Source organism: Bos javanicus, chromosome 23 (assembly GCF_032452875.1).
Source record: "Bos javanicus breed banteng chromosome 23, ARS-OSU_banteng_1.0, whole genome shotgun sequence".
Lineage (NCBI taxonomy): Eukaryota > Metazoa > Chordata > Mammalia > Artiodactyla > Bovidae > Bos > Bos javanicus.
In genome coordinates this window covers 10,477,073-10,534,945 of record NC_083890.1, presented here as the reverse complement: position 1 = coordinate 10,534,945, position 57,873 = coordinate 10,477,073, and the positions used below count along the sequence as shown (strand labels likewise).

The 57,873-nt window shown below is 41.2% G+C and overlaps 1 protein-coding gene, 1 long non-coding RNA gene and 1 pseudogene across 5 annotated transcripts; 1 reads left to right on the top strand and 2 right to left on the bottom strand.

Moving 5' to 3' along the window:
* Positions 1-3,298: 3,298 nt before the first annotated feature.
* LOC133235869 (large ribosomal subunit protein eL27-like) lies at positions 3,299-4,091 on the bottom strand (annotated as a pseudogene).
* A 9,220-nt stretch (positions 4,092-13,311) lies between these two features.
* STK38 (serine/threonine kinase 38) lies at positions 13,312-54,906 on the top strand. 4 transcript variants are annotated; one of them, XM_061398016.1, is made up of 15 exons: positions 13,312-13,623; positions 16,127-16,561; positions 18,088-18,220; positions 30,871-30,922; positions 31,820-31,942; positions 33,486-33,569; positions 37,140-37,263; positions 39,573-39,727; positions 43,079-43,181; positions 44,253-44,314; positions 49,891-50,008; positions 51,011-51,134; positions 51,347-51,442; positions 52,372-52,466; positions 52,907-54,906. In XM_061398016.1, exons 2-15 carry the CDS (start codon positions 16,555-16,557, stop codon positions 53,035-53,037), a joined length of 1,407 nt encoding a protein of 468 aa, XP_061254000.1. In that variant the 5' UTR covers positions 13,312-13,623; positions 16,127-16,554; the 3' UTR covers positions 53,038-54,906. The 4 variants fall into 4 exon arrangements, with proteins under 4 accessions (XP_061254000.1, XP_061253999.1, XP_061254001.1 ...); XM_061398015.1 differs by having other exon boundaries at positions 18,085-18,220; XM_061398017.1 differs by lacking the exon at positions 16,127-16,561.
* Positions 30,890-33,087, bottom strand: LOC133236170 (uncharacterized). The gene is made up of 3 exons (XR_009732766.1): positions 32,908-33,087; positions 32,077-32,175; positions 30,890-31,703 (listed from the first exon to the last, which is right to left on the bottom strand). It is a non-coding gene; the product is annotated as an uncharacterized LOC133236170 (long non-coding RNA).
* Positions 54,907-57,873: the final 2,967 nt, after the last annotated feature.

The window sequence follows — 57,873 nt, the reverse complement described above, 5'->3', positions numbered from 1 at the left end:
AATGGAGGGTGTGGTGGTTAATTTTATGGGTCAGCTTGCTTAGTTTATGGTACCTTGTTTGGTCAAACATTCCAGATATTGCTGTGAAGGTATATTTTAGAATCATTAACACGTATCATCACTTGACTGTTAAATTGAGCAGACTGCCCTTCATAATGTGGGTGGGCCTCGTCCATTCAGTTGAAAGCCTTAGAGCAAAGGCTGAGGTCTGCCAAGGGAGAAGGAATTTTGCCTCAAGATGATAGAAATCCTGCCTGAGTTTCCAGCTTACTTGCCTACCCTATGGATTTCAGACTTAAGACTGCAAACCCTTGCCTGAGTTTCCAGCCTGTCCTACAGATTTAGAATTTGCTGGCTCTCCCCAACTCGGAGAAGGCAACGGCACCCAACTCCAGTACTCTTGCCTGGAGAATCTCATGGACGGAGGAGCCTGGTAGGCTGCAGTCCATGGGGTCGCTAAGAGTCGGACACGACTGAGCGACTTCACTTTCACTTTTCACTTTCATGCATTGGAGAAGGAACTGGCAACCCACTCCAGTGTTCTTGCCTGGAGAATCCCAGGGATCGGGGAACCTGGTGGGCTGCCGTCTATGGGGTCGCACAGAGTTGAACACGACTGAAGCAACTTAGCAGCAGCAGCCCCAACTCTGATGTTTAAAACAAATCTGTTTCTCTCTCTATTGCCTGTTTCTCTGGAGAACACTGGTTAACACAGAGAACTCTAGGAAGGATGATCCTACAGGAAAAAAAAAGAGCTGTTTGATCATAATCTGATAAAAGCTATCCAGTTTGACAGAGAACTTGCTGATAAATCAGTGACAGATATCTTAGACCTATGCAAGGGAAAAGCCTGAAGCAATTGTTAACTTCCAGGAAAACAAAAACATGGCTTAAAAAGATAGGGTAATAGGACTTCCCTGGTGGTCCAGTGGTTAAGACTCAGCACTCTCAATGCCAGGGGCCTGGGTTCGATCCCTGTCCAGGGAACTAGATCCCACATGCCGAAACTAAGAGTTTGCACGCTGTAATTAAAAGATACTGCATATCACAACTAAGACTCCTGCATGCTGCAACAAAGATCTAAGATCCTGAGTGCTTCAACTAAGACCCAGTGGAGCCAAATAAATAAATAAATATTAAAAAAAAGACAGGGTAATTATAATGCCTCATTTGGTTCAGTTATAAACACTGAATTAAAAATCTTTTATAATTGAAGTACAGTTGATTAACAATGTTGTATTAGTTTCAAGTGTACAGCAAAGTGATTCAGCTTTACATATATGTAAGAAATACACATAAATTCTTTTCCAGATTATTTTCCATTATAGATTATTACAAGATATTGAATATACTTGGCTGTGTTATACCTAGCTCCTTGTTTTATCTATTTTTTCTATAGTAGTATGCATCTGGTAATCTCAAGCTCCTAATTGATTCCTCTCCTTTCCTCTGTGGTAACCATAAATTGGTTTTCTATGTCTGTGAGTGTGCTTCTGTTTTGTAAATAAGTTCACTTATATCATTTTGTTAAACTCCACATATAAGCAATATCACATGATATTTATCTTGCTCTGATTTACTTCACTTAGTATGGTAATCTCTAGGTCTATCCACGATGTTGAAAATGGCATTATTTCTTTTCATGGCTGAGTAATATTCCGCTATATGTATGTACCACATCTTCTTTATCCATTCCTCTGTCAGTGGACACTCAGGTTGCTTCCATGTCTTGGCTATTGTAAACAGTGCTGCTATGAAATTGGGGTTTTCATAGCAAAAAGATATGCATATGTTTTTGAACTAGAGTTTCTGTTTTTTTCCAGATATGTACCAGGGAGTGTGACTGCTGGATCATGTGGTAACTCTAGTTTTAGTCTTTTAAGGGACCTCCATGCTGTTCTCCATGGTGGCTGCACCGATTTACATTCCCATCAACAGTGTAGGAGAGTCCCCTTTTCTCCATACCCTCTCCAGCATCTATTATTCGTAGACTTTTAGAAGATGGCCATCCTGACTGGTGTGAGGTGATACCGTATTGTAGTTTTGATTTACATTTCTTTAATAATTAGCAAAGTTGGGCATCTTTTCACATGCTGTTAGCTATCTGTATGTCTTCTTTGGAAAATAAAATATTGATTTAAGGAAAATCATGGTGGTGGAAGAAGTTACATGGAAGTTGTGGTGCAAATAAGTAAAATCATCTTCACTGAGGAAGTTAAAAATATCTAAAATTAAAAAAAAAATCTAAAATTGGAAATTTAAGAAAAAGCAATGTTATTTAGAAACAAGGGGATAAATAACAGAAGAAACAACTAAAAGCATTGAAAGCAGCTGCTTGTTTATTAACTCCAGTGGCAGTGGGTGGGGCAAGAAACTGCTATTTATCATTATAATATTGTAGATAATTTTGTGTTTTTCAAGCCCATACTACTTCGATAAAAATAAAAACGAAATTAAAAGTTACATGAGTCCAATGTGAAAAATTTGGAAAGTATAGGAAAATATAAGAAAGAAATAAAAAAAAAAGAAAGAAAGAAATAATAACCACTCATAATCCTTCCAACTCAGAGAAAGTAACTATGTACATATTTGAGGAATAGGATCATTAAATGAATTTGATATTAAGCTTTTAAATTTGAGGATTTAATCTGAGGGTTTTAAACTATCATAAATTAGATATAAATGGACAAATACTATAATGAAAGTACAATACTGGAGACTTCCCTGGTGGTCCGGTGGCTAAGGCTCCCAATGTAGGGGGCTTGAGTTCAACCTTTGTTCAGGGGATTTAGACCCCAAAATCCCACAGGCCACAACGAAGATGGAAGACCCTACATGCTGTAACTAAGATTCAGCGAGGCCAAATAAAGAAATAAATATTTTTTAAAAGAGTATAATACTGTATGTAAAATTACATATAGTATAATCATATACAGTATGATCCCATTTGTGTTTATGAGTGTATTAGAAAGTAATCTGTACACCTGAAACTGATATAAAGAAAAAGGAAAATTGCTAACCACTTGGCAGTTAATTTATTCTAATGAAATTTGTGATTCCCAATATACTACTACGGTTCCCTGGTGGCTCAGAGGTTAAAGCGTCTGCCTGCAATGCGGGAGACCTGGGTTCGATCCCTGGGTCAGGAAGATCCCCTGGAGAAGGAAATGGCAACCCACTCCAGTATTCTTTCCTGGAGAATCCCATGGACAGAGAAGCCTGGTGGGCTACAGTCCATGGGGTCACAAAGAGTCGGACATGACAGCGACTTCACTTCTCTTCACTTCAATACACTACTCAACATAACAATAAACATTATTATCTGCGATGATAACTTTCAGCCAGTTGAGGACATCTAGTTGCTTAAAAGTTCATTAAAATAAATAAAACATAATTGGGGGGGAGGCGGTTATTTTTAGGGACTGAAACAAGACAGACCTAAAACTGCAGCTTTTGGGAGAACCATCTGTTCTTGCCAGTCTTGTATCTCTCCTCAGACTTGAACTTGGCCTCTCATTTGGCCTTGCGTTTGACAACAGGTTCTCTGAAGATGTCCTCATTGACCACAGCTTTGTCCAAGGGGTTATCCACAGAGTAGTTTGTGGGCCTGAGTTGATTGGAATGATAAACTTTCACAGAAGACTTGATCTTTGACTTCTTGGCCGTTTTCTTCTTGCCTATAGCACTTGTCACTTTGCAGGAATAGCAATCAATTCCAGCCACCAGAACATGGTTGTAGATTCGGCCTGAGGTGCCATCATCAATGTTCTTCATGATGACTGCTTTGCGTTCGGAGTAGTGACCAGCCAAGACCAGCATCACATTCTGGGTATCATGAACTTGCCCATTTTAGCAGCAATCTCTCAGGGCTACAGCAGAAAGCACAAAATATTAGAAGGAAAGAAAAGAAAAGGGAAGGAGGGAAGGAAGGAAGTAGTCTGAAGGAATACCTACCAAAATGTTGCTTGGCAGTGACTGGGGCTGGGATTGAAAGTAGGGTGGGCAAGTGAGGTGTTAGGACTCACAGTGTAAGGAAACACACTCGCAGGATCAAGAGCATGCGAGTGCAGGGGCCTTCAGTGCTGCAGAGACATCCCTAGATACCTCCCTTGCCTCTGTCTTTGCCCTGATGAGGACCAAGAGCTGCTGGATTGTGGGAATTTTCTCCTTCTTTTTCATTCAGATATATGTTTAAATTCCTTATTACTCCAAGGTATGTGGGCCAGTGGCATTAGAACCACCTGGGAACTTGTTTGAAATTCAGAATCTTAGCTCTGCCCCAGGCTTTCTGAATCAGAAACTGCATTTTATTTTATTTTTTCCTTTCTGGCTGTACCACGAAGCATGCTGAACTTCCCTGACCAGGGAGAGAACCCGTGCCCCCTCCAGTGGAAGCCAGAAGTCTTAACCACTGGACCACCAGGGAAGTCCAGAATCTGCATTTTAACCGAATCGCAGGGGATTTGTTTGCACATTGAGGTCTGAGAAACACTGGGCTAGCAGGCACCACGCACGGTTCCTGCCCTCAACTGGAGGGAATACTCAGAGGCAGTTGATGTCACGGCCACCAAAGGGTCGGACACACACTGCCAGGGATAAGAAGCCTATTCCCTAAGGAACTGTGGTCTTTGCCAAGAGGTTGAGTTTCAGTTGGTGATACAATCACAGGTCCCCTTGACAGAGGAAGAGCAGGTATTACCTTTGGGACAAAGAACAATTCAGAGCAATGTTTAAAGAGAAGGAAAGGGTTAATGGGTGTGAAACTGGGAAAAGGAGCAAGACAGAAAAAAAGAAAGGTGCTAATATTCGAACCAAGTAATTCAAGTTCCACGGAGATGAAGAATGACAGTATACTATAAGCTTGTTTATCCAAGAGTTTTTTAGAGAAAACTGTTATAAAACAGAAACTTGGATTTGGTGAATTATATCAAAATTATAAAAAGGCAGAGATAATATAGAATAGAAAATACAAAGGAAATGACTCTGTTCAGTGTTCCCATTAACCAAGAGTCAATTAATAAGGGTCCTGCTATATGTCTGTTCTCCATTTGATGGTTTAGTCTCTAAGGCCTGTCCGACTCTTGCAGTCCCACGGACTGTAGCCTACCAGGTTCCTCTGTCCAGGGGATTCTCCAGGCAAGAATACTGGAGTGGGTTGCCATTTCCTTCTCCAGGGGATCTTCTTGAAGCAGAAATCAAACCCAGGTCTCCTGCATTGTAGGCAGTTTCTTTTCTGACTGAGATACGAGGGAAGTCTGTTTCTCCATTTAGATTAGTAAAATAGATTAAAAGAGAAGAGCAAAGAAATATATACTGCCAGGGCAAATATTATTGGCTGTATGAGCCAATATTCATTTCTCACTAACCTCTTTTTTCTTTGCCTGCCTCTCTAGAAGATCATAAAAAGCTGAGTTTGCTTTCCCAGGAAGAATGACCATGTGATACAATTCTGGCCAATGAGACCTCTGTGGATGTCCCTAGAAATTACATGGAGCCATCACCACTCTTACCAGAATGGATTCAGAATGATCGTTCCAGGGCCTGAAGTCGGGTTAAGGTGAGGTGAGCAAGACATTCACCTTGGCATAAGATTTATAAGGGTGGCAAAAAATCAGTAATCAAAGTAATATTTCAATGCAATATTTAAAAAAAATACCAGTTAATGCAAAAAAAAATTCATAATGAATGAAATAACATTTGAAATAAAGGCCAGATCTGACAACACCAGAGTTTCAGAGTGAGGCAAATGAAGCTCAGTATTATAAGAGTAGGATCAGATCACCCTAATTTCCAACTCACAGGTGAGGGCAGGGTGGGGGGTCGAGGGTGGGGATCAAGGTGAATAAGTGATTGGTGGCACTTAGGTTTTGTGCCTACTCTCTAGCTGTAGGAGCCTAAAAAAAAAGAGGTTATCTGCAATTTTCAGTTTTGAGAGGAAGAAGTGGGAAATACAGGAAAGGATTCAGGAGCATGATGGTCAAAAAGAATGACGTGTCCACTACACTTACTGGAGTCATGGTAAAGTGCCACCATTTGGCCACTCCAGTATTCTTGCCTGGAGAATCCCAGAGACAGAGGAGCCTAGTGGGCTGCTGTCTCTGGGGTCGCAGAGTCGGACACGACTAGCAGCAGCAGCAGCAGCAGGGCTAGATCAGCAATCAGGTTTCTCAGGAGGCAGGTAATGTGGTCTAGTATTCCCATCTTTTTAGTGTAGTCAATGAAGCAAAAGTAGATGTCTTTCTGGAATTCCCTCACTTTTTCTATGATCTGGTGGATGTTGGCAATTTGATCTCTGGTTCCTCTGTCTTTTCTAAATCCAGCTTGTACATCTAGAAGCTCTTATACTGTTGAAGCCTAGCTTGAAGTGTTGCAGGAAGGAGGACCCTTTCCAGGGCCCGAAACTGGGCTCTTGTCTAACACTCGGAAATGAATTGTCTGAGGAGACACATGTGCTGACAAAGTAAGAGATTTTATTGGGAAAGAGCACCCTGGTGGAGAGAGCAGCAGGGTAAGGGAACCCGGGAGAACAGCTCTGCAGAACTGGCTTGCAGTCTTGGGTTTTATGGAGATGGGATTAGTTTCTGGGTTGTCTTTAGCCAATCATTCTGACTCAGAGTTCTTCCTGCTGGTGCACGCCTTGTTCAGCCAAGATGGATGCCAGCGAAAAGGATTCTGGGAGGCGGTCGGACATGCGGTGTCTCCTTTTGACCTTTCCCGAACTCTTCCAGTTGGTGGTTGCTTATTAGTTCTGTGTTCCTTAACAGGACCTCCTGTCATTAAACAACTCATGCAAATAGTTACTATGGTGCCTGGCCAGGGTGGGAAGTTTCAATCAGTGTGCTTCCCCTAACAACTCTCCCCTGAAAGACTTCATACTCAAGATACTTCTTGAGAATTGGAGCAGAGGTCTTTCTTCTGTAACTTCTTCCTGCTGTGCATGGGTGTAGGCCTGCCTAGCAGAGCAGAAGTCTCTCTCTACCTGATTTGAGCCAAGTTATTTTTTGCTTGAAACCAGCATTCACCCTTGTAAATAACAGCAATTTAGTTCGAAACTGTTGGCTCCTCTCAGAGATGAAATAGACAGGGGCCAAACAGGAGACCCACCAGGGTGGTCATTACTGGTCCCCAGAAACAGGAGGCAACATTTGGGGTGAGGGCTGCAGGGTTTGTGACTTTGTTTTTTTTTTTTAATTGGTTGGTTGTGAGGCAACAGAGCTATGCTCCAGGAATCTTGTATTTAGTCCTCCACCTGGGTCAGGGCTCCAATTCTGTAGAAGAACTCAAAGACATTGTTATGCATATTTCTTTGAGAAGGAACCAGGACCATGTCTGGAGGCTGTACCAACCTTTGATTGTTTCTCCTCTCTTTCCGTATCCCCTCCCTTCCCTGATTAGCAATTGTTTGAATCCACCCTTTAGAACTCAGGGGAGGTCAAGGAGGCTGAATGAAGCCTATATCCTACCAACAAGAAATGGAGAACACAGAACAGATCTGTACTCCAGGGCCCCACAGAGTTCTGCTCAGTTTTAATTTAGGGAACTAGGCAACTATGACTGTCATAACTTCCTGTCAAAATGGAGCATAGGACTGCCTCAGCTTGGAGTATAGACACTGAATTGGAAGTATTTCTGAGTTCCAAGTTCTAGATCTGAGTCTTGTATGATTAAAATCTCAATTCCTTGGTCTGCCATTTTGGTGTAACATACCCAATTAGAAGTAATTGGAGGAATGATGACTGGAATTTTAATAGACAAAATAAATCTCATTTCTTTTTAGAAGAATAGGCCTGAAACCCAGTCTGGACCTGGCACTTCAGGGAGACTTGTAGCCAGGTAGCCAGTTGCCTAGCTTTATAAAAAGTAAGGTTGCAGTTACTAGCTTCAGCAGACATTGTTTTGAGAATGGTGGCATCCAAGCCTGACACGACTCAGAAAACTCAAGTGTTTAGCAATACAAGGTCTAATCTGAAAGTACACCCAGAGCATCGCCTAGTTATTTCCCAGGATATCTGAACCATAGCTACTCTATTTTGACTTTTAATTGTAAAATTTTCCTTAATAGCCAAAGCAGATGTTACCATTAATGATGTCAATGTTTCTCTAGGTATGAAAAGATGCAAGAATTGGGACTCATAAAATCTTCTCCTAAAAAGATCTAACTATCTGAAGACCTGTTCTGCCAGTTTTTCCCAGAGCACAGAGGGCCTCATTTCCGATTTTCACCCTGAACTCCTTTCAGGGGAGTTGAAGGTCAGCTGTTGCAGTGGCCATGATTTAATCTTTGTGGATATAGATGGCAAGTGTCAGTTTTCAGTTGGCAGAGCCCCTTTTCACTCCTAAATTTGACCATGATTCTGAGGGGGGCATTTCATGACCATTTTATCCCATGGTGCTGAGAATCTCCATTCTCAGGTTTGGCAAAGATTTTGCTGACAGGCCACTCAATGTTCTAGGCCATAAAACAGTATCCAAAATTCTCTGGAACACCTGTCTTACTAACCTCTTAGTCCAGGAAAACATTCCCTTTTGTTGCTTCTTCCCATATCTAGAGTTACACTGTTACCATCATCGATCTCACATGCAACTATATATTATTTTATCAGAGGCCTCAGTCACACATTTGGCAGTGTAAGAAACAGCAATTTTATAAAACAGATGAAATACAAATAACATAGCTAGCAGTATTAGTAAAGTCATAAGTAAAACTTAAGTTAAGAACTGCCATTAGATGTAGCCCAGTATATCCCAGGTCATCTGACTTAGTCTACTCTGTATGAATCTTTATCTTCCAGGGAAATTATATAGTGGCACTGTCTGTAAGGCACATAGCCCAGTTATCTGTTGTTAAAAAACAAAAATTCCAAGTAAACCCTTAAGTTGTAATTGACTTTGTTCAGTCTTTGTGAATCAGGCAGTATCCCAGCTAGCACAGAGAAAGGTGCTTGCAGACCTTGTGCAGAATGGATGGTTTTTACAGGCAGGAGCAAGGTGGGCAAGGAAGCAATTAGCAAATGAAAGGAAAGGATTGTTTTAGGCCAGATCACCTTATGTGGGGAAAGGATGAGTTTGAATCATGCAGATTCCATCTTCTTCCTTTGTAGGGGTTGTGGAGGGTGGGATGGAGAGGGTCCAAATGACAGATTACCTTGTTGGTGCTCGTCAGAAAATTCCAGGATGAATGACTGAGACTACATTCCCAGGGAAAGTAAAAACTGCAATTAGATGAGGTATTAAATCTAAGTTTGTTATATTGGGCTTCAGCATAAATGATGCCATTTTGGGCCTATGGTTTCCTTTTTAACACTACAAACACCCTTTGTAACCAAAAAGGCCCTACTGTACAGTACAAGGAACTCTGCTCAATATTCTATAATAATCTAAGCGGGAAAAGAATTTTAAAAAGAATAGATATATTGATATGTATAAATGAATCACTTTGCTGTATACCTGAAACTAACACAACATTGTAAATCAATTATAGTCCACTATAAAGAGAGAACGGAGAAGGAAATGGCAGCCCACTCTCCAGTGTTCTTGCCTGGAGAGTCCCAGGGACAGGGGAGCCTGGTGGGCTGCCGTCTCTGGGGTCACACAGAGTCGGACACGACTGAAGTGACTTAGCAGCAGCAGCATAAAGAGAGAAGGCAACGGCACCCCACTCCAGTACTCTTGCCTGGAGAATCCCATGGATGGAGGAGCCTGGAGGGCTGCAGTCCATGGGGTAGCTGAGAGTCGGACACGACTGAGCGACTTCACTTTCACTTTTCACTTTCGTGCATTGGAGAAGGAAATGGCAACCCACTCCAGTGTTCTTGCCTGGAACACTGTTCTTGTTCTCCCAGGGACGGGGGAGCCTGGTGGGCTGCCGTGTATGGGGTCGCACAGAGTTGGACACGACTGAAGTGACTTAGCAGCAGCATAAAATAAAAGTTAAAAAGTAAATGTTAAAAAATAAAAATAAAGGGCAAGACCTTGATCTTGAAAAGTAAAACAACAGCAGCTTAACCTTTGTGACTTGCCAAAGAGACGTGAAGGTCAGAATGGCTGTTTTCTAAAAGATAATAAGATGTGGAGAGAAGGGAATCCTCACGCACTATTGGTGGGAATGGAAATTGGTGCAACTACTATGATAAAAAATTAAAAATAGAACCACTGTTTGATTCAGCTTCTACTCTTGAGTATTTATCCAAAGAAAACAAGAACACTAACTAGAAAAGATATATGCATTCCTATGTTCATTGCAGCATTACTTGAAATAACCAGGTTATGAAAGCAACCTAAGCACCCAACAATAGATGAATGAATAAAGATGTAATATATAAATATATACATATAATATTCATATATGGATATTAATCAGCCATGAAAAAGAACAAAATCTTGCCATTTGCGACAACATGGATGGACCTAGAGGTCCATATTACGCTAAGTGAAGTTAGATGGAGGAAGACAAATGCCATATGATTTCACTTATATGTAGAATGAACAAACATAAAGCAGAAACAGTTATAGATACAAAGAACAAATTGGTGGTTGCTAGAGGGGAGGCAGGTAAGAATGGTGGGGAAAAAGGTAAGGGAGATTAAAAGTACAAGCTTCTAGTTACAAAATGAATGAGTCATAGGTCTGAAATGTACAGTGTGGAGAATTTAGTCAATAACTATGTAATATCTTTGTATGGTGACACTAGTAAATAGACTTACATCATTCTGAAATGTGGGCTTCCCTGGTGGCTCAGTGGTAAAGAACCCACCTGCAATGCAGGAGACACAGGTTTGATCCCTGGTTTGGGAAGATCTCCTAGAGGAGGGTATGGCAACTCATTCCAGGATTCTTGTCTGGAGAATCCCATGGACAGAGGAGCCTGGCAGGCTATAGTCCATAGGGTCGCAAAGAGTCAGACATGACTGAACACGCATGCACACACACAGGCATTTTGAGATATATAGAAATATTGAGACAGTATATTGTAGAACAGGAACTAAAGTTGTAGATAAATTATACATCAAAAACAAATAAATGAACTCAACTTATAGAAAAGGGTATCAAATTTGTGATTACCAGAGCAGGGAGGGGAAGTTGAATGAAGGTGGTCAAAAGGTACAAACTTCCAGATTTAAGTACTAGGAATGTAATGGACACTATGATAAATATAATTAACACTGCTGTATACTATATATGAAAGTTTTGTTTCTTTTTAAAAAAAATTTATCTTATTTTGCAAGACAAGGGAGACTAACTTGACTTGGTCACTTCTTGCTTACGCCTCTGGAAATCATGGGCAGAACTTAAACTCTTCGCCAATATTTTTATGAGGTAACCACTAACCAATTCCCTATCATTTAAGAAAAGTCTAATATTGTAACCAATCACTGTGAAGAATAAGCAGTCACTGGGGTCGCTAAGAGTCAGGCACAACTGAGCGACTTCACTTTCACTTTTCACTTTCATGCATTGGAGAAGGAAATGGCAACCCACTCCAGTGTTCTTGCCTGGAGAATCCCAGGGACGGGGGAGCCTGGTGGGCTGCCGTCTATGAGGTCGCACAGAGTCGGACATGACTGAAGTGACTTAGCAGCAGCAGCAGCCTCCTCACTAATGTTGTTATTGTTTAGTTGCTAAGTTGTGACTGACTCTTGTGATCCCATAGACTGTAGCGCTCCAGGCTCCTAAGACCATGGGATTTCCCAGGCAAGAATACTGAAGTGGGTTGCTGTTTCCTTCCCCAGGGGATCTTCCCGACCCAGGGATTGAACTTGTGTCTCCTGCATTACAGGTGGATTCTTTACCAGTTGAGCCACAAGGGAAGCCCTAAAGTTTTGTTTCTTTAGCTTTGTATTTATATGAGATGATGGATGTTTACTAAGCTTATTGTCATAGTCATTTCATGAGATAGGTCAAATTATTATTTTGGACACCTTAAATTTATACAGTGCTATATGTCAATTATACCTCAATAATTATGGAAGAAGAAAAAAAATAAAAGAGTTGTGAGGATCACATGAGATTAAGTTCTTGCATGTGGTTCATAAACTGAAAAGTGCTATGCAAAAGTCTGGAACTGTAACTAAGTCGTTAAGGATAGGGAAGACTTTAACAAAAGGCACTGGGGAAGAAGGGCCTCTGGGCAGGGAGAATGAAAAGCAAAGTGGTTTTTTTGTGCTGAGACTAAAGGAAACTGGGCTTTGAAGTCTAGCAAGATGAAAGCAGTCAAGGAAAGCCTATGTTTTTAAGACCATTAAGTAAACAAAGGACCCCAAGCTTAAAGGATTAAAACCAAGCCTTATGGTCTTACACAGATACACAAGAGCCTGGGGGCACATAATACCACAAAACAGTAATGAATGACTTGCACACATGCTTCTTTCGCTGCCTAGATGGCCTCTGTTGAAGGCAGGCAGGGGCATTGTCATCTTTGTTTCCAGGAGCCTGATAATTTCTGCTCAAGGGCACTGCGCTCCATTCTCAAGGAACCAGTGGGCGTCCAAAAGTCTTGGGTCCTCGCTAACCCAAGGGATGGGACAGACTCCGCAGCTGGGTAACCTTGAAAAGCAGGTTCTGTGCACACTGGGGTGCCCTCCCCGTATCCGGTATCAGATGTCCAAACCTATGAGAGCTCACCCCATCCAAGGCAGAGTATGCTAATCCTTACTTTAAGGGAGTGTAGATGGGCGTGGGGGTGGGGGTGGGGAGGGCTAGGGGGTGGGGTGGGTGGGGACCGATTTATGATGGAAATCAAGAGTTGGTTGGGGACCATGACTACAAGTGAAAAAACTTAATGGAACTACGCAGATGGGCGCGAGTACGCGCGCACACGCAAAAATGAGTGCAAGCCTGAGTGGTTAAATCTGAGGTTTGTCATCTAGTTAATTGCTTCGGTCTAGTCCATTGGACAGGACAGGACAGGGAGGCCTGGCGTGCTGCGATTCATGGGGTCGCAAAGAGTCGGACACGACTGAGCGACTGATTTGACCTGAGTCCACTGTACTCCGCCGATATTAATTTCCTGGTTTTGATAACGCAGTGTAGTTATGTAAGATGTTGAGAGAAGCTGGATGGGTGATGGGTAAAAGGGACCTTTTTGTACTAATTCTGTCACTTTGGGGGAGAGTTTATAATTATTTCAAAATGAAAAACAAAAAAAACAAAAGGACTCTCACGGCAAGCCCAGCCCGGTCCCGCCCACCCCGAAAAGGACCCACCCCTCAGGCTTCTTCGCTCAACTCGGCCTCTCCTGCCCGAATGAGGCGAGGAGGGGCGGGGCGGGGAGGGGGGCGCATGCGCAGACCCGGAATTCGCGCCGCGGCTCCGGGAAGTCACGCTTGCGCAGTCTGTCACCCTGGTAGGCGCGCCAGCCTGTCTCCGCGGTGGGAGACTGGGCAGCCTCGGCCCCTGCGCTTGCCGTCTTTTCCGGCAGTTGGGGCTCTTCCTGTCGTCTTCACACCCGCAACCGCCCCGCGGCCCCCTACTTCAGAGTCCCTAACGCGTCCCCACCCCTCCTCCGGTCGGCTGGCAGCTGCTGCGGGGGTTTCGCCTTGCCTCACTTCGAGACCGCTGGCCCGGCTGGCGTCTGCGGCTGTTCGCCGCCCCCAGCCCTGCCTCTCCCCTCAGCCCGGGGCTCCGGTGAGTGTCTTGCTGCCGTTGTCTTCCGTCCATCCCGGCCTTTTCCTTTCTCTCCTCTTTCCCTGACTCTTTTTTGGGGTTTTCCCTTTCCCGCCGGCGTCTTCTTTCCAGCCCTGCCCTTTCGGCCCCTGCTGTCAGTGCTTTTCCTCCCGGCTTCCAGAGGCTCCTGGCCGGTCCTCCACATGGTTTCCCAGGCTCCGCACCCCGTCCTTTCTCTGTCTTCGAGTGCTGTTGGGGCGGGGTGCCAGGCTCTCTTCTTTCCATGTCGCTTGCTTTGTCTCCTCGCTGCCACCGCTCAGTCCCCTCCAGGATGTCTGTCGGTCGTTACCAATTTTCACGTCCTTTTCTTTTTTTCTGGAGTCTTAAGAATCTGAGGGGTGTTGTCTGAGGCGGTTGTCGAAAACCACCCCCCTCCCCCACCTTGGGGGGCGGCGGTTACCTTTGCGTCTGCCCCCTTCCCTATGGTTAATCTTAGGGTACCGGGCTTCAGATAATCCAACTGAAAACCACAGGAAAATGTAGTGAAGCCGTCTTTAAAGAAGAGAGTGGAGAAGGAAAGTAAGGACTTGGGGCAGAGTCTGTGCAAAAAGACTTCAAGTGTGCAGAATGGCAGGTAGAGTGACCCAGAGCTCCCACTAGACGAACAGACCCAAAGATAATCTTGTTCTTTTTGAAGTGTACAGGGGAAGACTGGAGTGGAGACCACTGCCTTTCTTCTCCCTTTCAGCACACTTTGGCTCCGAGTTGGAATTAGCCAGGCAGTGGATGTGGTTTCCCTAAGCGTAAAACAACCGCCACCACAATAACAGGCTCCAGTCTCCCCCAGGCAAGAGATGGCAGCTTCCTCTTAAGGGGATGAGGTCAACTCTATTCCGCTTGGTATAGAAAACCATTCCATGTCCTAACCCCACCCCCGTCATACATACATATTTTCGGCTCCTAGTAATGGGCATAAGAAACCAATTTTTCCTAGCTAATCTTTTATAAGATACTCAACTAAGTGCATAGCATTGTACCCGATATGGGGAAAAATATTAAAAGCATTATAAGACAGGGTGCTTGCTTTCCAGTGAGTTAGAGTTCCAGGAGGAAAAATTAGATATGTGACTATTAAGGAATAGTCTCAGCTCCAGTGTTGAATTGTCCAAATGAAAGATACTAGGTTGTCAGTCACAAAGAAAGAAAGAATTGGTGAGGAAAGGGGATATTTATGGAGTTCACAGGGTACTTTTGTAAAGTCAGTCAGTTAACCATGCATAACTCTCTAGATACAATGATAGTTTTCATTTGATCTTCTTTTAATGTTTGCCCCGACTTGTGAAGATCACATCCTTCTGTTAGATTTCTTTTTTAACTTTTAAGAGTCCTTGCTTACCTATCATTTCTTAATTCTGAGCTGGAGAATGAAAGAAATAGGGCAAGGGCCTCCAGTGGCCTATAGGTCAGGACAAGAAGGCTTGAGTTGTCAAAGCTTGAGGGAGAGTCGTCTTGTGGAAAGTACTTGGTTGACCCAGAAAACCTATAAATTGCTATAGGGCAATAGTAACTTTTGATGAAAGGTTATTAGAATTATCAATTATGAATTTATGAGCAGAGGAAAAGGATGGGGGGGGAGGGTTTGAAGAAAGGCCGAAGGGAAGGACAGTGTAACCTTAGCCATTGCATTAGAGACTGAATGAAGGTTGAAAACCATTCTGTTAGAACATTATTGGCCTTTTATAGGAGTAACTTTGAGTGCACTTAATCTCCTGTTGATCTTCTACAAAGTTTAGGAAGACATGCTAGCAACTTAAATGGGTCAAAATTTTGTTCTCCAGTTTTTATATACCCATTAATATAAATGTAATTTTGTTCTTTAACTTTGTTTACAACTGAAAATCATTAATTTGCTCAATTTATGTTTACTAACTGCCTGTTATATGGAAGGCATTGTTTTCTTAGCTTAAACACTCTTTAGTTGTGTTTTTATGTGGAAATAATTTCATTTGTTAAAATGTGTATGTATATGTATAGAGACAGACAAGAACATTCTCCGGAAATTTTCAGACAGGGGAGAAGTACTAAGCACTCTCTTGCTTCAGACTTGTTTTTAAATCTGGTTTTAAAATTTCCTCACCAAACTTAGAGAGCATGTGGTTTTCATTGTGGGTGGAGGGGGTACAGGCTGACAAATAAGGAACCACACCCAAGCTTCATAAACCAGTCAGAGGTTTAAAAAGAATTCTGATATCCTAAAAACATTTGAGTTTGCTTTGATGTTAGCAGAAACTTCCCCATAAAAAATAACATTTTATAGTAAGATTGAGACGAGTTCAGTGTCTTGAATTTGTGATTACTGATCATTTTAGCACATCGTGAATGACTGAAGTAGAGCCTTGATTTTGAATCTCTTCTCTGAAAAAATTATTCTTTATGTGATTTCCCCCCCCAGTATCTTTTTGTAAAATTGCTTAATGTTAAGTCTTTTTTCTTAGTAATAATGTGTTTACACATTTCTTAAAAGGCTACATTTAATCTCCGAAACAATTTTAAAAGCTGCTAAGTATCAAGAGGAGAACCTTAAGAAAACTTTTGTAATTAAAAGATGCTTGCTCCTTGGAAGGAAAGCTATGACAAACCTAGACAGTGTATTAAAAAGCAGAGATACCACTTTGCCAAACAAAGGCCTATATAGCAAAGCTAGGGTTTTTCCAGTAGTCATGTACTAATGTGAGAGTTGAACCATAAGGAAGGCTGAATGCCAAAGAATTGATGCTTTTGAATTGTGGTGCTGGATGGAGGAGACTCTTGAGAATCCCTTGGACTGCAAGAAGATCAAACCAGTCAATCCTACAGGAAATCAACCCTGAATATTCATTGGAAGGACTGATGCTGAAGCTCCCATACTTTGGCTACCTGGTGTGAAGAGCTGAATCATTGGAAAAGACCTTGATGCTGGGTAAGATTGAGGGCAGGCGGAGGAAGGGTCAACAGAAGATAAGATGGTTGGATGGCATCCTCGATTCAATGGACATGAGTTTGAGCAAACTCTGGGAGATGGTGAAGGCAGGGAAGCCTGGCACGCTGCAGTCCATGGGGGTCACAAAGAGGCGGACACAACTGAGTGACTAAGTAACAACAAAGCTATTTAAACCTCATTGGTATCAGTTTTCAAATATGTAAAACTAGGAAGTTCGGGCCTCTTGTTTTTAAGGTATCTTTCATCACTAAAGTTATGACTCAGGTTTTTTTCTTTTGTAGTATTGTTTCCATCATGGGTCTTTGTTTTAACTTGTCAACTCAAATAGATAGCAGACATCTGTCGAATACCATAAGCCATGTCACAGTACATTTATACCTATAGGTGAAGATTTTAGTCATAGATCTTTTTTTAAATTATAGAAATTTTAAATTTAAAAGTTCTTGGTAACTTAGTACACACTCATTGAAGAAAATGTGCAAAAACACAAACAAGAAGATGATCTGTTGTATTCTCACTGCCTAGAGTTAGACCACTAATAATATTTTTCCCCACTGGTAACATTTTTATATATGTTTCTAATAATTCTGTGCATATACAGTAAACACATAAAAGTGAAATGGTATATGTTCTGTTTTATAACATTATTTTCAATTAGATTGGAAATATTTTTCCTGAAAAATGTTTTTTGTTTTATTCTTTAAAGGCTTGCCTGACAAACATTTAAAGATATTTTAATTGTCTGCATGTTATTTCATTGTAGGACTTTCCCATGATTTAATCGGTTCTGTTCTTGGTTATTCAAGTTACTTGTAGTTTTTCTTTGTCATTACAATGTTGCATTGAATCCCCTTGTGTGTGAATCCTTGTGGGTCTTTGATTCCTTCCAGGTAGATTCCTAGATGGCAAAGAGTGGTACTGTCTGTGTTACATGTTCTTAATATATGTGTCTGGTATTGTGGTCTTGTTCCCTTCTTTCTGAAAAATGCAACGCTCTTCCTTAAGGATATATTCATGTCGCTTTTGCTATATGGTAATTTCTTTGTATGTTTCCACAGCATTTTACTTGTTGATTTGCTTACTGAATTGCTTCTAGTTTCTCCTAACACAGTTGATGGCATAAGGACCATCTTCTATAGTGCACATCTTGTTCATGTTCCCTTAAGAGCCTGTGTGGAGTGGGGAAGTCCCTGGCAGTCTGGTGGTTTCGTCTCTGCGCTTCCACTGCAGGGAGCACGGGTTCCATTGGCACAAGAAAAATAAAAAAGGAACCTGTGTGATAGTTTCTCTAGGCCTTATACCTAGGCATGGTAGTTCTGTGTCAAAAAACTTTAATGTATACTTGTTTTCACCAAGTATTCTGTTTGTCTGGGTTTTGTTTTATACTGTTTGTATTCCAGAAAACTTAGGTCAATTTACATTCCTACTAGTAAGGTAGGAGAGTACAGAACTGGTGGATTCCATCTCCAAAACTAATACCTCTTTTTTTTCATTGTTTCTAGCAGCCATGGCAATGACAGGCTCAACACCTTGCTCGTCCATGAGTAGTCACACAAAGGAAAGGGTGACGATGACCAAAGTGACACTGGAGAATTTTTATAGCAACCTTATTGCTCAACATGAAGAACGAGAAATGAGGTAAAGAATTTTGAGAAAATCGAGTCATGGTTTTGGGATCCTTCTCTTGTATCATGAATCACATTTGTAATATGATTGAAAGAAGACAAGAGTAGCAGCAACCATGTTCTAACCAGTTCCATTACAGTGGAGTAACAGTGTCGTTGATTTCCAAGGTCCTTGCTAATAACCCACTTATTTCTATTTCTGTTTACTGGTCAAGAACATAAAATTCCATGGTACTATAAGAAGTTAATTGGACCAAAACCTTGCAGTTCATCGTTAAGGCACTGTGATATAATGGAAAGAGCAGCATTATGGAGCCAGATCTGGGTTTAGAATCCTGCCTTTACCATCTGGTCGATGTATGAGGTTAGAACAGATTTTTAGTCTTTCTGCACATCAGTTCTCCTATCTGGAAAATGAGGAGAGTACTACTTGCCTTTCAGCATTGCTGTAGGTATTGAATGTAACACATGAGTACCCACCAAAGTGCGTCACACCTAGTAATCACGTGAGTGGTGGTAGTAGTAGCGTTACTGAGTCGAAGCTCATGCTGCTCGCTGCACTGACAGACCAGTAAATTGAGAGATGAGTTGTTGGGGCAAGGAATAGTGACTTTATTCTGAAAGTGAGAAAACTGAGAAGATGGTGGACTCATAGCTCTAAAGAACCACCTTGCCTAAGGCTTTTCTTCCACTAACTGGAGAGGGAGTAAAGTCAGACATTTCCTGGTTCTAGTCAGCCTCCAGAGGAGTTGTTTTAATTTCTTCCTCCCTGCAATCATTCACAGGTAGGCCTGGTCATGATTGTTCTATGAGTTAAACAAAGGCCTTTTAGCTTAATGCTCATTACTTGAGAGGCAGGGTTACCAGAGATGGGTCATTACATATAATTTAAGCTTATAAGGCGAAATGGCAACCCACTCCAGTGTTCTTGCCTGGAGAATCCGAGGGACAGGGGAGCCTGGTGGGCTGCCGTCTATGGGGTCGCACAGAGTCGGACACAACTGCCTCGACTTAGCAGCAGCAGCAGCAAAGGGTCTTCCCTATTAGAGTGGCAGGTATTGTTACTGATCTAGTGTGTACTATCCATGAAGTAACTCATTTAAAGTTTTTTTCCATTATTTTATTAAGAAAATATTCAGAAGCACAGAAAAGTTGAAAGAATTGTTTTCAATAAATACCCATACAGACATCATATAGATTCTACATTTATCATTATCACATATTGATCTGTCCATCCCTTAATACATTCATTAATTCATCTTAATCTTTTTGCTTGTACTTCAAAGTATGTTGCGGATGTCTGTATGTTTTATCTCTGAATATTTCTGCTTGTATAATGAGTTTGATATATATATTTCTTAAGGGAGTTTAAAGTTTGCATACAATGAAATGTACCACCTTAAGGGTACATTTTGATGAATTTTGACAAAAATATATACCTGTGTAACTTAAATCTTCGGAGAAGGCAATGGCACCCCCACTCCAGTACTCTTGCCTGGAAAATCCCATGGACGGAGGAGCCTGGTGGGCTGCAGTCCATGGGGTCGCGGAGAGTCAGACACGACTGAGCGACTTCACTTTCACTTTCATGCATTGGAGAAGGAAATGGCAACCTACTCCAGTGTTCTTGCCTGGAGAATCCCAGGGACGGGGGAGCCTGGTGGGCTGCTGTCTATGGGGTCACACAGAGTTGGACACGACTAAAGCGACTTAGCAGCAACTTAAACCTTTCTCAAGACAGACTGTTACCATTACCCCCGAAGGGTCTTTCCTGGAGATTCTTCTTCAACCCCTGGCCACTGCTGTTGTGGTTTTGTTTCTACCATAGATTAATATTGTCTGTTCCATACAAATGGAACATGTAAATGGATTCATTTGAATAAAGCATCTTGCACTCAGCCTAATGTTTTAAAAGTTCATCCATTTTGCTATTGTGTCCATAGTTTGTTCCTTTATATTCCTGAATACCATTCTGTTTTCTGATTATACCATAGTTTGCTTGTATGTTCTTTTATTGATAAAAAATTAGGCTTTTTAAAGTTTTTGGCTGTTCTGAGTAAGTTGCTCTGAACATTTATGTATAGATCTTTTCGCGAACATTTGTTTTCAGTTCTTAGGTAAATATTTAGAAATGGAATAGCTGGCTCTTGGCTCATAAATATACATAAATATGTGTTTAGTTTTATGAGAAGTTGCTAGACATTTTTCTAAAATATTTCCAATGATGTATGAGAGTTGTAGTTGCTTTATATATATATTTTTTAAACATTGGTATTGTCAGTCTTTTAACTAGCTGCTTTTGTGGATGCTCAGTGTTATTTGATTGTTTTTTTAATTTGCATTTCCCTAATGATTAAATGATGTTCAACATTTTTATTTATATGCCTTTTGGCCATATTTTCCTTTGTGAAGTGTTTGTTCAATTTTTTTTTTTTTTTTTGTTCAAATTTTTTAACTATTGAGTTTTAGAATTTCTTTATACATCTTAGATAGTGATCCTTTGCTGTAGATGTGTTTTGCAAAGTTTCTACCAGTCCGTGGCTTTCCTGTTCATCTAATTTGGCTTTTTTTTTTTTTCTTTTGTGGTTATTGCATCCTGTGACCTGTAAGAAACCTTTGCCTACTCCTCAGTCATGAAGATAATTCTATTATGTTTTCTTCTGGAAGTTTTATAGGCTTAGTTTTTATATTTATGTGATCAATCTTGAATTGATAAGTGTGTGGGGTATGAGATGGGGTTTGAAATTTATTTTCCATATGGATATCCAGTTATTTTAGTACTCTTTATTGCAAACTTTCTTTTCCCCATTAAATTGCTTTGGCACTTTTGAAAATCAAATGCCATATAATTGTGAATCTGTCTGGGCTCTTTGTTCTATTTCATTTATCTATCTGTCTGTATGCCAGTATCAGATTGTCTTGATTATCAGAGCTTTGTAGTAAGTTTTGAAGTCAGTATAAGCCTTCAACTTGGTGGTGGTTCTTGTCTTTTTCAAGGTTACTTTGGATATTCTTGGTTTTTTGAATTTACATATACATTTTAAAATCAGCTTATCAGTTTCTGCAGAAAAGCCTGGTGGAATTATGGTTGTAGTTGTATTGAGTCTGTGGATCAGTTTGAGGGAGGGTTGACATCTTTACAATATTGACTTTTTGATGCGTATCAATCTATTTTTGTTCGGTTTTTAATATTTCTTAGCAGTAGTTTGTAGTTTTAGGGCGGAGGCATTTCATGTCTTTTGTTTGTCTATTACTAATATTTTTGGATTTTTTTTATGCTATTGTAAGTGGGTATTTGAATGTTCATTTTCCACTTTTTTGTTGCTAGCATATAGAACTATAACTGAATTTTGCATATTGACTTTAAACCTTACAACTTGCTAATTTACTTTCATAGTAGCCTTTTTGTAGATTCCTTAGAATTTTCTTTGTAAAGAATCATACCCAGATAGAGTTCTACATCTTCCTTTCCAGTCTGTACACATTTTCTTTCTTTTTACCTTTTCACATTGACTAGGATTTCGGGTGCAGTGTGGAATGTAAGTGATGGGAGTAGACACCTTTTGTTCCCCTTTACAGGGGAAAGCACTGTTTCTCTGTTAGTTATGGTGTTAAGGTAGGTTTTTCAAAGATGCTCTTCATTGATTGGGAAAGTTTCCTTATGTTCCTGTTGGAGAATTTTTATCATGAGTGGGTGTTGAATTTTGTCAAATGCTTTTTCTGCATCTTTGAGATGATCACCTTGTGTTTTCTTTATTCTTCCACTATAGTGAATTACATGGACTGGGTTTTGAATGTTAGACTCACCTTCCATTCTTAGGGTAAAACCCTCTTAGTCAAAATGCATTATTCTCTTTATATATTGCTGGATTCGGTGTGCTAAGGTATGGATAAGGATTTTTGCAATCATTTTCTTCAGGAGGGTAGAAATCATAATTTACATGGGATATATTATTTGATTTTAAATATGCAGCTCTGTATGCAGAATAGCAAGATACTTTATACGGGTGGTGGCTAGCTTTGTTCACTGGGACAAATAAGAGCCTGTACAGTGCTCTTTGTTAGGATCATGGGGCATTCAAAAATAAATTTGTATGCTCTAGGCATGTAAAACCTGTTGGGGGTGGTTATTTTCAAATACAACTGCTCTGTTGAAATCACAGCTTCTGGTGTTGCAGTTACAAAGAAATGTTTATGAGTTCTGATTAAGTTACTTATTTTATTTGGTAATAGTCAGTTGGTACTTGTTACCTGTTTTATTTACAGTAGTATGTATATGTTAATCCCAGTCTCCTAATTTATCACTTCTTTCCATGTTTCCCCTTTGGTAACTGTAAGTTTGATTTCAAGATCTGTGAGTCTATTTCTGTTTTTGTAAATAAGTTCATTTGTATCATTTTTTAATTAGATTCCACATGTGAAAGTCAGTCAGTTGTGTCTGACTCTTTGTGACCCCATGGACTATATACAGTCCATGGAATTCTCCAGGCTAGAATACTGGAGCGGGTAGCCTTTCCCTTCGCCAGGGGATCTTCCCAACCCAGGGATCGAACCCAGGTCTCCCACATTGCAGACAGATTCTTTACCAGCTGAGCCACAAGGGAAACAGATTCCACATATAAGTGATACCATATGATTTGCCTTTCTCTAACTGATTTACATCACTTAGAATGATAATCTCCAGGTCCATCCATGTTGCCACAAATGGCATTGTTTTCAGCTTTTTTATGGCTGAGTCATATTCCATTGCATGTATGTATCACATCTTTTTTATTTGTTTCTCTGTTGATGGAGATTTAGGTTGCTTCCATGTCTTGGCTATTGTAAATACCGCTTCAGTGAACATTGGGGTGCATGGATCTTTTTGAATTACGATTTTCTCCAGGTACAAGCCCAGGAGTGAGATTGCTGGGTAATATGGTAGTTCTGTGTTTAGTTTTTTAAGAAAGCTCCATACTTTTCTCCATAATGGTTGTACCAGTTTACATTCCTACCAACAGTGTAGGAGGGTTCCCTTTTCTCCGTAGCCTCTCCAGCATTTATTGTTTGTAGACTTTTTGATGAGGGCCATTTTGAACAGTGTGAGGTGATACCTTATTCTGGTTTTTGCATTTCCTTAGTGTGTTCGTTTTTGAACATGAGTTGATATTTGGTCTTAAGTTTGTTGATACAGTTTGGTAGGACTGTTTTATTTTGGGTTTTATCACTCCAAGAAAATTTTAAAAAAAGCAGTATATAAATAGCTCATATAACTCAACATCGGAAAATCAAACAATGCGATTGAAAACTGGGCAGAAGAGCTGAATAGACATTTTCCCATAGAGGAAACACAGATGGCCAGCAGCCACATGAAAAGACGCTCAGCCTCACTAATCATCAGGGGAATGCAATTCAAAGCCACAATATCACCTCACACCTATCAGAGTGGCTGTCACCAAAAAGAACATAACAATTGTTGGCAAGGATGTAGAGAAAAGAGAACCCTCCTGCATGGTCAGTGTGAATGTAAATTGATGCAGCTACTGAGGAAAACAGTATGGAGGTTTCTCAAGAAACTAAAAATAGAGTTACCATATGATTCAGCAATTCTATTCCTGGGTATATATTAGAAAAAACCAGAATCACTAGTTCAGGAAGCTGTGTACCCCAGTGTTCATAGTAGCATTATTTACAGTTGACAAGATATGGAAGCAGCCTAAATGTCCATCAATAGAGGATTGCGTAAAGAAGATTTGTAATGTGTGTGCACACACACACACAAAATGGAATATCACTAAGCCATAAAAAAGAACGAAATTTTTACCATTTCAGCAACGTGAATGGACATCCAGGGCATTATCGCTAAATGAAGTAAATCAGGCAGAGAAAGACAAATACTGTGTGATATCATTTGTGTGTAGAATTTAAAACATACCACAAACCAGTAAATATAACAAAGAAAGAAGCAGAGTCACAGATGTAGAGAACAAACTAGTGGTTACCAGTAAAGGGGAGGGGTCATAAAGGGGTAGTGGAGTGGGAGGTACAAGCTATTGGATGTAAGAAAGGCTACAAGGATGGATTGTACAACATAGGAAATATAGCCAGTATTTTGTGATATTTGTAAATGGATTGTAACCTTTAAGAACTATGAAAATTTGAAAAATTAAATACAGTGATTGGCAGGAGCTACTACAATAGTAAGTAAACTCAAATTGGAACTGTCAGAGATTTTCAAGAGTTTTGATGTTATGGGGGCAACATCACAGAACCTTGACAAATAAGCAGAGTTTTAATGATATGAGACAAATGATGGTTAAGAAACATTTAATTATGAATATGTGGCTAACGTGATGCTGCTACTGCTGCTGCTAAGTCGCTTCAGTCGTGTCCGACTCTGTGTGACCCCATAGATAGCCTCCCACCAGGCTCTGCCATCCTTGGGATTCTCCAGGCAAGAACACTGGAGTGGGTTGCCATTTCCTTCTCCAGTGCATGAAAGTGAAAAGTGAAATTGAAGTCACTCAGTCGTGCCCAACTCTTAGTGACCCCATGGACTGCAGCCCACCAGGCTCCTCCGTCCATGGGATTTTCCAGGCAAGAGTACTGGAGTAGGTTGCCATTGCCTTCTCCAACATATGATGAGCAGTTTGAAATAATAAGTATTGGGCTGGTAAATTTGGGGGCTAATGAAAGAGATCAGGTTGTAATACAAATATTTGTTTGTATATGTCTTGTTGTCTTTAAAATCTCTAGTTTTTCCTCCCATTTATATGCAACTTTTGTGCCATTCTGTAGTAGAGCACTGGGTTATATCTGCAACTTTTTATTTATTTATTTATGGCTGCGCTGGGTCTCCAGTGCTGCATATGGGCTTTCTCTAGTTGCGGCAAGTGTGGGGCTTCTCATTGTGGTGGCTTCTCTTGCAGAGCTAGGCATGTGGCCTCAGTAGTTGTGGTGCATGGGCTTAGTTGCTCCTCCGCATGTGGGATCTTCCCAGACCAGGGATGGAACCTATGTCCCCTGCATTGGCAGGTGGATTCTTAACCACTGGACCACCAGGGAAGTCCAACATTGGTTATATTTGAACAAAGGGTTTACTGCAGAAGATAAAAGCAGAAGGAAAAATGAAAATCATTTGGAAATTGTCTCCTGTGTAAAAGTAGAATATGAGAACATTGGGTTATTTCATAGAAACACTACAGTAATCCTACATATTGGTTTAAACAATTAAATTCCCTAAGTCTAGTGTGGCAGAATGCTTATTGAAGCTCCTTATAGGTGGCAAACTGAATACATCCAATAATGCAAATTTCATATTTTTTTAATCTGTCTTTTGCCTTTCCTGGCCTCTGTGTTAAGCTTCTCTAGCAATAGCAGTTCTCCTATTCTCTCATGTGATCCTAGGTGTCCATAAAGAGAGATAGGTATTAATAATCGCCTAGTTGTTCATAGAAAATTAATGGTTTGGATAATTTGTAGCAGTTTGAAATGAAAACTGGCATTTCTTTTTACAAAATGATCTGTGTTGTTTCTGTTCTTTATAAATATTATTTTGGAGGATTAATTAAAGCCACAAAAGCCTAATTTAATAGGCAATAATTTTGTGCTTTCCCCTTTCTTCCCCCTAAATCATTTAAGAATTCTTGTACATTTTACCCTCTGAGAACCAGCATCTGCTGCTACTTCTCTTCCATATTCTTACTCAGGTTTTTCTGTTTGCTTTTAGTCTGATCTGATAATGAGTTTTGCAATGTGTGGTTATTACAGTGAGCAAGTGCAATGTTTGATTATTACTAGTGAGCAAGTGTCAGTTTTATTTGGGCCCCAGGAATGGGTGAGTCTAGACTTATATATTAAGAAGAGGTGGCAAGAATACACAGAAGAACTGTACAGAAAAGATCTTCATGACTCAGATAACCACAATGGTGTGATCACTCACCTAGAGCCAGGCATCTTGGAGTGCCAAGTCAAGTGGACCTTACAAAGCATCACTACAAAGTTAGTGGAGGTGATGGAATTCCAGTTGAGCTATTTCAAGTCCTAAAAGATGATGTTGTGAAAGTGCTGCACACAATATGCCAACAAATCTGGAAAACTCAGCAGTGGCCACAGGACTGGAAAAGGTCAGTTTTCATCCCAATCCCAAAGAAGGGCAATGCCAAAGAATGTTCAGACTACCTCACAATTGCACTCATCTCACACGCTAGCAAAGTAATACTCAAAATTCTCCAAGCCAGGCTTCAACAGTACATGAACCATGAACTTCGAGATGTTCAAGCTGGATTTAGAAAAGGTAGAAGAGCCAGAGATCAACTTGCCAACATCCGTTGAATCATAGAAAAAGCAAGAGAATTTCAGAAAAACATCTACTTCTGCCTTATTGACTACGCCAGAGCTTTTGACTGTGTAGATCACAACAAACTGTGGAAAATTCTTCAAGAGATGGGAATACTAGACCACCTTACCTGCTTCCTGAGAAATCTGTATGCAGGTCAAGAAGCAACAGTTAGAACCAGACATGGAACAACAGACTGGTTCCAAATTGGGAAAGGAGTACGTCAAGGCTGTGTATTGTCACCCTGCTTATTTAACTTATATGCAGAGTACATCATGTGAAATGCCAGGCTAGATGAAGCACAAGCTGAAATCAAGATTGCTGGGAGAAATATCAACAACCTCAGATATGCAGATGACACCACCCTTATGGCAGAAAGTGAAGAACTAAATAGCATCTTGATGAAAGTGAAAGAGGAGAGTGAAAAAGCTGACTTAAAACCCAGCATTCAGAAAACTAAGATCATGGCATCCAGTCCCATCAATCCATGGCAAATAGATGGAGAAACAATAGAAACAGTGACAGACTTTATTTTCTTGGGCTCCAAAATCACTGCAGATGGTGACTGCAGCCATGAAATTAAAAGACACTCACTCCTTGGAAGAAAAGCTGTGACCAACCTAGGCAGCATATTGAAAAGCAGAGACATTACTTTGCCAACAAAGGTCCGTCTAGTTAAAGCTATGGTTTTTCCAGTAATCATGTATGGGTGTGAGAGTTGGACTGTAAAGAAAGCTGAGCATTGAAGAATTGATGCTTTTGAACTGTGGTGTTGGAGAAGACTCTTAAGAGTCCCTTGGACTGCAAGGAGATCCAACCAGTCCATCCTAAAGGAAATCAGTCCTGAATATTCATTGGAAGGAGTGATGCTGAAGCTGAAACTCCAATACTTTGGCCACTTGATGCGAAGAACTGACTCATTGAAAAGACCCTGATGCTGGGAAAGATTGAAGGTGGGAGGAGAAGGGGACGACAGAGGATGAGATGGTTGGATGGCATCACGGACTGGATGGACATGAGTTTGAGCAAGCTCCAGGAGTTGATGATGGACAGGGAAGCCTGGCATGCAGCACTGCCTGGGGTCGCAAAGAGTTGGACACAACTGAGTGACTGAACTGAACTGACTAGATAAGTCAAACTAATTTGTTGAGATTTTTAAAGATTTGTGTAATATTCATTTTTAGGGTAATTCTGGAGAATTCTCAGTTTTGATCATGGAGATACCCACTGTTTATTTCTATACCATTTTCCCTGGTTTTAAGTGACTCATCTGCAGAAATTAGCAATATTGTCCACTCAACTCGCTTGTAGAGTAGACTAGCCTTTCCTCCCATCCCTGTTGCCTCTGAATCGAGCTGTGTTGGAGGCGAGTCTAAATTAGGTGTAGTAAAGGGGGCTGATTACAAGTAATCATGAATGTGTGCGTACATTGTGACACTTTTTTTTTTTTTTTTAATTTAGTAAATACATCTTAGGCTTTCCTGGTGGCTCAGAGTGTAGAATCTGCCTGCAATGCAGGAGACCTGAGTTTAATTCCTGGGTTGGGAAGATCCCCTGGAGAAGGAAATGGCAACCCACTCCTATATTCTTTGCTGGAAAAGTTCATGGGCTGGTGGACTACAGTCCATGGGGTCGCAAAGAGTTGGACATGACTAAGCGATTAACAACAGACATCTTAAAAAAATTGCTGTGTACAAAGCACTGTTCTTAGTGGAAAAGGAGGATTCAGATGTGGTCCTTGTCTTCAAAAGAACTTACTGTCTCATGTGGGAAATGGTCTCACACCCTAATAAAGGGAGCTCATGGAAGCCTTGCTGGGTGGGGTTGGGTGTGGCCTCTATGTGTGGAAGTGCCTGTCCCCCTCAGGGTCCTGGTTTGGAACATTGGAGCTGAGCTGGAGTGACCTCATCAGAGGCTGGGGTGTTAAGCTACCTGGCCCTGCAGTCAGAGACGTGTAGTGGAGGAGCCTGCCTTTGTTCATACAGTCAGCCCCTATTCCATTTTATGTTTTCTTGCTATTGTGTTTTAAAGCAAATTTGAAACATCTGTCTTTTTAGTCCTGTCTGCTTCAATATGCATCTTCAAAAGCATGGGCATTTTCTTGTCATCACAATGCCAACATGAGTCTAACAAGTTAGTAACTCTGTGGTATTGTCTCACAGAGGATGTGATTCATAAGCCTTTTGTAAGATGTCACTGTGTTATGCCATTTTTGGTGTCTTCAAGATCTTTGACTTGGTCCCAGTGAATCATTACCATGGATCATTTTGGATGGTAGGTTTTTTCTGGATATTTTCTCTAATAAAAAAATCTGAGGGAAATTCCTTGGCCATCCAGTTTTAGGACTCCGAGCTCTCACTGCCTGAGGGCCCAAAAGTTTGATCCCTGGTTGGGGAACTAAGATTTCATATTTCACAAATTGAACGCAGTGGCCAGAAAAGAAAAGAAGCTGGTTGTGTTCAAGATGTTGATGCTGCTGAATACTTTACTCTCAGGCAGATTATCTACTGAGACCAGTTTAATTACACTTGCAGCGGCAGTGTAGAATACTTTACAGTTTCAATTTAGATTTAAAATTCAGAAGGTGCAGTCTCTGTAACACACATTGTGTGATAGCATGTTAAGACTGCTGTCACCGTCTGGTGTGATCATTCAGAGAACATGTAGTCAGAAAGTATGATGGTGTTTGATATTCAGGGCCCAGAAGTAGCTGACCAGGGTTGAGTTCTTATAGTTCTTACCATGAGTTTACTCTTTTTTTGTGTGTGTTTACTCTTCTTACTCTTCCCAACTTCAACTATTTAACCACAAAAATGGAATTAATTTTCACCCTGGAAGTTACCAGTGGTGCAGCCTTCTCTCTCTGATGTGTATGCACACATAGATGCATATCCCCAGACATTCTGGGAACTAGGAGAAGAGGAGTGGGCAGACTGGGAGTCATGCAAATGCTTTCTTCTTCCTTCAGAGTTGCAGTAGATCTTTTCACTTCCTGGGAGTTTGGACACAAATTCTTATTTATCATCTGAGCCTGTGGATTTGTACTGTAATATGATTTCTAATAGTAAATAAATATAATTAAATAAAAATATTCATTTTCACTAACTACTGGTATTGCAGTAAATATTCATTGACTAAAACTCATTATCGTCCCATGTTCCTCTCTGTGTGTTCCCTGTCATAGTTAGTGGCATCATTATCCTCTCACTCAAGAAATTCTAAGACTGTTCGCTTGACTCTTCCTGTCAACTGGTCATATTTGCAGTGACTCTGTTCACATCATTTTGAGTTTCCAGCCCTAGCTCCAGGTCTTTATTGTCCATCTGACTCATGATAGCTTTTTTTGTTCCCGAGTCCCTTCCCACTTCTGTCTCCTGTCTCCTTTCTCCTCTGCCTGTTGCTTTTCCTGATAGTCCATCAGCTCACTACAGGCTGCCATTCTCAAAGAGAAACACCATTCCGTTGTGTACAAGCCTCTAGTAGCTCCTAGTTGTGTACAGACTGAGAGTCAATCATCCTCGTGTGACGTCGAAGTACAGGGTGCCTCAGCTGGCCTAAACCACATGATGGTGCTTCGTGTAGCCTATATGTCTGTTCTTCCCTGCCCTGCTCAGCTGGCCTGTTATCTGGGATCCTGACAGGGACAGAGGAGATTCCAGCCCCTGTGCTTTCATTTATTATGCAGAATAAATAACAGGAAATTTTACTTGTTTCTCTTAGTTTTATCAAATCAGTATGAGAGTATAGGTCAAAAATATTCTTGGATGCAGTTTCTAAGGTATCCTACTCCAAGGATTTAAAATGTCAAGGTTTTTTTTTTTTTTGGTGCTTTTTTGGTATTGTTTTGTAATTGTTTGTTTTGGCTGTTCCATGTGGCTTTGTGTCTTTTATTAGTGCCGCTCATCACCTTTTTTGAACATCACCCCCCTTAAATCTCCAAATTCTGTGTTTACCTTGGTTACTTCTGTGCTTGTGGCAGGGAGGAGGAGGAAGATGTGAAAACAAAAGAAGTAGATCTCAGTCTGGGGCAGGGAGAGAAACACCCTGATAGAAGAGGTTATCAGACACCAGCTGTTGGTTTGTTAAGGAAGAACTACCACACCCAAAGAGAGAGAACTTTACATTTTGAAATTGGATTCTTTGTTGCATTAACATCTTAAACAATTTTTGTCAAAATGTAGAGCTAACAAAGGATGAGAATCTTTTCACTTGCCTTAGTAACTGTAATTTGTTGATTTAATGAAGCATTTTGAGTTTGACCTGTTTCTATCAGTAAAAAAAAAATTTTTCATAGATTAACAGAAAGTTATCATTCAAATGTTAATTTCATATGTCTTTATTTTTAGACAAAAGAAGTTAGAAAAAGTGATGGAAGAAGAAGGCCTCAAAGATGAAGAGGTAATTAATATTGGAAAATTTCCTTGAAACCAAGCCTGGCAGATCATGTCTTGTGTAGCAGGTTGTTAGCATTGGCGCATGGAGGAAGGGTTTTGACTTGTAACAGGAAATTATGAGGGCTGGTGTGCTTCTGGATTTAGGTACTTATGCAGAGGGAGAAGTTAATTATTAAATACCAAGAAGGATGACTTCTAGGCTCTGTAGTAGTAAATTAATTAGTTTTAGAATTCCAAGGAAAGGAAGACATGAAATAAAATGAAAAATTTAAAAAGCAAATTAGCATTTTTTTTAAATTAGCATTTTTAATTCACTGAAAATGCTCTATAGAAGTGGAGCAAATTTCTGAAATTTTTGTTAAGGTGAAATACCTCAGCCTTTCCCCCCAATGCCCACAGATGTGGCAGAATATATAATAAATAAGAAACTGTGAAAAGAACTGAAATGGCTATGGAAGTGTTCTCAAAAGGAGAAATGAATCATAGAACCCAGGAAAATGGTGAAAAATACCCAAGACTTGTAGGAACAATAGAAAGTTAATGCATAAAATGAACCATAATGTGTAAAAATTCCAGAGAGAAATTTAAAAACCATACTTGTATATAAGAAAAGTTAAAGAAAAAGGTTGAAAGTTTATCCTTCCAGTTTAGGAACATTAGAGTAACAGGCTGTGAAGCAGGTTCATCCACGTCCACAGAGGAGGCGTCCTCTGTTCAATGTGGTTATGGTGTCTGAGGGCTGGGAGGCAGGGCTGACCTCCTAAGGGTCCTTCTGTGGTGCTTTCCTGTGTGAACAGATGGTGCTTAGTCTGGCGGGGCCCTGCTTTCAGGGTGGGCTAAACCACAAATAAGACTTGTTGCAGAGTCCCTTCCCACCTCTCTCCCTCTGTTTAAACATTAGAAACGACTCCGGAGATCAGCGCATGCTCGGAAGGAAACAGAGTTTCTTCGTTTGAAGAGAACAAGACTTGGACTGGAAGATTTTGAGTCCTTAAAAGTAATAGGCAGAGGAGCCTTTGGTGAGGTAAAAACACCACAGATACTTATCAAATACAGGAATCCCACAGCACATCGAAGCTTCTAACGTAACGTGAGCTTGTGATGGCTGTTAGAACTGCAGCATGGAGTGGGTGGGCCCGGCTTTGAGCCGCGCCTTACCTGCTCTCTGTCCTCTTTTTCTTGCCCTCTCACTGTCCCAGGGATCTGCTTGTTCTTCTCTGTTTTGCTAGAGTTGATGTTGATGCTTTAAGTATTCATCTAGAGGGAGAGTTGATAGGTAGAAAGAAATCAATATTGATTGCTTAGTGAGTGCTTCTTTCCGAGAATCATGACTAATATGTTATACATGATGTGGTTAAACCTGAGGGGATATATAATGTTCCAGTGTCACACATCCATTGGGCAGTGGTACCAAAGCTGGGCCAAGGTCTTCCTGATCTCAAAGCTGTTGCTTTTCCCATTACACTGCCTTTCCAAGAGCAAACTTGCAGCATATTTCCACCCTTTATTTCTTCCTGCCAGATTGGTACAGCTCTGAAAAGATAGCCCTGGGAAACAATTTATAGAAATCAGTTAATGTGGGTGGTGGTAGAGAATGAAAGCATTTGCAGCTTTGTCCCAGCTGGTTGTCCAAGTGCATCCTGCTTGGTCACAAGGGCAGTCTGCTGGGGAGGGTTTGAATGAGCCCGTGCAAGATCCTCCCCATTTGTGGAAAGCACCCGAAGTGAACAACCTACTGATGCAATAGTTTCACTATCGTTGTGAATACAAAAGGAGTAGCACATTATTAAAAACCAGCACCTAGGGGAAATGTGAGTACATATTCAAAGGCACAGGTGAGAGATTAAACTGATCCCTCAGTGTTCAGAATCCCTGTTGGCCTCTTGAGAGAGGAAAAGGTACAGGACCACATCTAAAAGAGCTTTATGTTCAACGAGGAGGGGACCTGGGACTCGAGGAAAATAATGTTTCAGGGAGAAGAAAACATACTTGTCTTGGGGGAGGAGGAGGGAATGTGCAGGGACTTGCCGAGGAGTTGTATTTGGGTTTGCAGACCATTTCTTTTCATCATAAATTATCTGTTCTCTCTCTCTCAAAAAAAAAAAAAGGAAAATAAAAAAGAGAAAGGAGAGCTGCAGAAGACTCTATTTCCCTAATTATACATTTTAGTTCCTCCCCCATTGCCAGGCATTTTTTTTCCTGTGCCTTAGCTTTTGCTGTTGTTTTAGACATTGTTGTAAACATTTCCTTAGGTTTTTTTGAGCTGACTGGATGACATGTGTCATGGGTTTAATGAATCCAAAGTGAGGGTTTTGAATTAGCTTGATCTGTTCAGCTAGGGAGCCAGAGCTATTCAGAGGTGGAGATAGATATCTGAGGGTGTTTCGGCACTGACCTCACTGTGTATAATTATATCCATTTTGAAACATTGAAAAGCATTTTCTTCTGCTTTGTTATTGCTTATATAAAAATTGCAGTACTTTTTCAGTTTAAATATGATTTCTTGTTACACATGAAAGCATTAGTTTGGCATCGTGAACTCTTGGCGTTTCTCTTATAATATTTAGGTGCGGCTTGTTCAGAAGAAAGATACGGGCCATGTGTATGCAATGAAAATACTTCGTAAAGCAGATATGCTTGAAAAAGAGCAGGTAAAGCACAATTGTAGCAGTGATTTTAGTTACCTGACGAATTTTTGTCTTCTAAAACTGTTCTTTTTGCTTAATTGAAGTGTATATTCCTCTCTCAGTTTTCTTTAGCCCTGTCATATAATATTGCTTTTCTTTCTCGCCTCCCCGCCAGTAGAAGCAGTTACATATATTTTAGGTACAAATAATGCCTAAGACATTATGTGCAGTCTTTTTAAAGTTGAAAGTCTACTAGAGAAACATCTGCTATTTGTGTTTCACAGTTGATCACAAGCTGTCCTTGTCATTAGGAGCAGTTTTCTGAGGTTGTACTTACTGTGGTAGCATGTTCCTTACAGAATGTTGAGGAAAGTTGTGTATTGTACCTTGGAACTGAGACTTAGGAACTAGAATTTGGAGTTTGATCTAAAATAGGTCTTAACATGCTTCATTCTGTAAATTCACGCAAACCCAGTTTGGATCTTCTGAGTGGCTTATCACTACGTGAGAGAGGCCAGTCTTCTTTGGGAATGAATTTGAAAAAATATAATGAAGGTGGCACAGCAGTGCAGACTCATTTAATGATTAAGAATATTTTCTAAAACTTCAAATCTACTTTGCAAATAGATGTATAAGCTGCATCCAGTATTTTATGCAGAATAAGTATGATTTTAAGTGTTAGACAGTATATATTAAAAGTGAGAAGGCAGATTTTCTATAAATCTGATTTAATTTAGCAGAACAGATTGTAGTGGGCGATGCCTGCAAATATCCTGTAAAATACCAGTTGCTACAGGAGGGCAGAGAGACCCCCCCTGGAAAGGAGAGCTCCAGATACAGAACCACAGAGCCAGGATGGAGGTTGGCCCCACACCCAATCCTTCCAGCCGCTTGAGAGGAGCTATAATCACCAGGGCTTTTCTGCCCTTCATTTCAGTGCTAGCTCAAAATTTGGGATTTTAATTTTTTCTTTAATTTTCCTATGTTACCCAGAAGCTTTAGACTCCCAGGGATTTTGGTCAGAAGTAGCAAATACCCTGGCAGTAGATGTTCAGACATTATATGTTAACACCAACCTTATTCAAAATGCACACCAGCCCTCTTAATGTATCTAAAAATCAGTGCGATAAGGGTATTGACACTGTAGGAGCTTCAGTTAATCTTGAAAAGGAGAATGTGAAGCTGTATTGATTACTCCATATAGTTTGTATGTCACAAGTAAATTTTATTTTTACAAGATATATTTCCTGTAGTTTTAATCAAGACTCACAGTATTTCTTTATCAAATGAATAGTAGGGTAAAATTGTAAAGAGAAGTGCACGTCATAACTTCCACTTACTAATCCTTCATAGAGGTAACAGGTGGTAACAGAGGATGATCCAAACATGTTGTTTAAAGACATTCTGTCAAGTACTGTACCTTCTTCAAAATTAGTTTCTAAAGACTTTCTACATGAAGATAAAGGAAATGTCTGTTCAAATTAGGATTTTAAATGAATTAACTTAAATTGTTAGCGCCATTGTTGCTGATGGACTCAGCTCCCTAGGGTTGATCTCAGCATGGTCCAGTTAGTTTCCGGCCACAGACATGACCTGGGGCAGCTGTCTTGAGGAAGCAGGCAGCAGCTTTGTGGGGCAAATCCATCACTTCTGAGTGGGGCTGACAAAGTACAGATTCAGAGCCTGACTTCTTGTAGGTATAGGTGCCCTCTCCAGAGGAAAAATTCTTATTTACTTTTATGAAACTGAGCAGGAATTACAGCTACCCATTTAGAGTTCTGGTTGTTATTCTGTCTCACAAGATGGAAGTTTCTGCTACCTGGAAAATGAATTTTAGAGCATAAGAGACCAGTGTTGAGCTAGTCTCTTCCCATTTCTCTTCCTGTGCGAAAGGACAGCCTCTGGTCGTGATGCTCGTGTAGAGGTAGGATGGACCCAAAGATTGTTCCCTCTGCTCTCCTAGTGCCCTGGGTCACAGCTGGCACATAATCCCCACCCCACTCAGTGTTTATGGAGCAGGGGAAAGGGAATCCAGAGCCCACCCTCCCGTAAAGTCGCCTGACTCCACCCCTAGACCTTGAGTTCTTGACTTGCTGTCTCAGCCCCAGGAGAAAAGGGCAGGGTGTGGCCACCGTGCCTGCAGCTTTCCCTGTGACAAACCAGGAATGTTGCAGTCACGGTCCTGCCTTCTAAGGTGAGTGACAGGCAGCAGTGGTCACACCTGTCCTTTCCGTGTGTCCCTGCAGTAGGCAGAGGCCTTCACAGGAGCCACGGAACAGGTCGGGGAAGTCAGCTTCGTGCAGTCTTTGTGTGGTAACTGACTGGGGCAGAGCCAGCAAGTGCCGTGAGCATTTCCTCAGATCTTCACTGGGCTTCATCCTAGTTTTATGGCACCATTCCTTATCACCGTTACCTTCTTCCATTTTTCCCACCCTCATGCCATAAGTAGAGATGTAAAAATGTAAAATTTCTAAAACACTGAAGTTACTTAAAAATTTCCTTGAAAACAGTTTTGGTAGAAACTGAAAACTCAGTAGGAGTTTTAGGCCCATAGGAGTGAGCACGGAAAGATGAGGCAGGTTAGGTGTAAGACAGGAGAGAAGGCTCTGGGGTCTGTGTCCGAATGGAATAGAGCGCGCCTGGCTTTGCTGAAGACATTCCATTAAGGCAAGCATGCAGAACATCCTATCAAACAAAACAACCACCAGGGGCTGAGTTTGCCAGTAGAAGTGCCAGTTTGTGAACTTGGTATATCTTCACCTCCAAACATTGTAGGAGGTCCCACCCTGGAGCACATGTTGAGATAAAAACTTCTACTCAAGGATCAGCCTGAGTCGTAATAAATTTACATCTGATTCAACCCCGTCGTGCAACTTAACAGCACTTATACAAGAAGAAAAGGGGTGTGACTTGGTGATATGCAGCAGTGTTTTGGTTATTATTATATATTTAAAGTAGATAAAGTCAACTTGATAATAATAAATTAATAAAGTAATCCTCCCAAATCTTTGGCCTAGCTTGGTCTCCTTAGCTAAATGTTTCAGTACAAATAGAAAACTGGCAGTGTCATAAATGAATCTACAACTCTTCTTAGCTGTTGTCATGTTTCAGTTCAGTCAGAACTGAGTGCCTCCTGTGTGCACAGCTGTGACCACGTACTGTGGCATCACAGCATCTGGGACTGTCAAGGTGCCGTCTTCACAGATGTCTCTGAAGACCTGAGACAGGATTTGCTTAGAGTCTCATCTTGGGGACTTACTTTGATCAAAAAAGAATTATTAGAACAAAAAGATATGAAAAGAATGGTAATTTTAACTAATCAAGAGGTTCACTTTATAGCACTGTTAAAGTTTCCATTTGCATTAAAGCCGTTGATTTTTGCCATTTTCAAGCCTTTCATCACTCAGGTTTTCATCACCGAATACCTTCAAGTCAAGTGTTGTCAATTTTGAGTTCGTAGGTTTGCCTAAGCATAAGCTGTATCTTTTGCATCATCACAATTTAATACTCAACAGTATTTAAATTGTTTAAGCAAATATGCAGTCTGATAAAGCAGAGCAAGGCTTGTCATTAATCCAATGCGTGTACCTCCAGGTTGGCCACATTCGTGCGGAGCGTGACATTCTAGTGGAGGCAGACAGTTTGTGGGTTGTGAAAATGTTCTATAGTTTTCAGGATAAGCTAAACCTCTACCTAATCATGGAGTTCCTGCCTGGAGGTAATTACTTGACGATGAAAGGTCATTTTTCCTTTTTGTTTTGTGGTTTCTCTCTTACATGGATTAACCCTCCTTTCTACTTTTAACCGTGCTCACAAAGTTGCTTTCTGTATCTTTTTAGGTTTGTAAAGGAGGTCAGTAATCTGTCTGTGCTGAGTACCTTTCTACCCCTTTAGGGCCATAAAAGTAACCTTCTCATTCTCAGGATTTCAGACGGATATTTATTTTCTTTTTAAATATATAGAAATAAACTAGGAGCTTTGCCTGTCCTGTCAGTCTGTTTACCCAAGTGACAAGATTGAAGCTATTACATTCTTTGCTTCAACTTTTTTCCCCCCTGTAACTTATAAAGAGTGAATTTCTCATTACATATATTAGTAGTCACAATCTGTTTCTTATTTCTGAAATTTAAAGTTTTTGGTAACTTGGCATGTGCATCTTGTAAGACAGCTTCAAAGTAAACCCAGAATAGAACATACGTCTGTTCTGGGGAACACAGTCTGTTTCCCAGTGAGCAGATAAACTGTGAGCACACTGGTAGAAAAAAAAAAGAAAACTTTCTCTTTTTTTGCTTTTATACCAAAGCTAATCTAATTGTGGCATAATATTTGATCTGGTGACAACCTTTAGTTAGATCTAGGATCATCAGTACTTTTTATTAACAGCTGATGAAGGTTAGAAAAGAATCTATATGACAGAATGAGGAGAAACTTTTTAACATTTAGATGTCAGTTGTTATAAATAGGAGTAAGAACCAGCTCAGGAACCAGCCAGCCCCTTGACGTGCGTCTCCACAAGCCTTACGTGCGTCGTCTTCCGTAGCTTTCCGTGTCCCCTGGACCCTGCCCTTTGCACTCGGTGGGGCTGGCCTGCACAGCCCAGATCCTCTGGCCTGAGCGCTCTGATCATGTGGGCACGCTCACACAGGTGAGGCCCCTGGCTGCTCTCCTGGGCCACTGCGCTGCAGCCACTCGGGTACCTCAGAGCTGGCCCCACTGATGTGCCTCCAGATTAAATGTGTGGCTGCCAGGAGTGATTAGGAAATCATGTTTTTCAAGTTTTGGGAGCATCTTAATAAGTGCCTTAATTTTTGCCCAAGGGTAAAAGTTAGAAATAAGCAGCATGACACACTATTAAAATCCAAGGTTTCTGTCTCTTTTCCATTTTCTAACATAAATGGCTTTCTGTGCAATGTGAACTGAATCTTTCCTGTTTCTTTTACCTTTAAACTGCTTATTCATATTTGCTTTGCTTTCGTCTGACTGTTGAATTGGATCACAATCTTTTTTTCACCATTGTATGTTGATGGTATTAAGCAGAAATACTTAAATTTTGACTTTGCAGAAAACTAACAAAGTTACTTTACTGCTAAAATACTGACATTGTGTTGTAAAAGTTGCATAAAGCATTTTGTACCCACAAATAAGCACTGGAGAAAAAACCCCACTGGTCTTGGGAGGTGTTCATCATGCACGTTTGGGAGGCAGTTATTACACATCCTAGTCTGTAGCATTTACTGTTCATATTTACAACAGCTTTTGTTGACTAACACTTTGCTACCTAAATCCTACTTTTTTATATATGTTCTAGTGTTCTGTGAATAGACAGTGGAAAGCTTGTTTACAGCCTCCCCAGATTTTTACATTTTTGTTTAGGCTTCCTTGATAGCTCAGTTGGTAAAGAATCCACCTGCAATGCAGGAGACCCTGGTTCGATTCCTGGGTTGGGAAGATCCCCTGGAGAAGGGAAAGGCTACCCACTTCAGTATTCTGGCCTAGAGAATTCCATGGACTATAAGAGTCGGACACGACTGAGTGACTTTGACTTCACTCAGCCTGTTTAATAACTGTAGTACAGCCATTGTTAGAATGTGGAAATGCCTTAGAGAAGTTTGTAGGTATTTGTGCCAAGTGAAAAGTAAAGTAGCTCTTTGCCCAGTCCAAAAAATTGTCTTAAGCAAATTTATTGATTGATTGGTTTATTATTTTAGTGTGGGAGAAATTTCCTTTCTCTCTCCAAAGTAAAGTGGAAATCATTGCTCAGGGGTCAGCATCAGTTAGCTTAGTAAAAGTGTTTTGCCATCTGTGGCTGTAAATTTTATCTTTTAAGTGTTAGAAACTGCTTACCATTTCTGCTCATGTTGGGCATTTCCGCCCATAGTAGGTCATCTCTGGGACACAGCAGAGGCCTATTTAGCACCGCCTTATGGTGGCAGGTAGGGAGGACATATCTGAAAACTGGCTGTTACTCATATTGTTTTGTGTGTTTGTGTGTGTACGTGTGTGTACTTTGTACCTTCTTGTTTCCAGGGGACATGATGACCCTGTTGATGAAAAAAGACACGCTGACAGAAGAGGAAACTCAGTTTTATATAGCAGAAACAGTATTAGCCATAGACTCTATTCACCAACTTGGCTTCATCCACAGAGACATCAAACCAGACAACCTTCTCCTGGACAGCAAGGTACTGTGAGGTGTGCAGGCTGACCAGCGTGTCTCTACCTGTCTGAGCAGCCTCTGCCTTAACCCCTGCGCGACTTGTCGTAATCACAGTAGGGGAGCTGTGAGCTCCCTGGTGTATTTTCTTCTTTTTTTTTTAAGGTAAGAAAGGCTTATGAATTCCATAATTTGAATTTTTCTTTTAAAGAACATTTTGAAAAATTATTAAGCATAAAATTGATTTAAGTTATTTTGTAGTGAAGCCAAAGATGATCATCTTCTCATATGATTAACTACACTAACGCATCCCCTGTCAAGAACCCCTCTGCTGAGGATCCCAGCCTAGAACTAGGAATTACAGCGACAGCAACAGAAAGCTGTCACAAAGCTCAGCTTCCAGACCCTGTGCCCTGCGCTTAAAGCGGAGTCCTGCTCAGCCTCCCTGATGGCCTCTTTGTAGTTAGCTTTGGACATGCACATGAACTGAGTTGCCTGATTCTTAAACTCTCAGCAAATCAGAAGAGAATCCCTGTGCTGCTGTGTTGTTGATGCTGCTTGACAAGTTACTCCACCGTCTGGACCTGACTCATCTATGAAGTGAATATATGGATTGGGAAACGCTCCAAAGTTCCTTCCAGCTTTAAAATTCTAGATTGTTGTGTTCTGGTACATAGAATTGTTTTCTAGATTGAATTCTTTTAAGTAGGAAAGTAAATTTAATTCATAGGGTATTTTCCTTTCTTACTGTCTTTTGATAACAGTCTTTGGAAAAAATCTGAAGTTTTAGTCTACTTTCTTTGAAAACCTTAATCTTTCTGTTTCGAGAGTAGATTTGTCTAGTAATTTCTTCTGGTTAATAGTTTTTTCCTTCATTATAAGAATAATATACAAACATAGTAGAAAATTTGAATAATACAGAGAGCTATAAAGAAGAAGAATGTAATGTCATTGTTCAAAATATTTTTTTATAATTATTTTTTATTTAAATAAATAGAGTACTTTTGGCCGTGCCGGGTGCTCGGGCTTTCTCTAATTGCAGCAAGTGGAGTCTGTTCGCCACTTGGGCTGTGTGGGCGTCTCCCTGTGGTGGCTCCTCTTACGGAGCCTGTGGGATGTGTGGCGTCTCCCCTTGCTGAGCGCAGGCTCCATGCGGGCGGGCTTCAGCAGCTGCAGCATGCAGGCCTAGCAGCTGTGGCACACGGGCTTAGCTGCGCCGTGACGTGTGGAATCCTCCCTGACCAGGGATCGAGCTCGTGTCCCCTGCGTTAGTAGGCAGACTCTTAACCACTGGACCACCAGGGGAGTCCCAGTAACAACTGTTTTAGTGTAATAGCTTCAGTAGCTTTCTCTCTGTGCCAGTTTATGTACCGTTAGCGTCCTCAAAGTGAATAGTAAAATGGTAACATGTATGAGATTATTTTTCTGTCCTTAAGCTCAGATATATTTTAATAAAGTAGCAGCTCTGCTCTGTGTTGTCTTGGGTTCAGATGCCTTGGTCCTGTACCCAGTGCCTTTTTTTTTTTTTTGGTACCCAGTGCCTTAGTGTTGGCTTCACTGGAGGCTAAGTCTGTGTTCAAGGCCAGCAAACATACTGAAGGCCAAGAGCTGGGGACTCAGTCTAGCTGAAGAGGACTGGGGACACCTGTTTGGTGCAGACATGCCCTCTACAATATGTCAGCCCAGACTTGTAGAAGAGGGCTCATTTATGTGTTTAGCCATATTGGTTGTAAAAGTGAAAATGTAGACATTTTGAGTTCCTGCTGCATACTGAGAAGTGCTACAGAGTTCTCTGAAAATCTAGGTTTGAAGAGCATTTGCTCCAGGCACTGTTTTTTAAGACTGTTCTGGAGTTGTCTAGGTAAAACATGTAATTAAAACTGTGAAACACTTCCTTGGCTTGTAGAACAGGTTATTTGCAAATCTAAAAGGGAACTAGCAGGTTAGTAGGCTCAAAGCCATCTTTGGTAGTTTACCTTTTATGCTTGTGCTTGCGTGTGTATACACACACACACACACACACACAGCCAAACGTAATGAGATTGAAAAAACCAAAACAACACAGAAAGCTACTCTTAAGCAAGGCTTCTGTAGCCTTGTACCCTGGGATGTTTATATGTTAGGGACCAAAGACCACAGATGGGGAGGTCACCAGGGCTGAGTCCTAGGCCACATCACTTCTGATTGTGTGACCTTGAGCAGTATAGAGTTGCTCCCAGCAGCAAGAGTTGCTCCCCTAGTTTTGGTTTTACCTCCTTATCTACCTAAAATTTTGGTAGGTGGACATTTGGTCCTGACTATGGCCATTTGGTTCATGACAAAAGTTCCTTGAAATTTGGTCCAATCCAAAACATCCATTTTAGACAGAACTAAATACCAAGGACTTTTTGGTGTGGACCAAATGTCCCGCAATGGAAAATCTCACCACCCCTAGAACACCCTCTTCTACCTTAGAGAACCAGGAAAGGAGCCTTACAAGCTTAATTCTCACCATTCATGCCAGGAAGATACCATGATACGCATTTTCTAGATGAGATCAGGGGTTGGAGAGGGGTTAAATAATCCTGGTCTGGAGAGAAAGAGCTTTGACTTCTGGCTTTGGTGCTGCCATTTCACCAGCAAGTCGTTTAATGACTCTGAGTCTATGAAAGGTGGCTTAAGAATTATAAATGAGACAACACATTTAAAGGCATGGTGCCTGGCTCATAGGAGGTGTGAGTTTTCTTTGAAGAGAATGATGAAGTCAAAGACTTAACGATTGGAATACAGTATGGCAACACTTATCAAGAACTGTACAGTGAAGTTGATTCCCTTTGTCTTTGGAATAGTTTACTCCTTGGAATTTATCCCAGTGAAATAATTCAAGTGGAGAAAAAGCTATGTGAATAAAGACTTGCTCAGACAGCCTTTTATAAAGACCATCCTCTGTATCATGCCTGACTAGGGTTGGGAACACGGGCCCTCTCTGGCACTGCGATGCTTATTGTAATCACATGACTTGAGATTGGATTAGGTAGCATTGTGGGGATAGGTAGACAATGATGTACTGAGTCATTTGATTATTATATAGATGTTAAAAACAATTTTGAAGAAACATAGAATATTGATTGAGGTAGTTCAAGAGGTAAAATTAGATGCTGTGGTTCAAGAGGTAAAATTAGATGCTGTGGATACACCCAAAACATATAATATTTGTATAATAGGATTTGGAGTGATCTTTAATTCATTTGCTAGTATATATTTCTCCCCATAATAAAAGCAGCAGCAGCATCCTTTGGTTGTGGAGCCGTAATGGGTAATGCACGGAGCTGGAGAGGATAATGTTCTCTTCCACATCCGTGAACGTTCATCTGTTCTTTCCCTTGTTTCCTCTCCATAGGGCCATGTGAAGCTTTCTGACTTTGGCCTTTGCACAGGACTGAAAAAAGCACACAGGACGGAATTTTATAGAAATCTGAACCACAGCCTCCCCAGTGATTTCAGTAAGTGTTAACAGTGATGGTAGCCTTTTTATCCCTGGAAGAGCTATTCCCCCTGGTAACCAGAATATGCAGGATGGAGTAGGAGATTCTCATAGTTAAAGTCTTTCGAGAATAAAAATACCTCCCCAGGTTTGCCTGTGATTTGTACTGTGTGGTGAGAGAAGATGAAGGCCACCAAATGTGTTAAGGCAGATGTCCCAACAAGCATTCTTTGGAGCTCTCCTGAGAAGGTTACAAGGGATGAACAAGGAGCAGGCAAACAAAAGTAGTAGAGGAAAAAATCCTGGGAACAACTCCAGGTTAGATTTACCATTGGTGCTTCTTTCTGCAGTGACAGAGCGAGTTACTTTCGCTCTGTCAGACTGTTGAAAAGTCAAAGTGAAAGGGTTAGTCGCTCAGTCGTGTCCAACTCTCTGTGACCCCATGGACTGTAACCTACCAGGCTCCCGTGTTCATGGACTTCTCCAGACAAGAATACTGGAGTGGGTTGCCATTCCCTTCTTCAGGGGATCTTCCTGACCCGGGGATCGAACCCAGGTCTCCTGCATTGCGGGCAGATTCTTTACCATCTGAGCCACCCGGGAAACCCCCAAACCATTGAAACTATGTAGTAAAATTACAGTTCATCCTTGGGAAGCTATGTCTGTAGTGTATAATATATACAGAAGTCTCTGATTATGTAAGAGTTACTACTCTTGGAAATTTGATAGTAATTTGAAAAGTTGTGCATGTTTTAGGTCTACTTGAGGACCGTCACCTCTCTCTGTTGAGACTGAATTCCCCGTAATTCTGATTCAGTTCCTTGTAATTCTGTTTAAGGCCTGTCCTCCTCTCTGGTCATATTATCTCCAGAGAAGTGTGGCTTAAAACTCTCTGCATGATGCTTTGAATCAATGCTTTAGCGCCTCTGACTGGGGCTTACGGATTTGGTGGGAAATGTATCATGCAGAGTTCTTGGTGTGTGGGGAGAAAAGCGAGACTTGAGGGTCTCCTGTGGCTTGAACCAGAGCCTAAAAAAGTAGTAAACATTGCTGAACTTTTCTTATTAGAACTTGTTTTCTCTACTTTTAGCTTTTCAGAACATGAATTCCAAAAGGAAAGCAGAAACCTGGAAAAGAAATAGACGTCAGCTAGTAAGTAATATCTGTGGCTTCTTAAATGCTACAAACCAAGTATGAATCAGTTTAGAAATATGCACATAAATTTGCATTTGATAAATGTTTGCAGCTTACCTATTCCTTGTTTTAAATTACCTTAAGGGAGGCCTGTCACATTGGGAGCACCAAAAGTTGTATTTTGAAGGAGGGCAGATATAAAATGAGGTTGTTTTGGTCATGACATTTTCAGTGGATGACCTCATTCTGACCTTTTACATTAGTGACAGCTGCTTTCCTTCCTCTTCTACCTTTTCCCTCTGTTTATGGTGGTAAAAGGTTATATTTGAGGTGGAGTTCTCTCAAACTGAAACTAAGTACAAATATCTACCGGGAACTTCAAGGCTGTGGTTCTCAAACTTGTGATTCACTTAGTTCGCCTGCCCCACCCTTTCCTATGTTATTGCAGAAAGAAGAACTTGGTCATTAAAAACTGGAGAGAAATTTAAGAGAAATGCTTACTTTAATAATTCGTGTATATACACATAAAATTATGCCCCATAAGCTTAAAAATAAATAACATTATTGCATTATCTCAGTAACATGGTGGAACTTATTTAAATAGTGCAAATTTACCACTGAAATGTTCTGTCTAGGCAAACTTTTATTCTGATCCATTGGTTCATAAATTACAATGCACATATCCCATTGTCTAGTTACTGGAAAATTATTGACCAGATGTAATAGGACTGTATATCCCTACATATTAGGCTTTGCAAGAAACCCAATAGCAAGTTGAAAATAGTAAAGCTAAACTGGCAGTGGGTCATTAGAAAGCAAGAATGGCAAGGATGGAAAACTGTGACTAACTTGGAATGAGGATCATGCATGTGTGTTTCTAGAAATTGTGGCATTTCTGCTTGTTGGTGTACACAGTTGTAACTTGGCAGGTTTGCCAAATACTATGTTTTGGCCAGAGTCCTTAGTAAAACACTGAATTAGGGTTCTCTGTGGTATTTCTAATAATTCATTTAATAGGTTGCTAGTAAGTACCTGTTAGTCATATGTGAAAGTTGGAAGCCTTAGGATTAAGAAAGAATCAAAGGAAAGGCTTGCATTTTTTGGATTCATTTGAGGTCCATTCAAGACCATGTTTTGAATATTATGATTTTTATGTTAAACCCAGGCCCTGGGAGAGGCATTAACCTAAACCAAACATTTTTGGAAATATAGTAAATGAGACTAATGTTTGATATCTTTTCTAACATTAATTTGGGGATACTAAAGTTTGGTATACCTAATCACATCATAGCCTTCTTAGGAACTCTGATACTCTTTAAATGTTTAAATTTTATAGGTGGTTGAAGCACCGTTTACATAGGTTGTTAAGGATTAGGGAACATTGGGAACAAATCTTTTCAGATGCCTCTATTGTCTGTCACAGAGCGGTAGGTCTTAGCCTTGGCTGCTCACCAGAATCACCTGGGAAACTTCAGAGCATACTGATGTCTGGCCTGGGTCCCACCCCAGGAGATTATGATGCAGTTGGTTTGGGGTATGTAGTCTGGGTACCTGGTTTTTTAAAAGGGCTCTAGGTGATTCTGCTGTGCAAAGTTGAGACCCTCTACCTAAGAAACTGTTTCTTAGACAGTGGCTCCTCCATTACTGGGAGACTGATATTTATCTGTGTTTTGGAAGGTAACAAAAGGGTAAGGAATCTTCTGTGATTAAAAAGCAATTTTTAAGGCAAACTAAGATTAAATCTTTGGCCACTTTTATTTTGGGGGTAATTAATCTTAAATACCTTAAATTATCCTCATACTCTGAGAAGCTTTATGCCCTTTGACATAAACCAGAGAGTCATGTCAAACTTATTAGGAATGCCTTATAGGTCTATAAGGAAGGAGGTTCCACAAGTTCTACATTTGGAGTTAAATGACCTTTAATATTTACTGTTCTTTAATTTGAATAAACTTAGGTTCTCATGCTCTGGTTAAGGTTCTTGCCTTTTTATCTACAGCAGAAGTGGTCATCCTCATATTACCTCCTTGATAACTTGGAAATAAAGCTACCGTTATTCAGTCTTCAAAAGGTCATTTAACCCTGTGCTTTTTTGACCTTTCGTAAGTGATCCCATTCTGCTAGTGGAAGGTTAATATAAGTTAATGCTTAGTATAAATTTATTGCTCTAGGGTAAGCCTAACATATGTAGTTGTTCACCCAGCCTGTTACTTTTCAGCCTGTTACTTTTCAGTCTGTTGAAAATCACAGAAAACAAGTGGAGGCTTTACCTTCATCTTTGGCTGCTTAAATTCCATTCTAATATTTGTAGTGCCAGCATGGTCCTGGGTGATTGTTAGGCCAGTAACCGATTAGGACGTAGGTATGAGTGAAAGTCTCTCAGTTGTGTCCGTACAGTCCATGGAATTCTCCAGGCCAGAACACTGGAGTGGGTAGCCTTTCCCTTCTCCAGGGGCTCTTCCCAACCCAGGGATCAATCAAACCCAGGGCTCCCGTATTGCAGGTGGAGTCTTTACCAACTGAGCCACAAGGTATGAGTCAACCTTAATTTATTTATTAAACAGAGGTAAAAGTTGAAGTACATCTATGCGTCTAATCTTTGTCAGTTAATTTTTTAAAGTGTAAAATTTACAGAAGTGATTAAGAAAGAAATTAAATTGCTATTTCCCCTAAAATCCTAAATGAAATAGTAAGTTGCAACACATCTGAAATTACTCTTAACAGTGAACAAAACTTTTTAGCACAGCTGCAATTGACACTGTAAACAACACTTAGACAACAAAAGGAAAAAAAATAGTACAGATTTTAGGTATTAAGAGCTTGAAATTGGAGGACACGTCCGCGTGGAAAGCAGAGGTTTGGGCAGGGGCCGGTCCCTGCTTACCTGCACTTACAGGTGGGGCAGTGAGCATGGGCTCCCAGGGAGGGGCTCTGGCTCCCAGGTGAGCACGTTACAGCAGTTTGGAACCTGCTGTTGCCCTCATCCTGTAACTCCAGGATTTTTTTTTTATACCTTAGTATCTTGAAGTTCTTTTTTTTGTAGCAAGAGATCTCAGTTTTATAATGGAAATCTTCGGACAAATAGGATTTACTTAATATCCAGCTTTGCTGGAATATATTTAGTCTAATTTGAAGAGGTTTCTATAGTTTCTTAACTTTTATAATTAGAATTAAAATGCTAACGTTTCTTGGGGAAAGCCCAATCCATATTTCAAACTTGAAAGATTAAAAAAGTGGCATTTATGTTATTTAACATGCATATTTGAAAGAAAACAATGTACAATTATTCATATGGAAAAAATGAATTCATACCTTACAATATACACAAAAAAATTATAGATGGAAAATAAAATTTTACAAATTTTAGAAGAAAATACAAGGCAATATGTGTATGACTTCAGTAAGGAAGAGTTTCTTAAATAACATACTGAGAAATAATGCAGGTAATTAAGTATAAATTGTGAAGGAATAAGTGTATTTTACTACTTTAAAGAAGAATAATTTGTATATTGAAAAATATAAGCAAAATAAGAGGCAAGCCACATGGTCCAAACTCCTTTGGAATCATCTTCCAGTTCATGTGCGTACTTACCCTTAGTCAGATGCCCTGGAGAAACTCTTGCACCTCTGAACCAGGAGATATGCATAAGAATTTTTATTGCATTTTCATAATAGCAGAAAACTAGAAATAACCATGTCCATCAACAGGAAAATGGTTACATTCTGGAATAGAATATTGTTTAGCAGTGAAAATAATTGAACAACGGCCACATGTGACAACATGGTTCAAATTTAAAAACAAAATAGAGGAAAAATCAAGTAGCAAGAGAAGACTGCATGTAGAATGATATCATTTTTACAAAGCTCAAAAACAAAACTAAGATCTCAGTTTGAGAGACTTGTGGCAAAATTACTTTTTAAAATCAGAGGAATGGAATTCCATGTCGGTTCAGTGGTTAGGATTCTGAGCTTTCACTGCCAGGCTGAGTTCAATCCCTGGTCGGGGAACTAAGATTCCACAAACTGTGAGGCCTAAAAAGGTTTTGTTTTTTTTTAAGTTAAAAAAGAATTCCAATGAATCAATGATAAAAAGTGATGCAACTGGGAAAAAAGCTAATAGTCAAAGGATCTGAACAATAATTCACCGAAAAAAAAAGAAAACTGAATGTCTGATTAACAGATGAATATGCACTCAGCCTTACTAGAGATCTTGCAAATGAAAACAGCAAGATCCTATTTCATATTCATCAGATAGGTAAAAAAATGGAAGTCTGGCAAAGCCAAGTGTTGGTGAAAGTGGATCGCTAAGAGCTATCCCCACTAGGCATGTTTAAAGAGGAGGACAACTTGTCCACCTTGGAGGACAACTGAAAGATGTCTCATTGAGTTGAAGATGCTCATAATGGAAGACCCAGCAATACTCCCAGTGCCCAGGAGGTGTTACAGGAATGTTTATTCAGGTGTTACTTGTTAGAATGAAACACTGGAAGCAGCATAAGTGTCCATTTACAGAAGAATGGATAAAACCATTGTGACGCTTGTATAATGTCACAGCAGTGAAGTGGGTGAACTAAGAGCCGCATGAGTAAATCTCAAAGTCATAATGTGGAAGAGAGAAAGCAAGTTGTAGTCTTGTAGAATAATACAGCACAGTATGAAGCCCCTTATTAAGAGTTGAAATATGCAAGGAGTAATTTGTCATTTATGCAAATTTCTATACAGTCATAACACAGCAACTTCAGGTTGTTATGACTTCAGTGAAGAGGGAAGGAGTCTCACTTTTCTTGTTTACATAGTTTCTTTTAAAAAGACAGACGACCCGAGAGAAAAATACCACAGGTTATTAACTTTTCTTTAATATAGGTAATGGGTACATGGATGTTGTATTCTCTGTGCTTTTTTTTTTTCTATACATTTGCACTGTTTGATAATATTTTTTAAAACACCACACAGCTGTGGCTTTTAACTTTACAAGTTGTATAACATGGAAAGCACTTAGATCTGAGCTTTCCCCACTGGGAAGCCCTCAAATGCTGAGCACAGGAAGGCTGTGACTGCACTTTGCCTGGTATTGCAGTCCTGGTGTGAGAGAGTAGATTATTTGAATTTAGAAAATAACCGCCTAAGAACTATTACATACATGTTTCAGTTTGGTAAGTAGATATTTATAAACTTTTGACCAATAGTTTATGATTTTATCTTTAATTTCCATACGGGGGTCTACCACCTGACTAGTTCTGAGGCCTTAGGCAAAGCCGTTTTGGGCGTCAGAGTTTTATCTACAAAGTCCTCTTTGCTGAGTTTTGTCATAGGCTCGTAAGCATAAAAGTATCAGAGCCTGGCACACACTGGGTACTCAGTCTGTTATGGTACTATTATACTTGACAGATCCCCTTGACCTCTGCCTTTGAGTGAATGGCCTCTCACTTCACTGACAAGGCTTTATTTTCATTTTGGAAGTGCTGTGGAGAGGCCTTCCTGCTTATTTAGTCTGTGGGTAGCTCCAGGAGGTCTCATAGCCTCTGGTCTCTAGGACAGAACTCTGGGCGTCCGCCTTCCTGCCAGGCCTCCCTGACATGTGGTGCGTGTTTCAGGCCTTCTCCACAGTAGGCACTCCTGACTACATTGCTCCTGAGGTGTTCATGCAGACCGGGTACAACAAGCTCTGTGATTGGTGGTCGCTGGGGGTGATCATGTATGAAATGCTCATTGGTAAGTCGCGTGCTTTCAGGGAACTTTTTCTTTGGGGTCAGGAAGGAGCCGTGCGTTGATAAGGCTGTTTCAGTTGGGGTACCTAAGTGAGCACTTCTCCCCCCATGTCTTTTACTATGAAGTTTCCTGGGTAGAAAATTCTGGGTCATCGAATGAATCCCACTGTATTTGGGCTCACGGGCACCCTGTCGTGGCTTTGCTGATCATTTATCATGGTTTTCTCTGACTTTTCCATCCTCTCCATCTGGCAGCTCTTTCATTCACTGGCATTTATTAAACACCCACTGTATTCAGAGAGCCTTCACTGGGCAGTATTAGAAGCACTCTTACTTGCTGTCCCCCTTCTCTCTCAAAGCCTTCAAAGCATGGACTGCTCTGACCCCTCTCCCTCTTGCTTGGTGTATCTGTGTATTTGGGGGACGCGTCTGGGGGGGGGTGCCATATGCCTGAGCACTAGGAGAGCCCCGTCTGTGGTGGCCCAGAGCGAGTCCGTGTAAATGATGGTGTGGGTGTGGCAGCGTCTGGCTGCTGTCTCCGGAGCGTGGGATGGGTGCGTGTGGAGGCGGATGTGATGCGTGCGGGGGGCAGGTGGAGCGACACGCTGTGACTGCCCTCTCCCCTGCAGTTCTCAGGCGTGGAGTCACTTTTCCCAGATAAGGATGTTCCTGGAAGGGGTTATTTCTTAGTGCCGCATCCTTTTTTTTCCCCTCTTGGGGCCCAGGGAGCCCCGTGTCCACAGCTCGGCTTCTGTCCTTCCTCTTGAGCCCCAGCTAGTAGCTGGCTCCCTAGTGGTGTCAGAAGCACAACTTCACTTTGGATTTGGGGGAAATGAAGAATTGGTTTAGTTGTTTCCTGGGATGAGTGGGAATCCTGTCCATGTCACATAGGAAAGGACACCGTAGGATCATTAAAATTCTTTTAGAATCAAATTAAGTGGAATAATCTCACTCAGATTCAAGAGTTCTGGGATGTGAAAGCTCCGAAGTTCCCTTTTCATTACAGGCTACCCACCTTTCTGTTCTGAGACCCCTCAAGAGACATATAAGAAGGTGATGAACTGGAAAGAAACTTTGACTTTTCCTCCAGAAGTTCCTATTTCTGAGAAAGCCAAGGATCTAATTTTGAGGTATCAGAGAACATTTCCCCTGTCCCCCACCTAGGCCTTTTGAGATGAATGAATCCTTTTTTTTTTTTTTTTTTTAAAGAAATTTCATCATTTCTTAGGTCTGCCCTCTGCTTCCTCCCATTGCTCTCTTTTTTTTAAAAAAGGGGAAGGTTATTCCTTTTCTTTTTCTGAGGAGACTGCTTGAGGTGTGCTGAAAAGCCTCTCTTTTCCAGATTCTGCTGTGAATGGGAACATAGAATTGGAGCCCCTGGAGTTGAGGAAATCAAAAATAATTCTTTTTTTGAAGGTGTTGACTGGGAACATATCAGGTATATCCATATAAAAGCTTTTAGGATAATTTGAGTCTATAGCTTGCTTAATACTAATTTAGAAGCCATTACTGGCATGCCAAGTATGGGAAGAGAGCTTCTTAGAAATTCAGGGTCTTGTCCTGATTTTCATTCCTGTTAAGGATTGGGAGTTGGGACTTCCTGTCGGCCATGTGCCACAGGATTTGTTGAAGCCAGCAGTTGTTTGCAAAGTGAAACACCTTTGGATTCCATGGTGAAAGGACCGCCTGAGCATCGTGTTTCACTTGCTTCTTACCTCGGACACACCAGTCTCTCTAGTGTTGGGGGCCACCAGCCGGACAGTCTGTGCCCACAGGTGGAGGCTGTTATTGGGGGGTAGAGAAGGAAGAAAGGAGTTGAGGGGGAGGCAGGGGAGCATGAAATTGTCGTGGGAGTGGGTCGTAGAGTGCTGTCAGTGTTCTGCCCACACCGCTGTAGCCAGCATTCCCTGATTGCTAAACAGAAGATGAAGTTGTATCTGTTTCATAATTGTCCCTAATTTGCATGTTTGTGATTTGTAACCTTTACCTTTTAGCCTCTCTACTCGGTGGCACTTCTGGTAGAAGAGGGCAGAGCCCTGCACGAAGGGACATGTAGAGGTTGAGTTTCCCTTTTCAGCAGACAGGGCACGCTGTCAGGAATATGCTAACTTTGAATTTTAATTTCACCTTATTTTTCTTGTCTTTCTTCCTAGCTATGGATAATTGTTACATTTTTTCATCACAGTTTCGTTTGGATTTAGTCAGCTAGTGTGATTGTCAGTGGTCATAGCTTTTCAAAGGAAATAAAGGCTGCCTGTCAGTGGACAGAGTTTCCCTGTCAGTCAGATCAGGGGTCTTTCCCAGACTTTAGTTGTGACCCATATGATTACTAACCATAGTAATTTTTGGAATGTCTGTTCTTGGCAGAGAGAGACCTGCTGCAATATCTATTGAAATCAAAAGCATTGATGATACCTCAAACTTCGATGAGTTTCCAGAATCTGATATTCTTAAGCCAACAGGTAATACCACCACCACCTCAGGCTGCCTTATCAGTGCATTATGTCCCCCAAATTTGGGTGTGATGTTTACAAATCAGGGTAGATAGAACACGGAGAGGAACTTCAGTTCTTCAGGCTCTTTGTAAGTATATGTCCAGTGTTAATGCTGGGCAGCAAGTGAGACCTTGCCAAATGGAAAGTGAATACAAACGCCCACATTCAGACGGCTCAACCACAAAGATTTGCTCTCTTGTTTATTAAATTAAAGGTTAGGTAACCTGAAATGACAGAAGTTGGAAAATAAAACTTTAAAAATATTGTGAAAAATATGAGGTTCAAGGAACATAGGCAAGCAAATGTAAAAAATCTGCAGAATGTTCTCCAGAATGTTACGTCTTCAGTACTGAGTAGTCCATCAGGGTAAGGCTGTGAATCAACTCTGACATCTGTTTCTTTCCCAGTGGCAACAAGTAATCACCCTGACACAGACTACAAGAACAAAGACTGGGTCTTCATCAATTACACCTACAAGCGCTTTGAGGGCCTGACTGCACGGGGGGCGATACCTTCCTACATGAAAGCAGCAAAATAGTTTTCCTTGAAAAGGGATCCTAAATCGAGCAGAGTTCTTTGTACAACATCATGGTTTTCTTCTCACATACTCTTTTGAAAGAGTTTCCAGAAAGTTTATGGAACCCACCAACATGGTGACCATGGTGATAGTGAGTGGATTCTCTTCCATAACATCTGATGACCAGTGGAACAAAGACAACTGTTTCTACTGTGTTGGCCATGAATGGCTGTCCTGTTCTTTAGAAGTATCATGAGCCAATCTGATGTTTTTAAAAAACCTCAAATTTTCCTAAGTTCATCAGAACGAAGGGGGAAAAACAGCCATCATCCAACTTTGAGACTGTAACATAAACTTACTATCAGCCAGTTCTGGGTTTTTGTGACATGCTTCCTGTCAAGCCCACCAAGTATTTTTTTTCTTTACGGCTAAAAGTTTATAGTACTAAAGGAAATAAAGCAATAAAGAGCGTCAGCAGCCAGCATGCTGGCTGAAGGAAATGATCCGCCATTCTGAATGGGTGGTTATGGTGGTTTCTCCCCAGACCTCAGCCTCTGGCAAGTGGCTTTTTATAGCCTCCAATCATGGTGCACTTTATTTATGGTACTAGAATAAAGACTCTCAGTCCATTTTGATTTATTTGCTCCTGCCCATCTAAAATACTCCTGCTGCTTTTCTGAGTGTTGATGGAGGAGGCCAGCTTGATCCATCTTTGTTCTTAGAAGGCCCAAAGGCTGCTGGGCATCACCAAGGAGGCTCAGATCACGTGGAAAATCCTCACCTTCTCTTCACGACTGTATCAGAAAATCCCCTTGGATATTGCCATGGACCAGCAGTACCCACAAGTGCTGCCAACAGGACCTAAGCGCCTTCCTGAGAACACAGCAGGGGGAGCCTGGGCAGAGCAGGAGGCTGGGAACCCTCTTGGCTAAGGTGCTGCTCCTGTTGTGTCTCTAGGACCTCCTGGAGCGGGGAGGGAGCCAGCCCAGTACACAGTGCAGAGCCCGCCTGCAGACGCTTGTACAGCTCACGCCTCAGTCCCTGGTGCGGCCGTATTTGTATTCTCAGTGTTTCTCCTCTCCCAACTTCAAGTAACCATCTTGCCTTGGAATCATGATTACAAATTTTTCCTTTGCAGATGCCTTCCTGGGGGATGGTCCTCTCCACCCTAAAGGGTCACCTGCGGGCCTGGGCTGACCAGGCCTCTCTGCTGGGGTGGTCTCTGAAGAGAGACCCTCTGAATTTTAGCACGAAGTGCCTTTTCTTTCACAGCTGCCACCACCTTTAGAGAACTTCTGCTGCATCAGAAAAATGTGGAGGCTCCATATTAATGCATTACTGCTTTAAAAATTTTTGATGACTCTTAAAGCGTCATTTGCACCCATGTGATAACTTTGCATATTGCAGAGTGTCGTAGCCAAGTCACAACTGGGAGACTGCTTCCTGCCAGTCTTGAGGTTGTAAACATCAGCTATGAAAGGAAAGTATGTCCTAGCTTAGCCATTCAGGAAAAAAAAAAAATTATCAAAGTGACAGTAGTAAGTGAAACCTCTGGGTTTTAATGACTTAGACGAAGGAAAAAGAATTTTAGGGAAATATTAACTCTGGATGAAGATCATGTGTTTGCCCCTTACTCTTTCATTCATGGTTTGCTGGTGAAAAGGAAGTGAGAGTCTTTTGTGTAACTATGTAGTTTCTTTGGATTACCAAATAGTTGGGGTCTTGACCCCCATGTGTTTTGCAAGAGTGTGTAAGCATGGGTAATGAGAACAGGAGGGTGATAGTCTGTATGTTGGAAAGTGGCATGGGATGATTTTTCTTGGCAGGGCGGGGGTTGGGGGGATGCCCACATTTTAACTTCTAAACTTCTGAATAAAGTGTGTGAAAACAGTTGCATAAATTTGTGTGTTTTAAAGCAAATGTGGCTTGTAATACCAAGAGGCAGAGTGCTGGTGGCTTCTTCTAAACCCCTTTGTCTGCAAAGCATTGCAACAGCGAACGCCATCTTTAGGCAGAATGCTTTACTGTCTCAGGGAAGATGGGAGCCCGCCCTTCTGAACCAGAGATCGTGTGAAGAGACGTCTTCTGTCGGCCCCATGCCCCTGCTCCTTGCACCTGGCTCAGTCTCAGGGCAGCGGGCGCTCCTGCAGTTCAGTGTAGTGAGGCCCAGGGGAGACCTGCTGGTGAAAGTGCTGTCAGCTGGTGGGCCCTTTGTACAACTCAGCCCCATTTTCCCCACAAGCTGCCAAGATGGACACCTCAGCTCCTGATGTCCACCAGAGCAGGGCTCTGCTCGGGACACGTATGTGAGGAGCCTTCTCTGGGTCCAGGAAAGGAGCCTCAGGCAAAGACCAAGCAGGGTGGGAATCTGTTTAAATTGAGGCATCTGTTTAAATGCAGCTTAAACAGAATGTGTTGTCTTCCTGTGGCTCATGAGTTTCAAGAAATGTCGGGAACCATTGTCTCTGGGTTCTGTCTCTTAGCGGGGAGTTAGAAAATAATAGAACTTAACTGTACCACGTACTAAAGTGAAACTGAATACTGATGCATTCAGTCTCCTTGATTCAGGAGTACATCAGGATTTTCTTCAGTACCTATTTAAGAATTACTTTTAAAAGAGGCAAATTCCTTTGGGATTATAGGCACTGACTAGCAGATGGCTAATTTTAGTGCTCATCTATATAACATAAGAATCCTCTGCCACTGATTGCTAATACTCTTTCTCTGAATCATTTCCTTGGAAAATACATTTCCTGGATCACCTTCTGTTACTCTCTCCTGGGCCTCTGTGTGTTACCCAAATGGTGTTTTTAATTGAATGCAAAAAGGATTCAGTGAATGGTGTTTTTTCCTTTCCTAGTTAGCAAACATTTCCCTGGAATCGTCTTATCAAAGCCAACACTGACTTAAAAACAAGGCTCTGTGATGCTTTTCAGGCATATTTTCAGAGACAAACCTCTTGCCCACATAATACTTAAGCATCCATAAAACACAGAGCTCAATCCCAGGCACTCGAGGGAGCAGTAGGGAGCCCACTGTGGTTCTGAACCACAGATCGGTGTGAGGAAAGCGTTCCCAGCCAGCAAGTTGGCTTAACAGAATTGTGGCATCAACTATAAAGTTACTACTGTATTAGTGTTGCTGTAACAGTACTGTTAAGCCAACCCTGAGTTCCTGGGAAGGTTGAGGACACTTCTCAGAGATGTTTACAAGTAGCAGTGATTTAACAGAGGGGAAAGTGCAGGCCAGGATTTGGGAGGCTGGTAGGTATGCTCCCCTCAGAGAAGGCAATGGCACCCCACTCCAGTACTCTTGCCTGGAAAATCCCATGGATGGAGGAGCCTGGTGGGCTGCAGTCCATGGGGTCGCTAAGAGTCGGACATGACTGAAGTGACTTAGCAGCAGCAGCAGGTACGTTCCCCTGCAGTGACGGAGGCATGGAGCTACGAATAAGTATTACTTTCTAAAGAACACTTCTCAGTGTTAACTCCATTTCCCTCTTCTGGCTTCTTCCAGTTGTATGAAATGTGTTAGTATTAATTAACCCATGTGCAAAACATGCTACTGATTTTTTTAAGCATTCCTCTGCTCACTGGTGTCCTAACTGCCATGTCCACTGGCTTCTCTTCAGCCCCCATTTACCTGACCACTCTGCGGCACTCTCACTGCTGACTTACAAACAACTGCTCCACCTCTTTGACTTCCCGTTTGTAGTTCTGCTGCTGCCTAAGTGCTGGGGCTCCTCAGAACAGTGCCTTTGCCTTCTTTTCACTCCTATGACTTCCCCCATACTGTGACTTCAACTGCCATTTTTGTGGCGAGATCTTCAAAATGACCATCCTGCCCAGAATATCTCCCCAGAACTCTAGATACCACATAACAAGTGCTTATCAGAAACTACCACCCGGAAGGCCTCTTACCAGCACAAACTGTTTAGGGAGCTTCTCTTGCTTCCACTGCCTTCTTTCTAGCTCATTCTTCCTGCCATCCAAGCCAGAAATTTCTTACACAACTCCCATCAGTGAACATGTATAATTCTTGGGTGTGCTCGTCCGTCCTGCCAGTCTTCATCATTCCTTGCTGAACCCATTGTTGTGGTCTCTTTGCTGGCCTCTTTGTTCCTATTCCTTCCCCTTTCAAGTCTGTTGTTCTCCCTGCTGCCAAGGAAATTCTTTAAAATTTCAGATCTGGTCATGTCATTTTCCTGCATAAAACCCATTGTTGTTCACTCACTCTCTGTTGTCCAACTCTTTTCAACCCCACGGACAGCAGCATGCCAGGCTCCCTGTCCATCAACTCCAGAGCTTGCTCAATCTCAGGTCCATCCAGTCAGTGATGCCAACCGTCTCATCCTCTTTCGTCCCCTTCTCCTCCTGCCTTCAATCTTTCCCAGCATCAGGGTCTTTTCCAATGAGTTGGCTCTTCACATCAGATGGCCAAAGTATTGGAGCTTCAGCTTCAGTCCTTCCAGTGAATATTCAGGATTGATTCCTTTTAGGATTGACTGGTTTGACCTTACAGTCCAAGGGGACTCTCAAGAGTCTTCTCCAACACCACAGTTCAAAACCACTAATTCTTCAGTGCTCAGCCTTCTTTATGGTCCATGTCTCACATCCATACATGACTACTGGAAAAACCATACAGACCTATGTTGGCAAAGTAATGTCTCTGCTTTTTAATATGCTGTCTGGGTTTGTCGTAGCTTTTCTTCCCAGGAGCATCTTTTAATTTCATGGCTGCAATCACCATCTGCAGTGATTTTGGAGCCCAAGAAAATAAACTCTGTCACTGATTCCATTGTTTCCCCATCTATTTGCCATGAAGTGGTAGGACCAGACACCATGATGTTAAGTTTTT

Bases quoted from the DNA above. Each gene is read 5' to 3' on its own strand.
- STK38 (XM_061398015.1), top strand. The intron at 37,264-39,572 runs GTAATTACTTGA...TCTTGTTTCCAG, and splicing joins CATGGAGTTCCTGCCTGGAG to GGGACATGATGACCCTGTTG. The intron at 51,135-51,346 runs GTATCAGAGAAC...TCTCTTTTCCAG, and splicing joins GCCAAGGATCTAATTTTGAG to ATTCTGCTGTGAATGGGAAC.